This window comes from Mesoplodon bidens (assembly GCF_964165515.1).
Source record: "Mesoplodon bidens genome assembly, chromosome: 14".
Classification (NCBI taxonomy): Eukaryota; Metazoa; Chordata; class Mammalia; order Artiodactyla; family Ziphiidae; genus Mesoplodon; species Mesoplodon bidens.
In genome coordinates this window covers 19,824,031-19,896,119 of record NC_138170.1, presented here as the reverse complement: position 1 = coordinate 19,896,119, position 72,089 = coordinate 19,824,031, and the positions used below count along the sequence as shown (strand labels likewise).

At 42.5% G+C, this 72,089-nt stretch overlaps 1 protein-coding gene across 1 annotated transcript; it reads right to left on the bottom strand.

The window, feature by feature from the left end:
- Positions 1-22,416: 22,416 nt before the first annotated feature.
- On the bottom strand, positions 22,417-67,495 carry IL1RL2 (interleukin 1 receptor like 2; the record flags this gene model as incomplete). The annotated part of the gene is made up of 10 exons (XM_081253675.1): positions 67,426-67,495; positions 66,377-66,608; positions 63,224-63,419; positions 50,763-50,922; positions 47,205-47,279; positions 36,870-36,999; positions 35,959-36,095; positions 31,856-31,999; positions 24,690-24,851; positions 22,417-22,835 (listed from the first exon to the last, which is right to left on the bottom strand). Exons 1-10 carry the CDS (start codon positions 67,481-67,483, stop codon positions 22,417-22,419), a joined length of 1,713 nt encoding a protein of 570 aa, XP_081109801.1. The 5' UTR covers positions 67,484-67,495.
- Positions 67,496-72,089: the final 4,594 nt, after the last annotated feature.

Sequence of the window (72,089 nt, the reverse complement as noted above, 5' to 3'; positions counted from 1 at the left end):
TCTAAGTCTGCAGACTATTTAAGAACACAGAATGAAAGGAATGCTGATCTTTCTTCTATTCCATGGAAAAACCACTCTTATAATATCAATTCATAACCATGTGTTCATCTTAAAACTTGCTCTTTTTTTGAAAATTATCATTTTGATCTGAATGCTTCTCATTTTTAACCAGCATTTATACTTAACCTGATGTGATTTTACAAAAGATTTTAGATTTACCTAACCTCCAAATTTTATAGTTTAATTTTTGTAAGCAATAGAAGAAACATCCTTCATCAATGATGACACAAAAAAGGGATAGCACATGAAGGGACAATGGATAATTCTACCCAAATAAATTCTCAAGAGTTTGAGAAAAAAAACTTGCACTTTTTAAAGTGTATCCTTACAACAAAGCGGGGGGGGGGGCGGGAAGAGCATGGATGCCTGTAGATGAACTTTACATGACTGGGGTATAAAAGACGCAAAAATACATTTTTAAACAAATATCAATCCTGACGATACAGCAAAATACTGTTTGTTCAGCACATAGGGAAGAATAATTGTGTGTGTGTGTGTGTGTGTGTGTGTGTGTGTGTGTGTGTGTGGCGGGGAGGAGTGAAGGAGATGGGGAGGGGATGGAAAGGCTGAGGAATTGTGTCTAAGACGCAACTTCTTCTAGAGACCAGCTGAATCGGCGATTACAACAAAGGGCTGCTTTCAGTTACCACTTTACAAGAAAGAGTGATTGTAGCACCTTTTTTTCTGAGAAAGGAAATATTCTCAGAAAGGAAAGAATTTTTTTTTTTTGCCTTGTTATTTGCTGCTTTCAGGAGATACACTGCTTGTGGCTTTGAAAGTCTGAATTGCCTGTCACTAAATCCATCTTACCACTCCCAGTGGTGAAATGAAGAGCTATTTCTTCAGTATTAGTCAACCAATGAGCAACTCTGTAAATGAGCACCCCCTGCATTGCCAAGAGTGGCCCCAGACTTGGCCTCAGATTCCCAAAGGGCTTAGAATACAGAAAAGGGAGGTACATTCACTTTCATGGAGCATCTTACGCCCCAGGCAAGCTTCTGCTTTCACTGAGCCTCCCCACAGGAGACAATCAAAGCCCAGTGACATTCTTAGAAGCCATTCTGCTGGTTGGTACCATCAGACCAAAGGAAAGAGCAGTCAGTCGAGGCTGGAGAAACCAGGGCAGCTTCATTCGGGAGATGACCTCATCTTGTTATGGGTCAGTGATGCTAAATCTTCTGGCTTATTCTACCCTACTTCCATACGGCATATCAGAATCCTTCAGTGACCACACCTGGAGGGAACTCCCCAGGTGATTCTGAGGGTTTCTCAGCCTCAGCACGATTGCCATTTGGGCTGGTAATTCCTGGTAATCTTCATCGGGAACACTGTCCCATACATTGTAGGGTGTTCAGCAACATCCCTAACCTCTACTCACCTGATGCTGCTAGCTGACCAAATCCCCCCGGTTATGACAAAGAAAAATGTCTCTGGACATTGCCAGATGTCCATGTCCTCTGGGGCACAATCCCCTCTCCCCTGGTTGAGAACCGTGTTCTAGCAGAGAGTTCCGCTCTGGGGGAGAGTGTGCAAAGAGAAGCATCAGAGATGGGGACCGAGCAAAGGCACAGACTGGAGAAAGGAGAGTCTTGTCTGCAGCATCATGAGGAGGCCGGGCTGGCTGGTAACAATAACAACAACAGCAGCTACAGTTTGAGAGCCAACAGTGTTACAGGTTCTCATTTTTATCCCTAAACATGTCCACATGTTATTACATCTTGCAGATCAGAAAGCAAAGGCTAAGAAGTATTCTTAAGGTCACCCAGACACTGTGACCCTGGGTTGGGATCTGAACTCAGGTCATCCATGCTCTTTCTGTTGCTATAACAAGGACTAGAACTAATGATAAACTGTGGCATTTTGAACAAAATAAGGTGCAATTGGGTCACATTAGAAAGAGCCTAGATTACCAGGATAAGGAGCTGGCTTTTCTAAATGAAAGTGACACTCTTCTCACTCATTTTGTCACTTTTTCACCCGTAATGGACATTAGCTTTGAGCAAGAATGTACATTTTAGGAAAAGAATGTTCAGGGATAATTAAGAAGGCAAAGACAAACATTAAAGAAGAATAGAGTAGGAATTAGGAGGTTGGGATTGACACATACACACTACTGATACTATGTATAAAATAAACAACTTATGGAAATATACTGTATAGCACAGGGAACTCTACTTAATGCACTGTAGTGTCCTAAATGGGAAGGAAATCCAAAAGGGAGGGGATATATGTATATGTATGGCTGATTCATTTTGCTGTACAGTAGAAGCTAACACAACATTGTAAAGCAACTATACTCCAATAAAAATTAATTAATAAAAAAGAAGAAGAATAGAGCAATAGCAAAGCAACCAGTTATGGTCCAGTTATAAGCTTAAAGGTATACATATGAAATTTTGTTAATGGTCTCTACATAAAAGAAAGAAAATAGAAATTCAGGGAATATTTCTTTTTTCTTATGTAATGAGTGGCTCTACCAGAGGGACACCCAGCCAGAAATTAAACTTGAATATATATGCAGGGACTGATCCTCTTAAACGAGAGAAGTTTCCACTGTCATAATATAAGTGAGGATAAGAAATCTCTTGGGGGGCTTCCCGGGTGGCGCAGTGGTTGGGAGTCCGCCTGCTGATGCAGGGGACACGGGTTCGTGCCCCGGTCCGGGAGGATCCCACGTGCCGCGGAGTGGCTGGGCCCGTGAGCCATGGCCGCTGAGCCTGCACATCCGGAGCCTGTGCTCCACAACGGGAGAGGCCACAGCAGTGGGAGGCCCGCATATCGCAAAAAAAAAAAAAAAAAGAAAGAAATCTCTTGGGATCCCCTGCGAGGCCATCCTCATTTAGAAAGTCACATCACTTCTGAATCACTGGCAAGGTCTTCCCTTACAGGGGTAGATGCAGGGAGAAGAGGAAAAGAGCAGTGGCTTTCCTGGGGGCGGGGGGAAGAGTGACCCCACATAGGAGAATGAGTTATGGCCAAAGAGACCAGCACAGATGGGGGTTCTGGTCCACAGTGTAGAATGCCCTAGGACACCTGCCTCAGCTCACTGTACTTGCCAGGACAGTGAATGCAGCCTTGCCCGTGATAGTCCAGATGTGCCCTTCAAGAGCAGCACTTCACTAGATGGATCCCCACCCCGTCATTCCGACCACCCTGTACTTACAACAGAGCTCAGATGCAGGTTTCTGTAGCCCAGACCTTCACCATCACATGCTCCTGAGGTAACAGCACCCTTATCAGTCCCTGAGCTGTGAGGGACAGGAAGTGACAGGTTAGAAGTGAAGGTACCTTTCACATGTGCCCTCTGGCAACAGGTATGCTTACGGCACTTTTTTTTTTTTAATTGGGATATAGTTGCTTTACAATGTTGTGTTAGTTTCTGCTGTACAGTGAAGTGAATCAGCTGTAAGTATACATATATCCCCTCTTTTTTGGATTTCCTTCCCATTTAGGTCACCACAGAACATTGAGTAGAGTTCCCTGTGCTATATAGTAGGTTCTCATTAGTTATCTGTTTTACGCACTTTGAACAATGTCCAAGTTATGCTTGGCTGGACATAGTACTTAGCAATTTGTGAGTAAAATGATTTGAGAATGTGCAAACTTGGAATCAAAGTAGTAACAGGAAAATTATCATCTTCCTTCTAATGCCAATGGGATTACAACAATGTGTGCAAGACATTATTTAACACTCTACAGTAAGTCCCCTACATACAAACAATTTCCATTCTGATAGTGCGTTCATAAGTTTAATTTGTTCATTAAGTCCAACAAAGTTAGCCTAGGTACCCAACCAACACAATTGGCTATATAGTACTGTATTGTAATAGGCTTATAGTACTTTTCACACTAATAATACATGAAAAACAAAGACAAAAAATAAACATTTTTAATCTTACAGTACAAGTACTTTGAAAAGTACAGTAGAACAGTACTTCTTAGCAGTACCAGCTACATCACCACTGTTTTTATGCTTGCTTCCGGACATCCTGGGCTTGAAATAAAGATACTGTACTACTGTACTCTATACAGTATGTACGGTAAAGTAAACAAAATCACTTGTAGAGGATGAACGCACATGACAATGTACGCCAGACACGTGAACTAATTTACATGATTGGACATGCGAACACATGTTTGCATCTTTGAAAGTTTGCATCTTGAAGGTTCATATGTAGGGGACTTAGTGTATTGTAAATGATAAAGAATAAATCTCCTGGCCATGATGCAATAAGACTAGAAATAATTAGCAATGTTACACGCAAACAAAGAACCACTAGAAAAAAAGAAAGTCACTAAAATTGGTGAAGATGGAAATTGAGACTTAAAAAATCAAAACTTATTGTGGTAATCATTTCATGATTTATATAAGTCAAATCATTATGTTGCACACCTTAAACTTACAGTGTTGTATGTCAATTATATCTCAATAAAACTGGAAAGAAAAAAACTTAAAAATCAAAACTTAAATATTAGCCAGAAGAATGTCACATATCAAACTTCTGGGATACAGCTAAAGCTGTACTGAGGGGACAATTCTTTATATCTTAAAAATAAAGTACTTGAATTAAGTTATTAAGTATTTATCTTGGGAAGTTACAAAAATCAGCAATCACAAATAAAGTTAAAAAAAGGGTAGAAAGATTTAAAGATAAAAATAAAAAGAAATTAATTGACTAGGAGAAAATGTTTGCATTGATAAATCCAAGTGGTATGGAGGGTAGAAGGTGAAATAGACATCTCTGCCCGGTCAAAAGGCAGGAGGGAAAAGTGAAAGCAAAAGGAAACAAAGTTAGAGATGAAACAAAGAACGACAGTGTGTACATTTAGGACATGAGTGCTTTTAGGAGGATTACTTATATCTTTCTATGGTAATTAATTTAAAATTTTTGACGTCTCAACAATTTCTAGATAATTGTAAAGTAGCAAAATTGATTAAAGAAAACTTTTAAAACCAAATTAATCAATAAATGTGACAGAAATAACAAATACCATGTAAGGATCGCCACCAAAGTGATACTGTACTCAGATAGTTTCATGGGCAAAGTCTTCAAACCTATAGGGAAGAAAGAGTTACCAGTCTATGTTAACACTTCCAGAGCCAATAAAAGATGGAAATCTTCATATTCATTTTATAAAGCCAGCAAAATTTCTACAAGACAGAGTTTTAAAAAGTAAAGATCAATCTCATTTGTAAATATAAATGAAAATTCCAAATAAAATTTGATAAATGTAATGTATTAACAAATAAGAGAACAATGGGTATTCAGGAATACAAAAATGGTTTAATACAAGGATATGTATTAATATGTTTAGTCACATCAAAAAGTCAAAGGAGAAAAAGCATATAATCATCGTAATATATGCCAAAGACTCATGATAAAATTCAAGCACATTCCAATATAAACTTTTAGTAAATTAGTCCTGAAAGATTATTAAACTTAAAACAATTTGAATCTGAAATAATTTAAAAATCTTAACAACAGCAGCCAACATCATAGCTAAAGTTAAAACATACAGACATATCTATTCTCATTTCTATTAATAAAATTCTAGACATTCTAACAATTAGACAAGAAAAAGAAACAAGTACCATAAATAATGGAAAGAAAAAGAAAAGTCTATTACTATTTTTGGTTATGATCATCTATGTAGAAAAATAATTGAATCTGCCCCCAAATATTAAAACTAGTGGCAATTGGCCAGTTATAAAATAAAAATACAAAAATCAGCAGTACCCCATTAGTCAAGAATTAACGGTTAGAAGAAAACCAGGGAAAAAAGATACTAGTAACAGTCCCAATAACAAAAAAATACAAGATGATTCCTGAGAAGGAACTCTATAAGAAGCTTGGGCAAAGACCTATATGGAAAAATTATTAAATTATATGAAGGGGCCTTAAAGAAATATTGAGTTGAGAGATATTACAAGTTTTTAAAGAGGCATAATGTAAATTAATGCATAAATCCAAAGCAGTTCAAATCAAAATACCTTTAGAAATGTGTTGAAACTTGGGAAACGAATGAATAAACAAGGGAAGTGCTGAAAGGAAGTATTGTAATAAGTATAATAGTAAGGGATAGCTCGCATTTCTAGGTGTGAAAACAAAGTATAAAAATATGAACAGTGTTTATGTCTGTATGGTAAGATTGTGAATGTTTTTCCTTGTGCTTTTTTGCATTTTCAAAATTTTACTCGAGTATTTATAATCAGAAAAGTCTTTTAAAATGTAATCCACATACGAAATCCTAACCCTCTCTCAGTCTGTGCCCTGCTCCAGGCTCCCACTCACCCCCTTCCATCACCCGCTCTGCTCACCCACGTTTCAGCCCCACCCTCCTTCCAGCTTCATGCTCTGGCTCCAGTTTGATTGGGGATCACATTTTCCCAAAAGTTTTCTCTGACCTCCTGTGCCCCATCCTCACTGCTCTTCCTACATCACATTAAAATCATGTGTAGGTAAGAAAATTGATGAAAGAACAGACTTAGATTGAAGATGGTGTTTCATTGCAAGAGGGAGATATATTTTATCTTATGCTGAAAACACTTCAATTTATTGCTTAATCAGATTATTTTCAAGATCTGTGTCACATTCATGTTTTAATCTTGTAGGGGAAGAAAAATAATTTTCCCTCTACTCTTCTAGGTTCTGTAACTTAGGTCTCCCTGCAATAAAAGACAGATTCAGAAGAGAAAAACAAACAAAAGTTTAACAACAGGTATACCTTCTGCTATATGGGCGAAACCCAGGAAAACTTAGTAAAACTCCCTGAAATGGCCCAAGCCACCACCTTAAATATCATCTCCAGTTAAAGACAAAAGAAAGATGTTGGGGGCGGGGACCAGTTATGGGAAATTATCAGAAAAAGTACAATAAACAAGGGTAAGGTTGTTATGCAGATTTCAGAAGGGTGCCTTCTCCCTGGATGAGTTTCTTGTGATTCAGAGTCCTCCTCTTCCTGGTACTGAGGGGAGATTTACAAATGGAGACTTCCTTTATAAATGTAAATATCTCTTAGAAAATGGTAATTTCTACTCTGTTCCAAGTTTCTCCTGTATCTGCCATTTCTTAAAAATAATCAGCTCAAAATACTCCGTAAGCCAAACAGGCAGATTTTGAGGTGGCATATTTTGCTCCTCTTCAACCCTCAGACTTAAAAACAGCTTATTGTTCTCAATCAAAATATCTTTTAAACACAAATCGGTAGCATTACGAGGGATGTTTATAGTTCTGTTCTTCAGTCAGATTTCAGTCCCGTGGGCAACGAGCTAGGACAGCCACTGAGATGCCCCAGGAAGGGGGCTGCCACCATGTACAGTCAAGGATACAGGCTTCTATCTTGTCCGTCTCACTGCTCCAACTAGGATAGGAGAGAGCAAGAGGAGGGGTACATGACCTACACCCACCGTCAATCCGACCACTAGAGGCTCAGCTCCCATCTCCCCCTAGCGGCAGAGAGGAGCAGAAAGGCTCTGACTCAAATGATGACGTAATCTGGACTAGAGCTGCATCCTCTAGACACCAAATGACACTTCAAAGCACCAAAAGTGACTAAGAAGCTATCAAATCCTGCCAAGTGCTCATTAAGAGAGCTGATGGGGAAGGGGGCTCAGCATTGGCGGGTGGGGGGCGACCACCTTAGTACCACAGTCATGGAGCTCAGTTACCTGGGGACACCTGTCTTCCACCTGCTGCCAGTCTTAGGGAGTGGTTGCGATGATGGAGTGAGATTTCATGTTGCACTTTTCCATCCTTGATGGGCCATGTCTAGAAGAATCACCAGCAAAACACTTACCCATCCAACCGTACCAGAAGCTAAGGCTGTGAGTTGTTTCTAACGGACGTTTCTTGTGTTTCTGAGACAAGGAGGAGGAATGTAGAATCCGCTAGCCAGTCTGTTCTCCCCCCGTATTTTATTAGCATAGATTTTTATTGCTTTGTGTCAAATCAACGTTACAGTTCTTTACAGGAACCCTTAGAAATTGAAGAAAAAAGTGCCAGGATGCCCCCTGCAGGACATTTGGAGCAATCGCGGGCGCCACGTGGGCCGCCTGCTTCAGCACCAGCTTTAAGGGTCTGGGACATCCCTGCAGCTGTCTGCAGGGGGTTTAACAGTGCGTTCTTGTCCTTGGGAGCAGACAAGTAGCCACCTCCCAGGAGAGTCGGCAGCGTTCCCAAGAGGGGCTGCGCCACAGCGACCCGCCAGCCGTGATTGGGGGCGGGGCTCGGGGGCTGGGGGTTGCCCTGGGGCTGAGGAGGGGACACAGCAGCTTTGAGGACAAGCCATTCTTCCCCAGATTCTCTGTCATCAGCAAGGCTGAATCTTCCCCCCTCCTGCAGCTACCGCCACCCACCCCAACCTCGGGACAATTTCCCTGAGTACTAAGGGAAAACCACTTTAAATGATTTATTCTCCATTCTCCGAAACGGACATGTCTGGTGGAGGGTTTAGTCTTAGGTTTAATTTAAACCAACCAGCTTGGCAGACGCCACAGCCCTGTTCAAGGATCCCAGTGGCTTCTGGCCGCAGCTCCTTCCCACGTGGACGCCTGATGGCCATGGGGAGCCGGACCATGGGGGACGGGGGTGCTCAGTGGAAAACAGCTGGGTCCCCGCAGCCTCTTCATTTAGCAAGGTAACATCCAGGCCAGCCATGTCCCCTTGTGACCTTTGTTGCATTTAAAATACTACAGATGATACAGATAGCTAGAGATACAGATAAGATATACGATCTCCAATCAGTTAACTTTCTCCCCCATGATTTTTTCTTCTCTCCCTCTGCTCGGCACCCCCCTGCACCCTCTGCCCATCTCCCCTCCTTTTTAAAAAATATTTATTTATTTATTATTTATTTATTTTTGGCCTGCGGGATCTTTAGCTGTGACTTGCGACCTTCTTAGTTGTGGCATGCATGCGGGAAGGGATCTACTTCCTGGACCCCTGCATTCAGAGGGTGGAGTCTTACCCACTGGACCATCAGGGAAGTCCCTCCTCTCCCCTTCTTGTTGCTACCTCACCTGTCCACTAGCTTGCACAGACCATCAGGGCACAGACGGGGCTGTCTTGTTCATCTTTGGATCTACGTAGGAGGCCCATTTGCTGAATGAACACATGGTAAAAGATGACAATAAAACCACAAAAGTCCTGTTTGGGACACGTGTTGGAGCACAGTAGCTCTGCCAAACGACCTCCCAGTGCTCTTTCCTGGTCTCTTGAGTGTCTACAGACTGGACTATCGCCGTTGGTTTGGAAGGTGAAGGCTGCAGCAGGTGTGTGTGTGTGTGTGTGTGTGTGTGAAAGATGGGGCTTCTAGGAACACAGGCAAAGCACATCTTCCGGGTCCCCTGGCCACACCCTGAGAGGCGGGGCAAGCACAGCCCTGGGAGGGGCTCCCGCTCAGTGTTGGGCTGCTCACCAGTTCCCCGCTTCCCCGGGAGCCACACTGGGCAAAATGTCCCAAGGGAGACCAGCACTGCAGCAGTGCAATGGAAATCTGGCACAATCTCAGATTATAGATACAAAGAACATCAGGCCAAAAGTAAATGTCCCTGCGTCCCACGTTCCCATTGCTCATTCATCCACCGACCTCTGCCAGCACCATGCTGTGCTGGAGGCCCTCAACTCCCCCTGGGGGCACACATGGCCACTGTCAGAGTGAAGGGATGAGGATGCTTTATTTTCACCCTGAATGAGACGGACAGAGCCTGCCTCTCATTCAGTTAGTCATTTGTGGGGATTTTCCAAGCTGACTGATGTTACTTGAAACCAAAAAGGGGGAAAACTGAGAAGGGAATGGTTTTTCAAGCACAAAGGTTAGGAGCACATATCCTGCTATTGTGCACCCACCCCTCCCCCAATAAAGGATTTGGTTTTGTTGATTGATTCCAACAAGTAGTATTAATACTTACACACAAGACCTATAGTCTTCTCAAGGGCCCAAGCATCTCTTCTCAAGAATATCTGTGCCCTATCCACTATGGTGTGTGAAATGAACTCAGAGAGGGTGACATCAAAGCAGGGCAGGGACATCCTGAAAGCCCAAGCCTCCTGTTAGTTTTAGGGGCTCGCACTCCTCATAGGGGAGCAGCTCACCACTGCAGCCTATCTGACTGAACTCCGTCCCCTTCCCCATGGGGCCCTGAAACCAAAGACCCCAAAGACATTGGCCTCTCTCACCTGGGGTGGGGTGGGAAAGGAGAAAACACAGTCAGGTTGTGACTTGCTGTTGTGGCAGTAACTTAGGCTACCAGAGTGGGTGGCGGTAGCGGCAGCCTAGAAGCCACTCCCCTTCGTTTGGAGCCCCAGGCCTCTCCTCACCCCAATACTATGGCTCCTCAAGGTTTAGGATGCAGCCAACTGGATGGGGCAGCAACAGAACCCAAACCTACAGGAGTGGCCCCGCCTCCACGTCAAAGTCCTCCTTGAGACCACACCCTCCAGGGCCTCCAGCAGCATAGCACACTGGATCCCACAGGTGCCCGCTCCAGGGAGACGGGCCTGGGAATTGCACAGCTGCACCCCAGTACCGAGAAGTGTGTGACTGCGTCCTTCAAGACCCAAAACATCCCACCCCATCCATCTTGTTGATCATCTCTTTTGAAACATGCAAAAACATATGAAACAAGAAATTTCCCATTGTTATGACCAAAATAGGAACTCAAACTGAAATTCTTCACTGGGACACCTTAGAATAAATACTTAACTCTCTGGCATCTTCAACCAACATATGGTATGAGTCACAACCACAAACTTTCTGGAGGGGAATTTGGAAGGATGTTTCAGATGTCTTAACCTAGAAATTCTATTTCTAGTCATCTATTCAAGGCAAATCATCAGATGAATGCACCACATTTGCCAAAGTAACCAATTGGAAACAACCTAAACATCCTTAAATCAAGGATTAGTTTAAAAATTATAATACATCTATCCAGTGGAATGTTATGCAACCATTAAAAATGGTGTGTGGGGACTATAGTTAATAATCCTGTGTTGTATATTTGAAAGTCGCTAAGAAAGTAGATCTTAAAAGTTCTCATCACAAGAAAAAAAATGGTAACTATGTATGTTGAGGGATGTTAACCAGACATATTGTGGTGATCATTTCACAATATATACAAATATTATATCATTATGTCATACTCCTGAAACTAGCATAATGCTCTATGTCAATTATGTTTCAACAAAAAAAGATATAGTTCTATTTTACTGGCTTGTAATTATGTCCATGATATGCTATTACGCTGATATATTAGTATTTTACTGGGGAACAATTAGATATGTATTGTAAGATCAAATCCATGTAAATAGCCATATATACACCAAAATGCTAATAAATATTGTTTTTTAAATAATTTCATGTTTTTATGAATTTTTCCAATGAGTAAATAATCAGGAAAAGAAGAAGCTGATTATATTTTGAAAACAAAAGAAAACCAAATGCCTTTTTCCCTAGCTAGAAAAGAAAAATGTGTTTCTTTTTTCATAGGCAAATTTGCTCAAGTGTCTGAGAGTTAGTTGTTGTTCTTTTTTAAATCTTTTTAACTACTTTAATGTTCAAGCTTACTTTGGAGAAGATTTCATACGTATCCAAAAATAGAGAAAATAATATGATGGGCCCCCATGAGCCTCATTCACGGCCATCTTGTTTCCTCCATCCTCTGAAGGGCCCCTCTTCTCCCTACACTGAATTATTTTGAGGCAAATCTCAGACATCTTAGTATTTCATCCATAAATGCTTCACTGTATCACATCGAAAACACAAGGACTCTTTTGGAAACATAACAGTGCTACTATTATCACACCAAAAAATTTAATGGTAATGTTACAGTATCAAGAAACACTTAGTGATACATTTCCTAGGGCATTTCTTACAACTACATTACCCCTGGGTGATCTCTTACATCCTTAATTTATTCATTTTTCCAAGTGGGGAAAATATAGGATCATTGAGAGTAATAAATGAGAGAGTATATTAAAGAGATTAGCATAGAGTCTGGCACATTGTAACTGTCCTCAACCAGTAGCAATGGGTGATTTGCCATGTTTTCCACTTTCTCACTCACTAGGCATTTGCAGGAATTAGCCCTTATTTTGTGAATTTCCTGTTCATATCCTTTGGCCTATTTTCTAGGGGGCATTAAGAATGGCAACCTTTATCTTTCATATGCTTGTTCACATTCTTTTTCAGTTTATTCTACATTTTTCTATTTTACTTGTGATTATGTAGTAAAATATGTCCTTCCTTTCCTTTGTTTGGATCCAATATAATATACATCTATATGTTTTCAGTGTTTTGTGGTTTCGTGTTTTTTTAATTTGATTCATATAAACTTTGAGAATCACTCATCAAACGAGCCCTGTACTCTATACTTTCACTAAAAAAGCAAAAATATAATCACTCTCTGAATTCATGAGCTTATATATTTTTTAGTAGAATCAGGTTTTTCTTAAGGTGGAACTACTCTAAATATGTACTCAGTGACATAAGGTAATCTTGGGTTTACCATATTCACAGTAATACCAACTAGCCATTTTGTCTAGGGCTTAAAGTGCCTTCCACATATTGCATTTAATACGTACCATCCTCTTATCAAGGAAGTATTATTCTCATCTGGATTCTAAGGATGGAACACTGGGCTAATGGAACAGAGAGATTAGCTACCTTGAACGCAGGTTATCTGCCTCCCAAGCCCCTCTAACACCAGACTATGCCTCCTTCCTCACCTGCAAAGTGAGGAAGGTCCTTAGGGTGCCACCTCACAGAGCTGATGATGAATCAATGAGTATAAAGCATGCAGAAGAATGTCTGAAATGTTGTGAGTGCACCATAAATGTTACCTTTCATCTTCGTCATCATTACTGTAGTAACAAAAATAATAAGTGCAAACTAATAGAGTAAAAATAATATTAATTATTACAATATAATAATAATAAAAGCCAATGTTCACTGAGGTATTGCTAGGTACCAAGAAGCATTTTACTTGCTGGTTATCCTACAAGGTAGGTACTTTTATTATCCCCTTTTTACAGAGGAAGAAACTGAGGCACAGGGTTTGTGACTTGCCTGAGAAGCTAAGAAGTCACCCGTTGAGCAAATGCACTCAGTTAGTAGGTGGTGGAGTTGTGACTGGAATCCAGGCAGTCTGATGGTAGGGCTACCTTTATGGAACCACCACCTTAGACCCCTGCTTTGTGGGCATATAATCAGGACCTCCTGTTCCCCATCACAGTTTGTGGAAGATGGCTGCCGTCTCGGAGGCCCAAGGATTAGGAACACAGTGACAGATTTAGAAAATGGCACTCTCTCAACGTTTGCCACAGCCTAAGAAGAAGAAAGAGACTCTTGGCCTTAAGGTGGAGACCCTGACAGGCTGCGCGCGAGCGCCAGCAAAGATGAGGATGCGTTCTTGGCCCAGCGATGCAGCCCCTGGCCCAGGGGGTTCCGTGCCGAGGGATGGAGAGCAGCGTCTTGGCCACCAGCAGAGAGCGCAGTGGCGCCGTGGGGAGGACCCACGTGTCCTCTGATGTCTCCAAGTTGGGGAGTGAACCTCGGTTTCCCTGGGTCTCCAGAGAGGACATGCTTTTTTCTTTCACAAGGTTCTTCACCCACGGGGCTACTTTCTTTTCCTCTTGATGTCATCCTGTTACACAGGCAGGAAGTTCTGTTCACTTGGCTGTTGGGAAGACTTCTCCTGCCCTGTGGTCACAAAACAACAAATAAAACGAATTGACCCAGAAGTTAGGCAATCAAAGAGGAGCCGAAATCGGTACCTGATAAAGCCTGTTGATTGAAGAAAGCGGACTATCATTCCTGCGTAGTGACCCGCAGGCTGGGAAGCTGGATCTGTGTTTGTCTAATTGCTTTGGAAACATGTAGGTGGGTTCTTAAACAATCGAGGGACTGGGCTCCACATTTCGAAAAAATTGAGCAAAACTAGACAGAATAGAATAGAACCGATAATAGAACAGAATTTTGTTTTCATTCTTCATGTGCGTGCGTGTGCTTACTGGGTTGCAATGTAAAATATAACTGATTCTGTAGTTCTCAGTTTAAAAAATGTGAAAGCTGCTCGTAGATGATGCGAGTCCTTCAGCCAAATCCTGGGAATCCAGGCTCTGCAGCCCTGGTCTGTCTTGCACGTGGCTTGGTCTGGGGGGCTGGCCATGTTTGATAGATATTTTGAAAAATCATCCAGCCCCTGCCCAAGCCTCGGTCCTTATTAATGTTTTTATTTTCCAGAAAGATGCTAAGGGGAGTGACGGCAGAGATGGTGGTGTTTGGGGGGAAGGCGAGTAAATCCCGCTGATGCAGCCCTAAAAACAGAGGGAAATGGGGGGAAATGGGGGTCAGAGGGCCCGTGGGAACCACAGCACCATCACCATATAAATCTTCCATCCCCAGGGGTTTCCAGGTAAGTTCAGGAACATGAATAAATCGATAAAACAGTAGATGCCAGTGATGCAGGTTAAGAAATAATACATCCACTGAGTAAGGGGGAAAAGTTTTTCTTTTACACATTATCCTCACATTTTTCTGTAAATGTAACCACACTTTGGGTTTTGCCAGTTTTTCAGTTGACACCAGCCCCGAGGTATAACTATCTTAAATGGTGACCAGCTGGTTACTTAGATGTAATAGAAATAGGTTTTAATTTTCTCAATGGATAAAAAAGAATTTTGATCACTTTCATGAGTGCTCAACAAATAAAACTATTATTTATATTTCAAAATTGAGAATGAAATTTTCTTCCTGGTCTGCTGATATTTGCAACAGTTATAGATTATTATTTCACTGTGGACACAGAGGGGAAGGGGCATACACACAGGCTTCCTGTCCACCGAGACCCCAGGCTCTCACCCCATCCAACTCTCCTCTGTGGCTGAGCCCAGCTGGGTCTCCAGAATCCCACCCCCAGCCCCTCCTGCAGCAGGAAATTGGAAGCAGGCAGAGAAGATGAGACAGCGAAACGCAGCACGATCCATCCAGCAGAACACTTTAGTGCCGCCTGTTTCGGCCGGTGTGAGTGCATTCCTAACCCCCTTGGCCCCATTTTGGGCCTGAAATCCGAAAAGATGCACTTTCGCGTCTTCCGAGGGGAGTGGGAGTTGGGGGCTGGGCAGCCTCCTGATAAAGACAAGAAAACCTCCACCTTGTGGTCTGATCATCTGATGGTGTCTCCCGGTGGATTCCCTTTTCTCTTGCTCTCCCTTCTCCTTCGGTAAAGCTTTTTGGTCCTTGCAGATAAGTGTCAGCTCTGGTTAGGTTAGAGCACCAAAGGTGAGCAGTGGCCACTGTCATTAATAAGAGAGCCTCTGACAAAGACAGCTTAAAATGCAAACCCTTCCACAGCAGTCAAGAAAGGCAGGAAAAACAAAACAGCTGCTTGTCATATTAAAGCAGCTTGTTTATACCCTGCCAAAGTAGAAAAGAGCTAATTTTTGTGTTTTGTCAGAGTTTGAGTCAGTGGTTAACCCAAACCAACAGATTATCTAGGAAAAAAATAGACACATTACTGAAAAACCTACCTAAATGGATTGGTTTTGTGCCGGCAAACATGCAGATTATGGATTCCGCACTTCCCTTTACCGCTCACAGGCAGGCATTGTGCTGGCTTTCTCGATTTTGTGGATTTGTGTTAAAAAATAGTAATACCAATAAAAGACCCTTTGGGGAGAGGTGACTCAGGACAAGACCCAGGGCTACAAGGTCTGCTTCCCCCTTCCTCTCAGTGGAGGACGAGGAAGACAGGACGAGGGTTCGGTTTCACTACGACAACGTCAGCATCCCTTACAAGCTGCCTGGGTTCGGAAAGAGAGAAGGGATGGGTGCACACAGAGTTTCCCTCCTTGAAGGGCCCCAGAAGAATTCCTTTTGAGATCTGTGGCTTGCAGCAGTTCAGGCCCAATGTCCTGCCGTTCTGAGAGCCCGGGTCACCACCCAACACAGCCCGTCACTTATTCCAGATGTTGTGGCTTTGTCACCTATAGAATAGTCTCTAAAAAGGAAACCAGGGAGGAATTATCCACTTTCTTAACTTTCCAGACACAGCCCTGGATAAATCAACCACACAAATGAGTGTTGATGGAAAGTTTATAAATATGAAGCAGGATGGAGAGCTGAGGAAAGGTCAGTGGCCTGGGACCCAGCAGGAAGCCTTGTGAGTCACTGGGGTGGGGCATGGGGTGTGGCAGGAGGCACAAAGGGACAGGGGCTCCGCTGCCCACTCCCCACATTAGTCAGACAGTGCCTCGGGGAACCACAGAGCGTGCCAAGCACTTACACTTGTGTATCTGCATCTCAGTCTTTTGGGAAAAGACCAGCCCTCCCCGGACCCTTTAACTGATGTGACTCGGCCTTTACCCTGCCCTTTCTCATGGGGAGACTTACGGTGTTTGAGGCGAGAGACCAAAGGAAGTGGGGTTTGTGGCCAGCTCAATCATTACAGGAAGGTGAACCAAAAGGTAATGTGGGGCGCAGCACCTGTATTTCACCTTCACTCTGACCTATTCACCTCTCACTGTAACCGAGCGGGACCCCATGGGGCCTTCCCGGGACAGACCTCCCCGCCGACCCCATATCCTCTGCTGTAGCTCCTCTCTGAAATACCCAGATAACAGTATCTGATGCACATTTCCCGAGTTGTTGTTACAGATGTAAAAAGCCTCCCCCTCTCCAACCAATGGAAGGTGTTAACTGATGACCATGAGCACATGGCCCCAGGCCTCCTGGAGCTGAAGGACTGACAATGTTTTGTTTTTGAATATTTATTGATTTGGCCGTTCAGGGTCTTAGTTGCGGCATGCGGGGCATGTGGGATCTAGTTCCTTGATCAGGGATCGAACCTGGCCCCCCTGCATTGGGAGCACGGAGTCTTAACCACTGGACCACCAGGGAAGTCCCAAGACTGATCATGTGAACCCCTGTGACACCGTCCTGTTACCTTACCATCAGCCAGAGAATTGTGCACAAGCTGATCACAGACCCTCCAACACCCCTCCCTCACCTGGCTTTTAAACGGGCTTTGGGAGACTCAAGAGGGAGGAGATATATGTATACGTACAGCAGATTCATTTTGTTGTACAGCAGAAACTAACACAACATTGTAAAGCAATTATACTCCAATAAAAAATAATTTTTTAATAAAAATAAAAGCGCTTTTCTGAAACCCTTTGGGGAGTTTGGGCTTTTTAGGGCATGAGCCACCGGTCTTCTTGCATGGCCCTGCAATAAACCTTTCTCTGCTCCGAAGTCTGACGTTTCAGTTTGTTTGGCGTCAGGCACACGAACTTGCGTTAACATCACCCCTACCTCCAGGCCAGTTTCTGTCCCCTCTGGTTCACCCAGGGGACATGGGGCCCACTCCCAAGGACAGGTGACAAACCTCCTTTTACCTCCCTAAGCCCAGTGGCTGAAACATGAGTGAATGAATTAGTGGTGGCCTTCAGCTCTCCTACAACCTGCCTTTTTGTCCATTTCCATTGGCACTTAAACCTTCTTTCTTATGCACATTTGGGCATGAGCCCGTGTCAGCCGACAAATTAACATTCTCAGCCCTTACTGGCCAACCTACATTTCAGTGGCAAAGCCAGGCTAACTCCCTTATTTGTCTTTTTACCTTATTGAATCCCAGCGATTTCATTAAAAACGAGTGGAAATTAAAAGTGAAAGTGCTTAAACTACTAGTAATAAAACTGAGAATGACTTGGAAATCACTGGGTATTCACATGGCAAATATTTCCCGTGAGGTTTCCACTTCGTTATCTTTAGCAGCTTAGTGATCTGTTTAGTTGCTGAGATAAAATATTAAAGAATGTCTCCAAACTAGTGGAAATGCACATTTTAAGGACTGTATTGTGGATGTCACCAGTTCCCTCAAATCTCCACTGGGAATCAACCCACTCTCTGACATGGATAATTAGCGGTGTCTCCGTCTTAGATAAAGGGCTTTCTATACAAATGCTGCAGCAAGTCTTTTCCTCCCACCATCACCCCAAACAAAGGGTGCCTCTGAGCCCCTGTTGTAGAAATTCCAGAAGGCTCTAAGGGAAGCACAGTCTTCAGGGAAAATTGGCAAGTCTCATTTTGGGAGTGCTGGGATGAAACAGACAGGAGAAGTGAGCAAACTAGAGGACCTGACAGGTTGTTTGGAATCAGAGCCACTGAGTGTCTGAGGAAGAAAGGATCCTGGTCTGAGAGGTGGTAGAGGCTGGAGGAGGGGTCCACGGCGCAGTCCCCAGGAGCCCAGGGTAGGGATGGCTCTGTCGATGGGGTCTCCCCATTTCAGGTACTTCCTTCAAAGACTCTCCTGGCCTGGGATCCTGCGGGGTTGAGTGAGTGCAGGTGAAGGTGATTCCTGGCTCCCACCTCCCAGGTCCAGGCTTCACTACTCCTGAGCCCCCATAATCACCAACAAGCAGCAAGTAAGGAGAGTCATCCAGGACCACATCGGAGTGGAGCTGCACGTGTACCCAGGCGAGGAGGAAAGCCAAGGTCCTTGCGGAAGTGGGAGGGAACACCGGCTAGCGCACAGGGCAGGGTGGTTTGGAAAGTCACTCCAGCTGCACGTGCACAGCGGGGGTGTACAGTCATGGACCCCATAGACCCCAATATGGAGAACCCCGTCTCCAGGGGCATTTTGTGTGTGTGACTTTAAGAAGCTAGTAGAAATTTTTATGGGCTGCCTACTGCAAAACATTCAACATCGATTTTTTTCCCCTTCAATTAAACCTTTTCCCTAAATATTATGGCTTGAGTTATTTCAAGTGCATCCAACCTGTCCATAAATAACAACTGCTTTTCATACTGTGCCTCACGTATGTCATCTCTTCTGCTCACATCATCACAAAATGAGGAAACAAGCTCAGGGAGGTTGACCAGCTTCTCAAAGACCCATCCAGGTAATTAGTGGAGAAGTTTCAGACTCGAAACCCTCTTGCTCTTAACCACTAGGCACAGCCTCAGATGCTCAGATTCCTAGGAGGCGATGTGGCTCCAGGAAGGAGGTGAAATTAACTCCAATGTTTCCCCCCTGGAGGAGTGTCTCAGATAAAGTTGTCCCAGGAAGAAAGGAGATTAATTGAGATGTAGCCTCATTCATCAATCTCATCTTAAGATCTCCAGCCATGCGAAAGGATCCATTCAAGAAATGTAAAACTCATTGAAGGAGTTCTCCATCTTGAATGTTAAATCTCACATGCACCTAAATGCTATAGTTTTCTTCACTGCCAAGCAAAAACAAGGCAAAACAAAACAAAAGTGTGTTCGCTCCCGAGAAAACCCAGAGTAAATCAAGGGAAATCATTCAGAAGCCTTCACTGTGTACTTCCAGAAGTCAGTGTCCAGGTTTCTAGAAGTTAGTTCCAACCAGCAATTGGTCTCACAGGAAAGAGAGAGTCAGAAAAAGTTGCTGTAGGGTAAGAACCACAGCACAGGTAGCAGACCACAGTGCTTGCCCGACAAATGACTGTGTCTCTGGTTTATCAACCTCGCTTTTCTGGGCCTCGTCTTCCTCCATGGTGAAATAGGCACTGTCATATGGGCTCCACATAAGACCAATCGAAGGACAAAGCGTCAGCCGTCCTACAGGTGAGAAGACTTCTCCAGCATTGCAGGTAACAAGGGACAAAGCAGAGAGGAGAGGACTGACGGAAGGTGAGGGGAACAGGATGAGAAGCATATGTGGTGGTCATCATTGCGCTCTTGGGGGCACCAGGAGAAACAGCTTATTTGACCTAAACTGGAAAATCCTCCATGAAGAGCTATGATTCCCAGCTTGGAGAGATAAACCAAGATGCAAAAAATTTATAAACATCTGATTAGAAGGGCCCTAATGAGCTTATGACTTCTGGTGGTCATCCCTCTCCCTGTAATAAAACAGAGAATCTGCCCCGCCCTCACTGTGCCCTTCAAGTAGGGAAGGAAAATAAGGAGGGAGGGACGAGGTGAGAGTAATGAACACAAAGCAAATATTATGGAACTCTGAGGGCAGAATGCTAAGGAAAATAAGCCAGTCACAAAAGGACAAATACCCTGTGATTCCACTTCCGTGAGGTACCTAGAACAGTCCATAGACACAGGTACCATAGACACAGGTACCACAGACAGAGGAAGTTGCCAGGAGCCGAGAGCAGGGGGTCTGGGGGGAAGGGGGAATGGGGAGTTAATGCTTAATGGGGACAGAGTTTCAGTTGTGGGAGATGAAAAAGTTCTGGAGCCAGATCATGCTGAGGGTTGTAAAACAGTGTGAATGTACCTGATGCCACTCTACTGCACACTTCAAAACGGTTAAGATGGTAACGTTTGCGTGTTATATATATTTCCCATAACTTAAAAACATTTAAAGAGCAAATAGTAAATAAAATAAAGAGTGGGTTGATGTTCATTCCGGACCTGAGTATGATGATAACAAATGTGTAAAGCTAGGTCATCTCAGAATATGAATCCTGACAGACGAGAGTGAACTCCTTGGCACCTAAGATCCCACCAGGCACTCCGTGCCATCCACGGCCTGTGAAGAAGGGCACAGGCCCACCTGACCCTGCTCCCCCAACACATGGGGCCTCTGCTGTCCCCACTAACACCTGCTGCCCCCCACCCTGGCCCTGACACATCTCTTGTGTTGCCCATAGACTGACCACCTCCAGTCTCTATGACGCTTCATTAGGGCCATGCCCTCATCTGCTCGGCTGCTATAACAAAATACCATAGACTGGGTGACCTATAAACAACAGAAATTTATTTCTCAGTGTTCTAGAGGCTGGGAGTCTGAGACCAGGCTCTGGAAGAGGTGAGGTCCCTCTTCCAGATTGCAGAATTCTCATTATACCCTCATGTGGTGGAAGAGGCAAGGAAGCATCTGGGATCTCTTTTACAAGAACACCAAAAAATGAATACTGTATGCTAACACATATTCATGGAATCTAAAAAAAAAAAAAAAAGGTTCTGAAGAACCTAGGGGTAGGACAGGAATAAAGACGCAGACATAGAGAATGGACTTGAGGACATGGGGAGGGGGAAGGGTAAGCTGGGACGAAGTGAGAGAGTGGCATGAACACATACACACTACCAAATGTCAAATAGATAGCTAGTGGGAAGCAGCTGCATAGCACAGGGAGATCAACTCGGTGCTTTGTGACCACCTAGAGGGGTGGGATAGGAAGGGTGGGAGGGAGACGCAAGAGGGAGGGAATATGGGGATATATGTATACATATAGCTGATTCACTTTGTTATACAGCAGAAACTAACACACCATTGTAAAGCAATTATACTCCAATAAAGATGTTAAAAAAAAAGAACACCAATCCCATCCATGAGGGGTCCTCCCTCAAGACCTAATCATCTCCCAAGGCCTCACCTACTAAAGCATGACATTGGGTGTTAGGATCCCAACATATGAACTTTGGGGACAGGAACATTCTCACCATAGCAGCCACCTTTGAATGCTGTTGTTGTCAACCACAGAATAAGAGAGTTGGACTATATATAAGCTCCAACAGTTAGGGTCTTTGAAAGTAATGATAAGAGTTTACAGCTAAATTTTAGTGTCAAAAATCTTTGTGACTTGTTAAGTCATAGACTGACCTGTGATGAGAGTGTGCTGGCTAACTGAAAGATGGCTTTGTTTACTTGGACTAGAAGTATATCCTCTTGGTGTGGTAACTGCGTCTATCATATGTGGCTCAGAATTCTGGCTGATGTAGGCCAGCTGGAAAAATAATGAGTTATTACTTATTTTGATTTGACAGGTAAAGTCTTTCAAACATGGGGCCCACTGGCAGGGGAATTAATGGGCAATCTCGGTGGCACCAGAGTTGGTCCCCACAGGTCTAGGTGACCTCCAAGTTGCTTCCAGTGTCAAGGTGCTCAGACTGCGGGGTCACAGGTATTTATTTACATTTGAGGACTGAGAGGGGCTCAGAGACACAGCAAATATTCCCTGAGGACAAGGGCCTTGAACACTGTTCAGGCATGAAGAGTCAGGGCCATTACCTTTGCCAGCCCTACCCAAGCCCACACTGCCCTCCTGTATCCTGGCTACCCAGCCCCACCGGGGCCACACCACATGCCAAACCACCTGACAGCTGAACTGCCACTCTACAACCCTCCATGTCCCATCCCCAGGGGCTCAAACGCTAATGCTCCATGCTCATCAGTGCTCATGAGTGTTCAGAGCCAGTCAGTTAATGAGGGCTTCGGGAGAGGTAATGTCTTTCCCTAAAGAAGTAGCTCTGAGCAAAATGAGCAAATAAACACAGTCCTTTCCTCAAGTACACAACTGTAAGCTTTAAGCAAATGGCCCAAATGCAATACATCCTTATTTAAATGTGAGCCACCACATGACAACCAACTGTCCATCACGGGGTGATGAACCCCACGTTGGCCTCCCACTTGCTGTCCATGAGGTCGAAAGGCGTGTGCTTTAGCAGCTGGACAGGAGGAGAAGGTGGCCACCTTTTGGGTGGCATGAGATACCTCACTTTTTTCCAGAACTTGGTCTTTGCACACTGTGACTGCTCTGTGAAGTCCCCACTCCACTGGATGGCCCCATGCTTCTGTTTGATATACTGAATGGACTCTGGCAAGGTTGTATAGTCCTTGACCTTCTCCAGTTCAATCAGAATGACCTTTATCCCATCCTGGATGAGAACATTGTAGACTGTGATTTGTTCTTCTGACATGTTCCTTAATAGGTCAAGGCTCAGTGCTTCAGGAACTATGATGATGATCAGTCTTCTGCACAGCTTAATATTTTCATCAATGACATTGACCACATCTGGAAATAAAGAAAGAAGATGCAGAACATCTCATGATTAAAAGAGCCACAGACCACGCACTACTCAGAACAAGGATCTTATCATGTCTAACTTTGTATCTCCAAACTGAGCTGAAGGTCTGGTATATATTAGAGGATAAATATTTTTTAAAAAATAACAGACTTTAAAAGGATAGGACACATGTAGTTAGCTCAAATATTGTACTAATCTTTATTTGTGTTTTCCTCTTGTGCTTCATAGCTATTTAAATGACCAGGACTTATAAGACTAACTTGAAACCAAATAACATATCCTAATGATTTCTTGGGAAGGGGAGCGGAAAGTTCTTGAAATATCCAACTCTGGATAAAACTTGGTCTTTTTTCAAAACAAAGGCCAAGTTTTATTATTATTATTATTATTATTTTTTTTTTACGGTACACAGGCCTCTCACTGTTGTGGCCTCTCCCGTTGCGGGGCACAGGCTCCAGATGCGCAGGCTCAGCGGCCATGGCTCACGGGCCCAGCCGCTCCACGGCATGTGGGATCCTCCCGGACCGGGGCGTGAACCCGTGTCCCCTGCATCAGCAGGCAGACTCTCAACCACTGCGCCACCAGGGAAGCCCTAAAGGCCAAGTTTTATATGCTCCTTATTCTTAGGATACAAGAATAGACTGTAACTTCCCCAAGAGCACTTCCTTCTTCTCTTTTGGTTTATTTTAATATTTCTAGTGCCTACAACATTACCTGGCACGTAGCAGGTGCTCAATAAATATTTGTTGAAGAAGTGAATGAATGAATAAATATTGATATGCTTATGAAATGAGAGCTCTTCTGCAGGTTTATAGCAAGCACTGGATCACATTTTCATTTCCTCATGGAGGATGATTTCATAACTTGAAAAGGTGTGATAAGCTATGGATAGAAGCAGCCTACAAATTCAAAGTTCTTAGAAACCTTTTTAAATGACCCAGAACAGGCCACTAGGTAGTAATCTTGGTTTCCTGATGATATTTCAAATATCAGCTGTTTACTGTATCGCCTTCTAAGAAAGAGAAAGTATAGGATAAGATGGATGTTTTCATCTATTGAGTATCTAATATGTGCTAAACTCCATACTGGTCCCTACTCAGGTTTTACCTCATTTAATTCTCTCACCTGAGTCAGGGAAGCATTCTCAACCCCATTTGACAGACGAGACAACTGAGGTTCAGTGATGTTAACTGCATTTCCCAAAGCTACTCTCCTATTAAAAGGGGGAAATAAATAACTTCTATTTTATTTAGGTAGGGCAGGGTTGGCGAGAGTTGAAGTTTATAAAACCAGCCTGAAACATGAGCTCTTTTACAAATTCAAACTGACAGAAAATACTCAGCGGTTAGTCTCAAAGACGTGACAGCAAAGGACCCGTTGTCCCTTTTTAGTCTCTTGGTCAAGGTTGTGTATGTCATCATCCAGCGGTTCATACAAATGGGTCAACTGTATCCTTACCCAACGTGAAAGTCACATGATTTCAACCAGGAATCCCAGTTATCCTGTTGTAGGGATGAGCCTAATGAGAGAAGAGCGCCTGGTCCTACCGCCGCAGCTCAGGGGCTGTGGGCAGGGGAGTGGAAGGCTCCCTGTGGCTCTGTGGGAAAGGCAAGCATAGCTCCTTCTGTTTGTAAAGTCAAAGAAGAGGGAGGTGTTTTTTTTTTTGTTTTTTTTTTTTTTTTGGCTGCATTGAAGCATGCAGGATCTTAGTTCCCCAACCAGGGATTGAATCTGTGCCCTCCGCAGTGGAGGCACATAGTCCTAACCACTGGACCATCAGGGAATTTTGGTTCCTTTCTATTTTATTCATTTCTTATTTTTATACCTCATTTAAAACATACCTTGTCCAGGAAAGTCATCCCTGCCAAATATAAATAACTTGTATCCACACTGCCTCTCCAGCACCTCGGGGAGAATCTTCAACACCAGAGTGTCCACATCACGGCTCTGGCTTTCTCTTTGAGGCTTGGAGTACAAGACGTATGCATCATACAGCTTCCCATCTGAAAAGGAAATGGGACAAGCTCGTGAAATTATTCCTACCAAATTATGTGAACAAAGTGAAAATCTGAGTTGCTATCATGATGTCTTCTTCCTTGGGTTCAATGACTTCAGGGTGCCCAGTTGGCTGACTGATTGCCAAGCACTGCATCTCATTCTTTCAACACTTTAAATTTTCACTCCAATCTCTTCTTTCATGCATGGTTGTTTGAGGATAAGTTGAATGTAATTCATCTTTGTTTCTCTAGAGGTAAGGTGTCTTTTTCCCCTGGCTTTTTTCAGAATTTTTTCCCTATCTTTTATTCTGTAGTTTGAAAATGATATGCCTAGGTGTAGTTTTGTTTGTTTGTCTTTGGTATTTATCCTAATTGGAGTGCTCCGAGCTTCCTGGATCTGTGGTTTGGTATCTGACATTAATTTGGAGAAATTCTCAGTAATTAGTGTTTGAAATCTTTCTGGTCCTCTCTTTCTTCTCCTACTGGTATTCCCATTACATGTATGTTACGCTCTTTGTGGTTGTCTCACAGTCATTGGATATTTGGTTCTGTTTTTTTCCGGTCTTTGTTCTCTTTGTTTTTCAGTTTTGGAGGTTTCTACTGAGGTATCCTCAAGCCCAGAGAGTCTTTTCTTAGCAGTGTCTGGTCTAGTAATAAGCCCATCAGAAGCATTCTTCATTTTTATTTGTTTTCTGCTAGCATTTCTTTTTGGTTATTTCTTACTATTCCCATCTGTTTACATTGCCCATCTGTTCTTGCACGCTGCCTACTTTATCCTTTAGAGTCCTAAGCATAGTAATCATAGTTGTTTTAAATTCACAGTCTGACAATTCCAACATCCCCACCATATCTAGTTCTAATGCTTGGTCTGTCTCTTCAAATTGTGGGGTTTTTTTGCCCTCTAATAGGCCTTATAGTTTTTCTTGATAGCTGGATGTGATCTACCAGGTAAAAGGAATTGCTCTAAATAGGTCTTTAGCAACATGTGGTGAGGAATGGGGAGAGGGGAAGTATTCTCTAGTCCTATGATTAGATCTCAGTCTTTTAGTGAGCCTGGGCCTCTGGACTATGAAATTCACAAACGTTTCTCAGTGTTTTCTCCCCGCTTAGGTTGGGCAGGATGGCTAGAGAGGGCTGGAGTTTGTTATTTTCCTTTGCCCAGGCCAGTCAGGCCCCTGATAAAACCCCAGCAGGTTAGGCTCTCATTTACTAGTGTATCCTGAGGGCAGTCCTTGTTAAGAACAGAATGTTCTGGTATCTTTCAAAATAGTTCTTTTTCCCCTCTCCCTGCTGGAAGCACATAAAGGAATTTTTCTCTGTTATTTACCATCAGAGCTTGGTCAGGCTCCTGGAAGTAAAACTCATGAAAGTGTGAGGGCCCCTTTATGATTGGGTCCCTGAAGAGGGTTCCCAGACCCAACTGCAATATGTGTGTGTGGAGGTTTCCCCACACCAACAAGCAATTCTTGGATGCCAGCAGGGTGTCTAAGAATTCAACTCCATTCTGACACTTTCTACTCAGAGATAGAATCAGATTGCACAGGGAAAGGGCTCAGTCCCACAAGATCACATTCCACTTCAGACGCCCAGCTGTTACCTGTGCTTTTGACCAAGGCGCTCCAAACTGGAGGTTCCAACGACTCCCCCCACCCCAATGTAAACAGCTCCTAGCAGGAAGCAGCTCTTTGCAGGAGGCCCTTTTGTCCTGTCACTCTAGCAAAGCTATATTTTAACTTAACCTTTACACCTAGTGCCTCCAAGCTTAACTAACCTCTGGCCAAAGCACACCTTTCAAATCTTTTGATCACACAATGCCTTGCCTAACCTGTTGATTCTTTTCTTAGAAATAGAAATGAAAAATAAATAATTAACAGATGACTACATCTCTTCCCCAGCTTCCCTTTCAGTAATCTCACAAGCAGACTGTGTGAACAAGACAGCATCTAAAGAAAGATCATGCGGAGTCAACAAGCCTGCGCGCAGTGGGAGATGGTGAAGAATCTGACCCCCTTTCTCAGAGATTAACTGAGATTATTTTCCCTTTTCCCTTTAACACTTTCATGGCCAGGCAGAATCTTTGGAGTTGGTTCTGGGACACCAGTCCACCTTCTCCCTGGGTTTCCAGCCTCCTGAATAAAGCAACATTTCCTTTTCCAACCAACCCTTGTCTCTCGAGTATTGGCTTTCGAGTGATGAGCAGCTGAACCTGAATTTGGTAACACTAATTCAGGATACCAGTAGCAAGTCCAGGGTGTCACCTGTACTCCGGACCAACTGGCTATAAACCAGATTCCCACAACCCCATCCTTGGGTTCGATTAATTTGCTAGAACAGACTCAGAGAAACATGTTACTTACTAGACCACTGACTTATTATATAAGGATTTTAAAGGATATGAAATTAACAGCCAGATGAGGAGATGTACAGGGCAACGGATGGAGAAGGGGTGCAGAGCATCCATGCCCTCTCTGGGGGGCACCACTCTCCCCAAACTCTACCTGCTCACCAGCCCAGAAGTTCTCCAAAGCCTGTCCTTCCAGGTTTTATGGAGGCTTCATTACATAGGCTTGATTGATTAAATTAGGAGAAGGAAGCTTCACAAAGCTCATCCCTGATTCATCCTGTGCAACTGTGTCAGATGCTATTTTCCAAAAATAGCCCCAGCAGTATTCCCAGTCCCACATGTTCTTTCTGCACTTTGCCACACCCCACAAAGAGGCAGAATCTATTTCGCCTTCCTTAGAATTGGGTAAGACTCTGAAGCTGCCTTGACAAATGAACAAGGTAGAATTGATACTAGAAATTCAGGGTCTGAGTCATTAAAAAAATAATGGCTTTTACCTAGCTCTGCTGTTCTTGAAACACTAGCCCTTGGAAGCCATCACATGCTGTGAGGAAGCCCAGTGTAGTAGCCCCCATAGAGAGATTATTTGGAGAGGAGCCCAGGCCACCAGCCAACAGCCCAAATCAGCTGCTTGTCCCCCAGCTGAAGTCCCAGGCATCATGGGGCTGAGATAGGCCACCTCCGCTTTGCCCGTCCACCCTCCTGACCCACAGAATCCATAAGCAAAATAAGTGGTGGTCTTATGCCATAAAGTTTTGAGGTAATTTGATTCCCAGCCACAGTAACTGGGCCGGAATTAGGGAAATAACAATGAATAGCAACAAATAACAATGAGGTGGACCACCCCCCGCAACTGTCTACATCATCAAGAAAATTACAGAGACACAGATCTACTAGTGAGTTTCCTAAGGAAAGTGGGCCCTGCTCTCTGTGTAATGGTGGGGAAACAGGGCATCCAGGTTCTGGTGAAGTTCCTTTCATCTTCTAAGGAGATTCATACCTACTTTTGATGTTAAAGCATCTGCGTACAACCTCATTGGCTGTTGGCAAAAATACACTCATTTATTTGCACAACTTAATGTTTATGAAAGCTGCCTAAAGATTATTTGATTCCCTACTTCTCACAAGATGATGTTGCTAAATTTTAAACCTGATCAAACTGGTCCTGTGGAAAAACCAGATGGAATCAATTTGACCTTCAGGTCAGTGCGCTAACTGAATTGCATGAGTTTTTGGCATTTTTGCCCTAGCATGAAGACACTGGGAGAAAAGGCACATTAAACATGCTTTTACACTTACCATGGGAATTTTGTTGCAAGCAAAGTTCATTACATCAAATGCTTTGAAAACAAGATCTCCCTACAAAACAATTTTCCTGGGGGATTGGCCCAGAAAAAGCCATGTGCTCTCATGAGCGAATGAAAAGTTTGTGTAAACAGTGCCATGAACCTTGTCATGGCTTTGCCTTCACTTTTAAAGCAAGAGCATCTTTAAAAACCATCCAAGGTGGGTCATTAACTGTCCCCTGCCCTGCTTATGTTATCATTCTACCCTTTGTTCACTGTACCTGTTTTGTTTTTGTTTTTAATTTATTTTATTTTTGGCTGTGTTGGGTCTTCGTTGCTGCGTGCAGGCCTTCTCTAGTTGCAGTGAGCGGGGGCTACTCTTCGTTGTGGTGCACGGGCTTCTCATTGCAGTGGCTTCTCTTGTTGCTGAGCATGGGCTCTAGGCACATGGGCTTCAGTAGTTGTGGCACGAGGGCTTCAGTGGTTGTGGCTCGCGGGCTCAGTTGCTCCGCGGCATGTGGGATCTTCCTGGACCAGGGCTTGAACCCGTGTCCCCTGCATTGGCAGGGGAATTGCCAACCACTGCGCCACCAGGGAAGCCCTTGTTTTTGTTTTTAATCAGCTGTTCTACAGGTACATTCCCCACAAACCTATTTGGAATAAGGGGAGGCATAGACATATCTCTCGTGTAGATTTGTAAACTAACCCTTATATTTGTGTACACACATGCACACCTGGAATAAGAATTTTTAAACTCCCTCCTGTGATTTAACAGACAATAATACATAGAGCTCGTGGACTTAGGCCTGTCCATGACTCTTAATAAAACTGTGAGTTATACACAGCTCACTATTAATCACAGCTGCAGCTTGACTAATCTGGTTGGAATAAACAACTCATCACGAGAAGGACACATGTTCTCTCTCTCCCTCACTTGTATTTGTTGTCCATTACTTCACACGTTCCCAACTAACCAGAAAATATCCTCAAGGGACACAAAGCTGGAAACGGCATCCGGGACTCATCTCGGGGTCTCATCACTAACTCACTGTTGAAGTCACACTCAAAGGGGGCTCACAGGGCAGTTCTCAGAGACTGAGCTGGAGGAAATTTAATCACAAAGGGCGCGTGTACTTTTCTGACTTAAAAGGAAGAAGACCGCCGGCTGACTGTAGGTTCCCATCTCCAAATCCTCAGCCCGCCGATACCAAATCTGGGCAGCAGCCCGGTCTAAGCAGAGGGTGGGGCTCCCTGAGTCAATCAACTGTCCAGTTTCCCCTTCTCAGGGTGAGGCACGATTCTTTTTTTCTCTTCCTGCTACACTTGACCTCACTCGTGGCAGTTTCACCACACACTCAGCATTCACGCTCTGGGGATCGTGGTAAGTCAGGGAGGGAGTTCTGGGGACAACACTGAACCCACGCAGTCCCCTGTCAGTCAACAAACAAAGCGTCTCTGTGTCAGAAAAGACAAGCAGTAGTGCTGCCCTGAGGTCTCTTCTCAAACAGATGCAGGAGGACCACAGGCAGAGGTGGGCTTACGCAGAGCAGGCTCTACAGGGGCCACGGCCCAGCTCAGTGCCTACAACACTAAAAGAGCTTCAGGCTGCATTGGACATGCAACACCGATTTCCACAAGTGAATTGTGCCGTTAAAGAAAAAAAAAAAAAAAAAGAATCCGTTTTTTTCCAGGTTGCTCAACGGCCGCCAATTTTGAATTCTGAAATTTAACTTAAACTCCAAGTTAGGACACTTACGCTTTATCAAACATGTGGACAAACACGTGGTTTTATATGCCAAGCAGGCACTTAGTGTGACTACCACCCTTCTGTGAAATAGGGATTCCTAAAACGTGCTGGGACTCACCCCACCTCCTTGAGGTCCCGTCAACCCTGCAAGTCTATGGACTTGAAAGGGATACGTTTGTGTATCTCCGTGCAGGAAAGCTGCACAGACCTCTCTCAGCCATGTGTGACTTTTCTATCCAGTTAGGACACGTTAAAGCAGATGTATTACTTTTTTGCGAGGCCTTGATTGATCACATCTATTCTGAGATACAAAGAAAATAGCACAGAGTTAAAAGCACAGTGATGGGGGCTTCCCTGGTGGTGCAGTGGTTGAGAGTCCGCCTGCCGATGCAGGGGACACGGGTTCATGTCCCGGTCCGGGAAGATCCCACATGCCGTGGAGCGTCTGGGCCCGTGAGCCATGGCCGCTGAGCCTGCGCGTCCGGAGCCTGTGCTCCGCAACGGGAGAGGCCACAATGGTGAGAGGCCCGTGTACCGCCAAAAAAAAAAAAAAAAAAAAAGCAGCACAGTGATGGGAAATGCCAGATCCTCAGATTTGGGATCACAGTGCACTTCTCTGGTGACAAGCGCTGGCAGGACACGGCTCCCCACGCCAAAATAAACCCACAGGCAGAGCAGCAGGGGCAGCTTGCTTGGACTTTCAGACATGGGAGCCCCCTGCACCCCAGGACCCTCAGTGCTTTCCTGAGCTTCAACTCTGCTATTCCTACAGGACTCTGTGAGGCAGGTTCTGATCATTGTCCCCTCCCCTCCCCTCCCCTCCCTCCCTCCCTTCCTCCCTCCCTCCCTCCCTTCTTTCCACCTATACCTGAGAAAGAGAAGAGAATTAAATACCTAAATCACACAGGGAGTAAGTGGAGAACTCAAGTTCAAACCCAGGTCTGTCTCTCTCCAAACTTGAGAGTTGGAGACAAATCTTTTTGGGCACCAAGCCCAGGCCCAGAAGGAGCTGCAAACACAGGCAACTCCTTGCTCTCTGTGACATAAATTCTGCATGCACATGTGCTGTGTTGAAGATGTACCGTGGACAGAGCTCACGCTGCTCCAAGAGAAATTTTTGTCTTTTGCCAACACCAGTGGATGTGAGAACCTTCCTAAAACAGTTGCACTGGGAGCCAGAAGATGATCTGCCAGGTCACTCCTAGCTCGCAAGCCTTATGCGATCGTACAGTGCTGGTGGCTATGGGCAAATCCTTTCTCTAAAGTATGAGAAGCCCCAGGGAGACGCTCTCCTCTAAAGTTGCCAACAACACGAAAGGCAAGCTAGTAAAGATGATCAAGTAGGGCTCCCCTGGTGGCGCAGTGGTTGAGAGTACACCTGCCGATGCAGGAGACACGGGTTTGTGCCCCAGTCCGGGAAGATCCCACGTGCCACGGAGCGGCTGGACCCGTGAGCTATGGCCGCTGAGCCTGCGCGTCCGGAGCCTGTGCTCCACAAAGGGAGAGGCCACAACGGTGAGACGCCCATGTACCGCAAAAAAAAAAAAAAAAAAAAAAAGATGATCAAGTATATTTACAATGGTTATACGGACGAGCAGATTCCAGGACAATGCATTTTTCAATGGTTACTCACCTTCTATGGGCCCTGCAGAATGGAAGGCACTTCGATACCAAAGTACAATGTCGATCTTAAAAACGTTGTAGATACACACAGCAGACACCACCGCGCTGGTCAAGACAAGAAGCCCTCCTATCAAGTAAGCTCGAAAATCTGGAACTACAAATGACAGCAAAAAAAACCCCCAATAAATAATAAAATAATAATACTACAAAGAGTCAATTATACACTAACTTACACAAGTCCCATTACATACGCCAGATGGGTATAAGATGACAGAGAGGGGAGCACTTAATTATTCCTTTACAGTTAAGTAATAGGTTTGGGGAGTAGAATAATTTGGTCTTGATCATGAATTTGGGGAAGAAAATGTGCTCTTGGGAATCTGGAGAGGGAAATTCTGCAGACCCCTAGCTCCAGACGGTGGATGTGGCATGGCTCTGACCGCAGGAAGACAGCTCACCTATCAAAGCACACATGGCCAGGTCCTCCTTACTCAACCCTAGACTCTCCATAGGTGGAACCTGAGAACCTTTACTGGGAAAGTTCCCCAGGTGGTTCTGCTGCATGTTCTTGATTACATTACTGTTATTACTGCCTTCCCAGTTACTCAAACTTGAGCAGCAGGACCCTTGTCATAAATAAAGAACCTTCAGTTGCCTCCCCTGGAAGCCATCTCCATGGCTTCATAAGACTGGCCGAGAGCCGAACTCCCACCTCATCCCCTCTGGGCCAGCAGAGGCCGGGCTGGGCACCTGTCTGCAAGACATGGTCTCAGGAAGGGCGTTTACACTCTGCTCTGTTTTGTGAGCACATTGCCAAGCAATTAAAGCAAACGCAGTGGGCAAGAGATGACCAAGGAGAAGAGGCACTTTCTCTGGAACTCCAAGTCCCCTCAAAACATGCTCCTACATATCTGAGAAGAGGAACAGCACAGCTTTCTGCCTTACCACAGCTCAAAGCAGTGCTGTCAAAGAAGGAGGCTCTAGGAAGGAGAGAGAACTAGAAAAGAGGAAGAGCGAGAGCGGAAGAGAAATCCTCCCAATTCTTAGGATCCACCGCACATCCACCACTTCCTTCATTGGCCCCCTCCCTGGTCCTCCGGTCCCCACGGGAAAGTGTGTGTGGGTAGGAGGGTGGGCGGGAGGGGGGAGGGGAACTTACTAAAGAGCCGATCACAACCTGCCCTAGGCCACACCGTGTTGCAAACCTTTTGCAAAGAAATCTCTTTGCGTGCTTGTATGTCTTCCAATACATGGCATAATAAAGCACAATAACTAAAAACACACTCTGTGTCCCCAAAATTAATCCACCGATTAAGTCCCAGCATAGCCAAGTGGATCTGCTCTGCACGCTGGTGCCAGTTGGTCCTGACCGTGTGTTTGAACCTCTAGCTTCTATCTGTTGATGGAATCGCCTCCTCCCCACTGCCACCTCCCACTTCTGTGCTTTTTACCAGCTCTTGGAGCAACAGTGCCACCTCTCCCCTCGGGAAGACCTGTGTCTGGGGACCTTTACTATAAACATCAGGGATCTTGGCATTGCAAATGGTCGTGATAAAAAGACCATGGCCACAATATTTATGAGATTCAAAAAGCCTCTGGTAAGTAAACAGGAGTGTTGGCCTGAAATTCTTGGTTAGATCATTCACTGCATTCAGGAGTGTCGATACCCTCTGCTCTATAATTGAGCTAAAAGACAATGAAATTCCAAACAGGAAGTTAATGAATAAGTTCAAAGGAAGTATTGGCTTTGAAACTGAAATAAGTGGAAAACTCTCTGTTGAGACATCAGGTGCCCTATTGAAGGCCCTATTTAAGGGGGTATTTACCTTTTGGGTCCACATGGCTACTACCAGCCTTAAACTGAGATGGTAGCTGAGAACAAGTGATTAAAGGAAATGCATAGAAGAGCACACCCAACCCAAACAACTCTCTAGAGAGCCTGCTTCCGATAATCCAAATATGATTCACATCTGAAGGTGTCTTCAACAAAAATCAGGAAGTCCAATGGAGAAGCTGTAACCTTACTTCAGGTCCCAAGGAAACCAACAAGAGGCTTGGATTTAAGAGCGTTTGTTCCTAAGAATTTAGGGAAAACAAAACAGAGTGCACATGTCCAAATACACATTGCATGTGAGATATGAGATAAGTGTTGATAAGAACAAAGATGAATTTAGTAAGCGTAGGTTTCCTAACTAACCTAAAACAAAGGAGATTAAGGACATGTCCCCCCCTCCTGTACGATCAGCAGGTGTTAATCGATAACATCATTCATTGCTCTGAGCCTGGACTTTGCCTCAGAATCCTTCTGAACACAGTGCTTCCACGTGGTTATTACCTATAAGGCAGTATTGACATAGAAATTGACACTGGTCTTCCTCCGTCTAGGTTGGGGCAGACTTCAGTTATAACCACTTCAGGTCTTGTGCAATTTCCAAGGCTTCCCACAATCAGGTTCCCCTCTTTTCTCTGGTGTGGACCCTGAGGCACTCTCTCCAGCAATTTTACTCCTAATGATGTATCACAAAGGAATGCTTCTACATGAGCACCAGGACCAACACACGAGAATTTCCATAGCATCATGATTTGTTAACAGTCCCAAACTGGAAACAACTCAAATGACCACATAGTTACAGTGGAATGGATACACTGTAACCTAGTTATTCAATGGAACAGGATTCAGCACTGAAAAGGAATGAACTTCTGCTACACGCTACATCACCGTTGCCTCAGTGAACCCCACGAACCTAAGAAGAGAAGCAACACATCAAAGAAAACCTACTATGTAACTCTCTTTACATAAAGTTCAGAATCTGTCCAGTAAGCAGTTGGAAATGCAGAGTTGCCACATGGGAAGGGAAAATGTCATTGGACATGTGGAATTTGTTTTCACGCACACAGGGATGGCAGTTGAAACCATGAGGAAGAGGGATAGTATCAGAGAGAAGGGTATAGAAAGAGTGGCTCTGAGGACAGAATCTCAAGAATCGCCCGGATGTGCCATAGAGGGAGATGGGATGCACATGACTGATTGGGGGAAAGGGATCCCAAATGACTTTCTATGACAAAGAAAAGCCATTGAGAAGAGGAAAAATGGACAGTGATGGCAGATGAGCCAAAACTCCTTCTACCTGAGGCACCCAAGAGGTCTCCCCCTGGTCCAGAGTGAGAAGGGGGAGGTGCTGTGTGCTCATTCACAGGAAAGGCACCTGGGGACAGTGTGACCTTGGCCTCCGGGCATGGAAGTGAGGTAGGGAAAGAGCACAGTCAGGACTGCAGGCTGCTGTGGACACACACCTACTGACTGCTGTTCAAAGGGAGGGGATGGGCACTAGTGGGAATTTAGCTAGATGCACGCAAACATGGCTTTAACTGATCCTTAAGGGACACTGGAAAATTCAAGCCCTCTCTCTTGTGTGTAGCTATCCAAAAAAAAAAAAAAAAAGGTGATATTAATAGAATATAAAAAAGCTGTCTTGGTAAACTACAGGCTTGGTAAACCTCCTACAAGGTACTTCAAACCTTTCCAGATACATTTAAGAGTTGAAGGTTTTTCTTGAGATTATGATTTCATCCTTCACTACTTACTCTCTGATTCCATCACCTCCAGTGGATAATCAGCACACTCTGTACAGTATTAAGTGCACAATCTGTGTACACACATGGAATCTGAAGGCTTCCTGCTCAGATATGAGAATTCAGCCTCTACAGATAATTTTACAAAGTTACATGATAAAAATATACATTAGCACTTTATTTTTACATCACATGGTTTATAATAAACAACCTAAAAGCTGAAAATCACAAGTACATGATTATAAAAGTTGAGCAAGCGGGTTTAATAAAGGAATACTTCTGTTTTCTAGAGTTCTGATGCATAAAATCTCAATGCATGTTAATAGGGAGCTTTCTAAGGACACTGTAGTGAAGCCACAACCTGACCCCAAGAACATGATCAGACAGGGTATCCACTTTTATCTAGATTTCATATTGAGTTTCCCTATTTAATACCACTCTTCTGCCTCACACCAAACATTTAAAGTCACTCCTCTTTCATTTGTTTCCTTGACATCTCCTGTAACACTCAGAGCAGAATACATCCCACTAGAGTATTACCTGGGAGTTTTAGTATAACGTAAGCTGCAGACACTCCAGCATGGCATGTGAAAGGGTGGCTATAATCTTCCATTTTCACTTCTAAGAAGGTTATGTTCACTGTGTAAAAAATATGTCCTGGAAAAACAGTGTAGTTTCTATGAAAGAAGAGCCAGTCATTAATATGTACATGAGTTGTATTTAACCAACATATTTTATAACCTTTTGTCTGGAGAATAACGTTCTTTCCTGGAGAACACTTGGGGCCATCATTTCACCCTAAGAATACCCTGCTGGCTCAATGAGGTGATGGATTGTGTAGCACCAAATTTGCATTTTCTTCTGGACTGTGATGCAGAAGTGTAGTCCTTTTCATTAGAGACACCATCCTCAGCCCGAAGGGGCCTTCCCCTATCCCTCTCCACTCATCCTAACCTACCTACACTGAAAAGCCCAACACAAGTTCTTCTGCCTTTTGGCTTCATTAGTCTTGTTTCATACCACTCAACTTAAACCACCATAAATTGGGTCTACGCCACTCCATTAGCTAATGATCATGCATTGCCTCTCCCAAGAATCCCTGTGTTGTGGCCATTTTGCTATTTAAGCCTTGAAGGCCCATGGCCTTCCTAAATAGGAATGAGACTCATTGAAAGGAGTAGCGGAGAGAAACTGATCTTGCTGCTTGAAGCTATACTTTGTTGTTTTGCCTCCTCTCTCTATGATCCAAGCAGGATTAATAACATGAGCATCTTCTCTGAACCAGATGCTTGACCCCACAGTACTGAAAAGGGCTTTGAAAGCTACAACCAAAAGGAGTGAGGGGAGAGACAGTGAGAGCCCCCTAAAATAAAGCAGTACCAGCACCAAAATCATTTAGATGGAGAAATTCTTGCTAGGTTTTAGGGAAGCCAGAAAAGCAAAACACCTACTCGATTCCTTCTTGAATTCGTTTGGATTCCTTGTAGTAAATATTGACCAATGTGTTATTGACCCTCCAGCAGCGCAGGTTTGTGTTACCCCATGTGTCTGTTATATTGCAGTCCACGATGAGGGTGGAGCCTGTACAATCAAATTCATAAACACACAATGAAAACACTACCAAAGTGACCTGCTTAACAAAGGCACCTTGCTTCTGAGCCTTGAATATATTCAATTACCAAAAATGTCCCCCTGAGGTCAATGTTCACCTACTGTACATTATTCTCTCCCTGGATGGAGATGACAAGGACACATGATCTTCCAGGATGCCTATTGTACAGAGACAGTAATAAGCTGTCAAACATCACCAGCTTCAGACCAATTTTCCCACAATATCAGGGGCACACATACTGCTTCTACTCTCAGTAAACTTAGCAAAGTTTACAAAGTATTTCACACACGTTTTCTCATTCAGTCTTCTTATCTTTCAGACACTCCTACAAGGCAGAAAAGGGGCAGAGCTATTATCCCCATCTTATAGATGAGAACACTGAGGTTCAGACAGATCAAGTGCTTTGCCCAAGGTCACACATTAGAGGAAGGAAAGAGATGTGTCTCTGGTTTCCTAATTCCAAATGCAGTGATATTTCTACTTCAGCATTTGTGACCCCTACCCTTTCCCTCTTTCCTTTATCCTGCCTCCACATGCATACAAAAATTATCTTAAATAAATTTACATTTCATCTTATTTTGCCCCTAAAGCCTAATAAATTCGATCTATTTACTACATGTAAAAATATTACTGTACTTCTAACAGTCTACTTTAAGTTTCTTTATTCTAGGTGGTATTAAGTTTTTTTTAATTTGTAAAATATAACACAGTTATGGTAAGAAGTATAGAGTATAAGTGTAAAGTTACCGAATTATTAAAAATCAAATATCCATATCACCTTCACCTCATCAAGAAAATAGTATATTGCCAAAACCCCAGAAGCTGCCCACTTGCTTTCCTTATTTTATATTTTATCACTTCCTACTCATCCCTGAACCCTGGCTTCCAATGATCGATGTTTAGTTGGTGATGCTCACCCATGCTGTTGGACGTCACCATAGTCCATACAGACAATGGACCATACTAGTTCTTTGTTGTTGTTGTTGTTGTTGTTTTACATTTTTATTGGAGTATAATTGCTTTACACTGTTCTGTTAGTTTCTGCTGCATAACAAAGTGAATCAGCTATATGTATACATATAACCCCACATCCCCTTCCTCTTCCATCTCCCTCCCACCCTCCCTATCCCACCCTTCTAGGTGGTCACAAAGCACCAAGCTGATCTCCCTGTGCTATGCGGCTGCTTCCCACTAGCTATCTAGTTTACATTTTGTAGTGTATATATGTCCATGCCACTCTCACTTTGTCCCAGCTTACCCTTCCCCCTCCCCGTGTCCTCAAGTCCATTCTCTATGTTGGCATCTTTATTCCTGTCCTGCCCCTAAGTTCATCAGAACCACTTTTGTTTTAGATTCCGTATATATGTGTTAGCACACCATATTTGTTTTTCTTTATCTGACTTACTTCACTCTGTATGACAGACTCTAGGTCCATCTACCTCACTACAAATAACTCAATTTCATTTCTTTTTATGCCTGAGTAATATTCCATTGTATATATGTGCCACATCTTCTTTATCCATTCATCTGTCGATGGACACTTAGGTGGCTTCCATGTCCTGGCTATTGTAAATGCAGTGAACATTTGGTGCATGTATCTTTTTGAATTATGGTTTCCTCAGGGTATATGCCCAGTAGTGGGATTGCTGGGTCATATTTATTGTTTGTAGAATTTTTGTTGATGGCCATTCTGACTGGTGTGAGGTGATACCTCATTGTGGTTTTGATTTGCCTTTCTCTAATGATTAGTGATGTTGAGCATCCTTTCATGTTATTGTTGACAATCTGCATATCTTCTTTGGAGAAATGTCTGTTTAGGTCTTCTGTCCATTTTTGTATTGGGTTGTTTGATTTTTTGATATTGAGCTGCATGAGGTGCTTGTATATTTTGGAGATTAATCCTTTGTCAGTTGCTTTGTTTGCAAATATTCTCTCCCATTTTGAGGGTTGTCATTTCATCTTGTTTATGGTTCCCTTTGCTGTGCAAACCTTTTAAGTTTCATTAGGTCCCATTTATTTTTTTTGTTTTTATTTCCATTACTCTAGGAGGAAGGTCAAAAAGGATCTTGCCGTGATTTACATCATAGAATGTTCTGCCTATGTTTTCCTCTAAGGGTTTGATAGTGTCTGGCCTTACATTTAGGTCTTTAATCTATTTTGAGTTTATTTTTGTGTATGGTGTTAGGAAGTATTCTAATTTCATTCTTTTACATGTAGCCGTCCAGTTTTCCCAGCACCACTTACTGAAGAGGCTGTCTTTTCTCCATTGTATATTCTTCCCTCCTTTGACAAAGATAAGGTAACCATATGTGTGTGGGTTTATCTCTAGGCATTCTATCTTGTACCATTGATCTATATTTCTGTTTTTGTGCCAGTACCGTACAGTCTTGATTACTGTAGCTTTGTAGTATAGTCTGAAGTCCAGGAACCTGATTCCTCCCGCTCCGTTCTTCTTTCTCAAGATTGCTTTGGCTATTCGGGGTCTTTTTGTTTCCATACAAACTGTGAATTTTTTTTTTCCAGTTCTGTGAAAAATGCCATTGGTAGTTTGATAGGGATTACACTAAATCTGTAGATTGCTTGGGGTAATACAGTCATTTTCACAATATTAATCCTTCCAACCCAAGAACACAGTATATCTCTCCATCTGTTTGTATTGTCTTTAATGTTTTTCATCAGTGTTGTAATTTTCTGCATACAGATCTTTTGTCTCCTTAGGTAGGTTTATTCCTGGGTATTTTATTCTTTTTGTTGCAGTGGTGAATGGGAGTGTTTCCTTAATTTCTCTAATAAAAAGATTTTTCATTTTTAGTGTATAGGAATGCAAGAGATTTCTGTGCATTAATTTTTTATCCTGCAAGTTTACCAAATTCATTGATTAGCTCTAGTAGTTTTCTTGTAGCATTTTTAGGATTCTGTATGTATAGTATCACGTCATCTGCAAACAATGACAGTTTTACTTCTTCTTTTCCAATCTGTATTCCTTTTATTTCTTTTTCTTCTCTGATTGCCGTGGCTAAAACTTCCAAAACTATGTTGAATAATAGTGGTGAGAGTGGACATCCTTGTCTTGTTCCTGATCTTAGAGGAAATGGTTTCAGTTTTTCACCATTGAGAACAATGTTGGCTGTGGGTTTGTCATATATGGCCTTTATTATGTTGAGGTAGGTTCCCTCTATGTCCACTTTCTGGATAGTTTTTGTCATAAATGGGTGTTGAATTCTGTCAAAAGCTTTTTAGCAACTATTGAGATTATCATATGGTTTTTATCCTTCAATTTGTTAATATGGTATATCACATTGATTGATTTGCATATATTGCAAATCCTTGCATTCCTGGGATAAACCACACTTGGCCATGGTGTATGACACTTTTAATGTGCTGTTGGATTCTGTTTGCTTGTATTTTAGTGAGGATTTTTGCATCTATATTCATCAGTGATATTGGCCTGTAGTTTTCTTTTTTGTGACATCTTTGTCTGGTTTTGTTATCAGTGTGATGGTGGCCTCGTAGAATGAGTTTGGGAGTGCTCCTTCCTCTGCAATTTTTTAGAAGAGTTTGAGAAGAATGGGTGTTAGCTCTTCTCTAAATGTTTGATAGAATTCACCTGTCAAGCCATCTTGTCCTGGGTTTTGTTTGTTGGAAGATTTTTAATCACAGTTTCAATTTCAGTGCTTGTGATTGGTCTGTTCATTTCTTCTATTTCTTCCTGGTTCAGTCTTGGAAGGTTGTACTTTTCTAAGAATTTGTCCATTTCATCCTGGTTGTCCCTTTTATTAGCATGTAGTTGCTTGTAGTAGTCTCTCATGATCCTTTGTATTTCTTCAGTGTCAGATGTTACTTCTTTTTCATTTCTAATGCTAATGATTTCAATGTTCTCCCTTTTTTCTTGATGAGTCTGGCTAATGGTCTATCAATTTTGTTTATATTCTCAAAGAACAGCTTTTAGTTTTATTGATGTTTGTTATTGTTTTCTTCATTTCTTTTTCATTTATTTCTGATCTTTATGATTTCTTTCATTCTGCTAACTCGGGTTTTTTGTTGTTGTTCTTCTTCTTTCTCTAATTGCTTTAGGTGTAAGGTTAGGTTGTTTATTTGAGATCTTTTCTTGTTTCTTGAGGTAGGATTGTATTGCTATAAACTTCCCTCTTAGAACTGCTTTTGCTGCATCCCATAGGTTTTGTGTCATCGTGTTGTCACTGTCATTTGTTTCTAGGTATTTTTTGATGTCCTCTTTGATTTCTTCAGTGATCTCTTAGTTATTTAGTAGTGCCTTGTTTAGCCTCCATGTGTTTGTATATTTTACAGTTTTTTTCCTGTAATTGATATCTAGTCTCATAGCATTGTGGTCGGAAAAGATACTTGATACGATTTCAATTTTCTTAAGTTTACCAAGGCTTGATTTGGGACCCAAGATATGATCTATCCTGAAGAATGTGCTATGAGCAATTGAGAAGAAAGTGTGTTCTGTTTTCTTTGGATGGAATGTCCTATAAATACCAATTAAGTCCATCTGGTCTAATGTGTCATTAAAGCTTGTGTTTCCTTATTTATTTTCATTTGGATGATCTGTCCATTGGTGTAAGTGGGGTGTTAACGTCTCCTACTATGATTGTGCTACTGTCAATTCCCCCTTTTATGTCTGTTAGCGTTTGTCTTATGTATTGAGGTGCTCCTGTGTTGGGTGCATAAATATTTACAATTGTTATATTTTTTTCTTCTATTGGTCCCTTGATCATTATGTAGTATCTTTCTTTGTCTCTTGTAATAGTATTTATTTTAAAGTCTATTTTTTCTGATATGAGTATTGCTACTCCAGCTTTCTCTTGATTTCCATTTGCGTGGAATACCTTTTTCCATCCCCTCACTTTCAGTCTGTATGTGTCCCTAGGTCTGAAGTGGGTCTCTTGACAGCATATATATGGGTCTTGTTCTTGTATCCATTCAGATAGTCTGTGTCTTTTGGTTGGCACATATAAGCCATTTACATTTAAGGTAAGTATCTATATGTATTTTCCTATGACCATTTTCTTAATTGTTTTGGGTTTGTTTTTGTAGGTCTTTTCCTTCTCTGTGTTTCCCTCCTAGAGAAGTTCCTTTACCATTTGTTGTAAAGCTGGTTTGGTGGTGCTGAATTCTCTTAACTTTTGCTTGTCTGTAAAGGTTTACTTTCTCCATCGAATCTGAATGAGATCCTTGCTGGGTAGAGTAACCTTGGCTGTAGATTTTTCCCTTTCATAACTTTAAATGTGTCTGCCACCCCCTCTGGCTTGCAGAGTTTCTGCTGAAAGATCAGCTATTAACCTTATGGGGATTCCCTTGTATGTTTGTTGCTTTTCCCTTGCTGCATTTAATATTTTTTCTTTGTATATAATTTTTGATAGCTTGATTAATATGTGTCTTGGCATGTTTCTCCTTGGGTTTATCCTGTATGGGACTCTCTGTGCTTCCTGGACTTCATTGACTATTTCCTTTCCCATATTAGGGAAGTTTTCAATAATCTCTTCAAATATTTTCTCAGACTCTTTCTTTTTCTCTTCTTCTGGGACCCCTATAATTCGAATGTTGGTGTGTTTAATGTTGTCCCAGAGGTCTCTGAGACTGTCCTCAATTCTTTTTTCTTTATTCAGCTCTGCAGCAGTTATTTCCACTATTCTGTCTTCCAGGTCACTTATCTGTTCTTCTGCCTTAGTTATTCTTCTATTGATTCCTTCTATTTTTAATTTCATTTATTGTGTTGTTCATCATTACTTGTTTGCTCTTTAGTTCTTCTAATTCCTTGTTAAACGTTTCTTGTATGTTTTCCATCCTATTTCTGAGACTTTCGATCATCTTTAGTATCATTACTCTGAATTCTTTTTCAAGTAGACTATTTCCTCTTCATATATTTGGTCTGGTGGGTTTTTACCTTTCTCCTTCATCTGCTGCATATTTCTCTGTCTTCTCTTTTTTTTTAACTTACTGTGTTTGGGGTCTCCTTTTCACAGCCTGCAGGTTCATAGTTCCTCTTGTTTCTGGTGGGTGAGGTTGGTTCAGTGGCTTGTGTAGGCTTCCTTGTGGGGGGGACTAGTGTCTGTGTTCTGGTGGGTGGGCTGAATCTTCTCTTTCTGGTGGGCAGGGCCACGTCCGGTGGTGTGTTTTGGGTGGTCTGTGAATTTAGTATGCCTTTTGGCAGCCTGCCTGCTAATGGGTGGGGTTATGTTCCTGTCTTGCTAGTTGTTTGGCATGGGATGTCCAGCACTGGGGCTTGCTGGCCATTGGATGGAGCTAGGTTTTAGTGTTGAGACAGATCTCTGGGAGAGCTCTCACCAATTAATATTACATGTGGCCAGGTGGTCTCTGGTTGTCCAACATCCTGGACATGGCTCTCCCGCCTTGGAGGTCCAGGCCTGACACGCAGCCAGAGCACCAAGACCCTGCTAGCCGCACAGCACAGAAAAAAAGGAAGGTTAAAAAAAAAAAAAAGAACAGACAGAACCCCAAAACAAATGATAAAAGCAAAACTAAACAGACAAAATCACAGAAACATACACACACACACACACACACACACACACAAAGAAAAGAAAAATCCCCGAACAGACAGAACCCCAAGACAAACAGTAAGAGCAAAACAGATGAAATCACACAAAGAAACATACACACAGACACTCAGAAAAAGAGAGAGAAAAAAAAGGAAGAGAACAACGAAACCAATAAACAAACCCACAGATGAAAACAAACACTAAAAACTAAACTAAGGTAAACATAGAACCAAAAACAAATCAAATACGGAAAGCAAACTCCAAGTTCACAGTTGCCCCCAATGTCCCCCGCCTCAATTTTGGGAACATTCGTTGTCTATTCAGGTATTCCACACATGCAGGGTTTATCAAGCCGATTGTGGGGATTTAGTTCGCTGCTCCTGAGGCTGCACAGTGAGATTTCCTTTCTCTTCTTTGTTCCCACAGCTCCTGGGGTTCAGCTTTGGTTTTGGCCCCGCCTCTGCGTGTAAGTCACCCTCAGGCATCTGTTTCCCGCCCAGACAGGACAGGATTAAAGCAGTGGCTGATTAGGGCTCTCTTGCTCACTCAGGCCTGGGAGAGAGTGGGGTATGGTAGTCACAATTGGGATGCCGGGAGTGCCTGCTGTGGCAGAGGGCAGCATGATGTTGCAACAGCCTGAGGTGCACCGTGTGTTCTCCTGGGGAAGTTGACCCTGGATCACAGGAGCCTGACAGTGGTGTGCTGCATAGGCTCCTTTGAGGGTATGGGTAGAGACCTGTGCTTGCACATGGGACTCTTTTTTTTTTCCTGTGGTACACAGGCCTCTTACCATTGTGGCCTCTCCCATTGAGGAGCACAGGCTCCAGATGTGCAGGCTCAGCAGCCATGGCTCATGGGCCCAGCCTCTCCATGTCTTGTGGGATCTTCCCGGACCAGGGCACGAACCTGTGTCCCCTGTATCGGCAGGCAGACTCTCAACCACTGTACCACCAGGGAAGCCCCTGCACACGGGACTCTTGATGGCAGTGGTGGCAGAGGTAGCAGTCTGTGCCTGTCTCTGGCATCCAAGATTATAGCTGCAGCTCATGCTCATCTCTGGAGCTCCCTTAGGCAGTGCTTTGCTGTCTGCAGGCTCATGGAGCAGGACGCCCCTCTCCTCATGCACCCCGAAACAATAGTGTCTTGCCTCTCTGGCAGACCCAGACTTTTTCCTGGACTCTCTCTTGTCTAGCTGTGTTGCACTAGCCCACTTCAGTCTGTGTTCACACAGCCAACCCCAGTCCTCTCCCTGGGGATCTGACCTTTGAAGCTCAAGCCTCAGCTCCCAGCCCCTGCCCACCCTGGCGGGTGAGCAGACAAGCCTCTCAGGCTGGTGAGTGCTGGTCGGCACTGATCCTCTATGCAGGAATCTCTCTGCTTTGCCCTCTGCACCCCTGTTGCTGTGCTCTCCTCTGTGGCTCCAAAGCTCCCCACCCCATCCCTGCCAGTGAGGGGGCTTCCTAGTGTGTGGAAACTCTTCCTCACTCACAGCCCCCTCCCAGACATGCAGGTCCGGTCCCTATTCTTTCGTCTCTTTTTTTTTCTTTTGCCCTACCCAGGTACGTGGGGAGTTTCTTGCCTTTTGGGAGGTCTGAGGTCTTCTGCCAGCATTCAGTAGGTGTTCTGTAGGAGTTGATCCACACGTAGATGTATTTTTGATGTATTTGTGGGGAGGAAGGTGATCTCCACATCTTACGCCGCCACCATCTTGAAGGTCTCCAACATACTAGTTCTTATTCATTTCTCTTACTGTTGCTATATACGCACTGGCATGGTTTCTATTATTTACCTCCTATGCCTATGGCCTATTTGAATTCTCTTCTCTTCTGCATGTCTCCCAGGTCACATGTGTATATACCTCATGTATAGTTGTTTAGTTGCTCTTTTTTATAGAGTTAAATGGTTAGATTATGGATTTTAATGTTTTCTACACTTATTATTAATCATAATGATATTTAAAGATACATGCTTGTTTAGAACTCACCATTGGTCACATTCCATGAAATTTGATATGTTCTCTCTGCCATTATTTTCTAAATATTCTGTACCAATGGCTTTGGCTTAATCTAACCAAGAAAGTAAATAATTAGAAGCTAAATTTGTTGTTGCTTAATTTTTTTAATTAGTGGATTTATTTTTTGTTGGGTTTATCATTGTTTTGACTTTAGCTGTAAATTTTTAGATAACCTACATGGGGATTATACCACGTGGTCTGTATAATTTCCTCTTTTGGGTCTCTGAGTTTTTCATAGATGTTTATGAGTACTATCCATTAAATACATTATTCTTAATATATTACTAGAATATTTTAAATCCTTATTTGACTAGCAAATTTGTCAAAGCCAGAGTATGTTAAAATCTCCCACTATAACTGAAACGATTGTACTGTCTTGTTGTATTGTCCTTGTATTTCTGAGAGTTCAGCTTTATATATTTTATTTTGATGCATGGCTATTTGACACATAAACATTTTTATTTGGGGAAGGATAATTTTTATTAGTATAAAATGATTCAATTTGTCATTTAATTTTTTGCATTGAAAGATATATTATCAGATTGAAAGATTAATATTGTGAATCTGATTTCTTTGTATTTCTATTGTATGCAAATCTTATGCATATCTTGCTTATGCACTGATTTTTAATCTTCTAGGACATGTATTTTTAGATCTGTGTATTTTGAGGAGAGCATATAATTGAATTTTAATATTTGACTCAACCTGAACATCTGCCTTTTTTTAAAAAATTTTTTTATATTTTGGTTGTGTTGGCTCTTTGTTGCTGCATGCAGGCTTCCTCTAGTTGTGGCGAGTGGGGGCTACTTTTCGTTGTGGTGCGTGGGCTTCTCATTGCAGTGACTTCTCTTGTTGTGGAGCATGGGCTCTAGGCAGGGGGGCTTCAGTAGTTGTACAGCGTGGGCTCAGCAGTTGTGGCTCACAGGCTCTAGAGCTCAGGCTCAGTAGATGTGGCACACGGGCTTAGTTGCCCCATGGCATGTGGAATCTTCCCGGACCAGGGCTCGAACCCGTGTCCCCTGTCTTGGCAGGAGGATTCTTAACCACTGCATCACCAGGGAAGTCCCGAGCATCTGTCTTTTAATAAAAACTTTGTTTAATTTATTTTTTCTTTAGAAGGTACTCAACACATTTTTACCTTACTAGTGATTACCTTTAAATTTTAAAAAATTATTTGAGTCCCTTTTTCTCCACTTAGATCACAAACTGAGGCAGTGTTTATTGATCCCTTCCTATGTAAAATAAGGAAAATAACTTGCCCTACTCCTTTCATATCCTTCCTAGTGTGAGATAATATAACCCAGGACTCTTGATCAACATTACTTAATAGTAGTTTGATATTACATATCATGTCTTTCAGGAAGTATTTATCTTTGCGTGAACAGATTTACAGTAATCTTTCAGACCCATAGTGATCGCAGCCAGACCTTTCATAGCACAACCTCCTCAGCCTTTTGCTCTGTGATTTTTAATTTTGATACCTCTCCTGATGAATTCAGGTATATCCAAAGCTGGAAACTGGATACACCTGTATGGGATTTGTCTTCATTCCTGAAATTCAAAAACATTCACAAGGATGTGTGGACCTACTGATTCCTGCCCTTAGGATTTCAGTGGCTTCAATAAGTTTACTCACCAAGTTTTACTTCAATTGAATTATTTTTTGGATAAATGATCTTAGGGATTCTTCTTCCATTTCCCACTTTTCCTGCTAAGAAATCAAACCCACATGAAATTGTATTAGAAACATTCCCAACTACTTGAATGAAATAATAACATAAAGAAAACATGGTACTGAGCAGACGTTCGATAAACATTGGTCAAGAAAAAACAAAACTCATGATGTGACAAAATATCACTCCATAAGTGCATAGTTTTCAACCAGAAATAATTGAATTGCTAAGGGGAAAATCTAAAAGCTGGGCTACTAAGAGAGTTCACATCATCATTATATATTTGACATAAATATAAACTGATGAGATTGTGTAATAAATTCCCATTGCCTAGTCATTCAGTACACGTCTTAAGCAGTGGTGATAAGCAAAGCTCTGGCCTGGGTCCTAGACAGAAAGAAACAGTGACCCTAATGGTCTGTCCTCAGGTCCACTCCTCCATCCTCCAACCCTGCTATTCCATGTTCTTCGCAGACCTTCCTTATTCTTCAGCTTTTTCATCCCTCTCCCCCACTTTATAACTGCCTTCCTTGTATTGACTCCCTACCCCTTTGTCTTTCTCTATGCCTTCCCTCCCCCATTTGTCTACCAATATTTAGCAATCACCCCCTGGATCCCACATTCCTCCTCTCCATTTGGGGTGAGAGGTGAAAAAGTTATAAGAGGAAGCTATAAAAATGCAAAACCATATATCCTTTATGATGGCAATAATATTTGCACATTCTACAAACAATTCAAATTCAGTACAGTAAGTCCTCTGCTTACAAACCTTCAAGTTGTGAACTTTCAAAGATGCTAACTTGCGTTTGCGTGTCCACATAAGTTAGTTCATGTGTCTGGAGTACATTGTCACATGTGTGCATCATCTACAAGTGGTTGTGCTTTTGTGTACCTTACTGTACAGTACTGTATAAAGTAGAGTATCTTTATTTCAAGCCCAGGATGTCCAGAAACAAGTGTAAAAGCAGCAGTGATGTAGCTGGTACTTTCCTGTTCACTCGATGCCAGCCCCTGTATGCCAGCTCTTGTACTGTACAGCTGTACTTTTCAAGGTACTGTACTGTAAGATTAAAAATGTTTTCTTTATTTTGTGTGTTTGTTTTTTATGTATTATTTTTGTGAAAATTATTATAAACCTATTACAGTACAGTACTATATAGCCGATTGTGTTAGTTGGGTACCTAAGTTAACTTTGTTGGACCTACAAACATGCTCTTGGGATGGAACTTGTTCTTATGTAGGGGACTTACTGTGTGTCCCAAACAGAAGTCATCACCAGCCAGTTAATATACCATCTCCCACTCAATCACACACATAGAAAATCTAGATGTCATTCTAAGTAACAGCTTTCCTCCCACCCTCTTCATATGATCATCACCCGGCCAAACTAATTTTACCTCTTAGCATTTCTCAGTCTGTGCCTCTTTCTTTAGACCTAAACCCTATTTTCTACTCTCTACTCTTTCCCTAGGCACTCTCATTCACATCCACTTCTTCAATTACCGTCTAAAGTTCAATGACTTTGCAAGGTGTAACTCTAAGCTCCAGACCCATATAGGCCATGACTTACTTGACATCTCAAGTCACCAAGTACTCAGCTCACCCATGACCAAACTCGTGATCTCACTTTTAAATCCAGTTTTCCTCCAGAGTTATCTTTTTTCCTTGAATAGTATCACCATCCAAAGGGCCTAGCTTCCTGGATCTTGCCACATCTCTCACCCCACATTCAATCTGACACCAAGACCTGTGGATTTTACCTCCTAGAATGCCTGGAGTTCATCCACCTGTGCCTACCTGATATCTCATCTGCATTTCTGCACCTGCCTCCTAACTGCCATTCTTATCTATAGGGATCATTCTGTGCACAGTGGCCACAGTGAGCTCTCAGAAACATATTACACCATGCTACTCTCCTGCTCTCAACTGCTCTGGCTGCTTCCCATTGTTCTTAGGAGAAAATCCATGCTCCCCACATTGGACTGAATGTTCCTACCTAACATTGGCCCCTGACTGCTTCTCCAACCTCTTTATCTACTGTGATCTCCCTTATTCAGCATCATCCCACCAACCTACCTACTTCCCATCCTTCAGACATACCATGGTCTGACTTGTTGTAGGGCCTTCACTTTGGCTGCCCCCTCAGTCTAGAAAAATCTCACTCGTTTCAGCAGTTAATGCTTCCTGACCATCAGCATCACTATTATTGGGAAGCTTTCCCTGACCCACTTCCTTCTCAACAGATCCTTGTCTGTTTGATATCATATTTTCCTTTCTGCTCAGACTTCAAAGTTCCATCCAAGCAGCGGTCATGGCTGTTTTCCTCACCATCATGTTCTCCCTACCCAGCACAGGACCTGACCTTGATGGGCACTCAGCAAAGGGTCACTAAATTACTGCCTGAAGAAGAATCTCCTACCACTTCCAGCAAAGTTCAGATGGTTACATCCAGATGTTGCAGCAGCCTTCTAAGTGGGCTCCAGGCCTCAAGACCCCCTTCAACTCCTGCTCAAACCATCTTAGGACTGATCTCATCCATCACAAATGCAGCCTCGTGGCTCTGCATTTACACTCATCCAAGGGCTCTTCAGTGCTTCATGGTAAAACCTGCGTATAATCAGCCCCCTTGACCTTTCCCCTGTTTAACTCCATGACTTCAGTTCCCACCACTCCTCAGCTCACAGTTTTTTATGCTCTAACAAAATTACTTTTAGATCCAACATAAACTATCATGGTAGACACTTCCATGCTTTGCCTTAGACACTTCTCTCTGCCCCTCCTCCCTCTTCTTTACTTCTGTAAATCCTGCTTGTCCTTCAAAATTCAGCTGAGAAGACATTTCCTCTTGAAAAGCTTCCAAGACCATTTATTTACTTGCCACCTATGCAGTTACTTCTGATTTTTTCCTGCTCCCCTGGACACTGCCTATAACACTCTCCTTACCACATAATGTTAAGATGATCCATTTACAATTCTAGCACCACTACAACCAGGCTGAGAGCTTCTCAATACAAGAAAGAATTTTTTTAATTTTTTAATTATAGGTTTTAACAAATTTTGGCATATAACAGATTATAAATAAACATTTATTGCAATGACATAAAATACAGATTATTGGACTCAATGATCTCTAAAGGTATTCTTCATTTTGCCTTTGAAATTCCATCTTATAAAGAATTCCCTCAGAAACCAATGTAAGACTAGAGCATAAGATCATTGAGGTATTCATGTCTGCCCTTTACTGAATACCTATACTTCGCCAGGCACCCTGGGTGCTACTCCATAGACATGATCTCATTTAATTTTCATGAATAAACCAAGAATTTTAGTCTTCCTTTTTTTCAGATGAGAAAACTAAACAGCCCATGCCCTTTCGCCTCATGCTTCTTACCCTCTGATTCTAATAATGACGTGTTTGAGGGACTGCTAACCCTCAGGAAAATCAAGATCGGGAATCCCTTCTGCCCAAAGCCAACCTCTCACACAAAGGCAGTTAAGGTGATGGGTAAGAGTGTACTTACTGATGTTCACAGAAATGCTATTTAAAACAGTGTGCTGCTTCTTTGCATATGTGAGCCTGGCTTGACATGCATAGTTCCCTCCATCCTCTGTCGAGACATTCTTCACTAAAAGCTTTCTGCTCCAAGAAATAAATCGTTCTCCTTCAATCTCTTTACAGTCCTAAATTTAAAAAATATATTTTTCATTTCAAAGAGTATTTTGGCGTATCAGTTACATTCCTAGTTAGCACCATTCCATGAACCATGGGGAGACAAGAAACCTATGTGATCTCTAGACCTTAGGTAATTTACAATCTAATTGAAGACATATGTATATTTATATAAGATATATACATATCTCCCCAGAAAACTGATAAAGAATATTCTACAGGTTACAGTGAGAGCTATAAATATGGGGTCTACTGGGAGTTGAGAGGAGAGAGGCCTATGAAGGCTGGAAGGAAGACTTTATGGAGAAGGATTGGACCTAGTCCATAAAGGAGTTTGGTAGGAGGATGTGAACAGGCAGGAAGGTCCTCCACATCTCTCAATGGACCACCATCTAATGGCACCAAGCCCCTTTGCAAGACTGCAAGCCCAGGTGAATAAGGACTGTGTTCTCTGTGTTACAGGTCCAATCACACCTTCTCCACCTATCAGGGGTTGGACTTTGCCGAGGTCCAAAATAACTCTTCACCAACCTTCTATCTGGAGGCCTAAGCAATAGTCAAAGTACGTGGCAAGGTTAAGGGGAGCAGATATCACGTCACTTCTTAAGTCACCCAGGCTTCCACTGCATCAACAAGGAAACAGCCTCACACAAAACCAACTTGAAGGCTGGTTAGTCTCAGGAAGGCCTTTCTCATTGTTCTCCTCAGTTTCCACCCAGAGGGCAAGCCTGACCATTCATCCGTCCTGTCATAAGCTCACATTCTCATGTGAATCATTTTTTCCATCTCAGAGGCCCACTCCTGAACTTTTTCTCAAACCTTTTCCCGTTTCTAAAGGAAGTGCCAATCTACAAAATAACATCGGGGATAATTGAGTCCATTTATTCATTCAAATATTTTTCTTGCTCTTTGCTAGCATTGTGAGAGGCCCTGGTCATGCAGGAATAAGATGCAGTATCTCTCCTCAGAAAGCTCACAATCCTTATAATAAAGAAGACAAACATACAACCCCTAATTATATAAAGATGTAATCACTCAAGTTTTGAGCTCTCTCCTCACTGAGTCAACCATGGTCAGAACTCACTCTCCACCATTGGAACAGTGTGAATGCATCCATCGTGGAAGGTGAAACTCAATAATGCCAAAATGAACATTTGTTTATTTATTTATCATGTGAACAATAACTTTCTAGAAGTCATATTATTTTTTCTGCAAACACCCTATAGGGGAAACCAAATTATAATCAGATAATTGCTTACTGAGTAGAATGGCAATTACTAGTGAGAGTCAGATGCTGATAATATGAGTGATGTTGCCTTCTTTAGAATAGGGACAAACAAAAAGTGTGAGTGTTTGGATTATGGAAACCTCGTTCCTAGGTGGGGTTTGTGTGGGTGCAATCTCTGGGACTCTATTTCTATGCTATGATCATGATCAGTCCCCTTTCTGATTGACTCATTCAAGACATACAAACATTTAATCATATTAAAGTTTAGCCTGGAAAGCTGAAGAGCCATTCTGTCCTTTTTCAGTAACTACAACTGTCTCTATTGTAATCCGCTGCATTATTTTAGAGTTTTAATTCTCAGAAGGCTTTGATTTTTAATTAAAAATGAGTGGTGATATCTCACTAATAGGATTTTAATTAGTAATATTAGCAGCCAACATTTGAAAATTTTTGTCTTTCTAGCACCAAGAAGAACAATTCTGACCCAGCACGTACAATGGTTCACAGGTACAAAATAGATGAGACCATCCTGGCTAAGCTGTAGTGGTCATAGGAGAGTGATGAAGATGAAACTGGTGAGGGAGTCAGGAGCCCAATCATAGAAAACCATGAAAAGGGGAGGAGCACCTGAAGCTGTCTGTACAAGGGACCAAGGTGTGCATATTTGCCTTTGAGCACAATCTGTCTGGTTGCTGTGTGGGAAAGGATTAAAATGGGGCAATCCTAACGACTAGGGAACAATTTAGGAAGTTATTTCCATACACTAAGGCTGAATAGAACATGAACTAAGGCAGTACACTGGGGATAACCAGAAGGGAACAAAAAACAGTGATTTTAAGCAGTTCTAATTCACAGCCTTAGTGACAAATTTGGACTATGGAGAGGGAACAGGACTGGTATGGTCCCAGCTTAGGGATGCAAAAGTGTCCTTAGATAGGATATGGAATGCAAAGAAAATACAGAAGAATGATCAGATTTGAGGTTAAGATAAAAAAAGTGGCTCTAGACATGGTGAATCTGGTGAGTTGTGTGATGGGAATGTCTACATGGAATGTATGTTAGGTTGTTGGATGAAGTATCTGGAGATGGGAGAAAGGAGAGTTGGGAGCCAGCTGTGTGCGATGGTCCTATGAGCCTTCCACCTGAATGCAATCAAAGCAAGAACTGAAGATGACCATGGCTGAAACTGGGAACCCCTAAAATCTAAGATCCAAACACAGAGAATGAGAACACAGTAATGATTACTAAGGAAAAGCCAGGGAGTGGGGAGATAAAGAATGAGTAAGTTTCAGAAGGGAGAGAAGATGAAGCTCTCAGCTCATGGGCACGTCCAGCAGTGATGGACACCACAAGAGATCAAGATCAGGATCAAGATTGGAAATGAATGTTAGATTTGGCAGCTGGGAAGCCAGTAGTAACTCAGCAACTATAGATCGAGTATGGTGGTGGGCCAGAAACCATTGTATTGAGGAGTAATTTGGAATTGAAAAAAAAAAAGGAGACATTCCTGCTTTTCCAAATGTGGATACTTCAGAGTCTATGAACACGGATGTTCTAACACCTGAACTTTCTCCTCGGGAACACCTTCAATCTCAAGGACCACCTCTACTCCTATGAGTCTTCAATTCTCCCTGCCACAAGCCAGATTTTGTCATTATCCAGAACTACTCTGTCTCTAAATTCTTAAAAATAAAAATATACCAGGGCTTCCCTGGTGGCGCAGTGGTTGAGAGTCCGCCTGCCGATGCAGGGGACACGGGTTCGTGCCCCGGTCTGGGAGGATCCCACATGCCGCGGAGCGGTTGGGCCCGTGAGCCATGGCCGTTGGGCCTGCGTGTCCGGAGCCTGTGCTCCGCAACGGGAGAGGCCACAACAGTGAGAGGCCCGCATACAGCAAAAAAAAAAAAAAAAAAAAAAATATACCATTCTGGGGAGGACCTTCCAGATGGTGGAGGAGTAGGACATGGAAATCACCTTCCTCCCCACAAATACATCAAAAATACATCTACATGTGGAACAACTCCTAAAGAACAGCTACTGAATGCTGGCAGAAGACCTCAGACTTCCAAAAAGGCAAGGAAATCTCCACATGCTTGGGTAGGGTAAACGAGAAAAGAAAAAACAGAAACAAAAGAATAGGGACGGGACCTGCCCCTTGAGAGGGAGCTGTGAAGGTGGAAAAGTTTCCACACACTAGGAAGCCCCTTCACTGGCAGAGATGGGGGGTGGCGGAGGGAGGAAGCTTTGGAGCCAAGGAGGAGAGTGCAGCAATAGGGGTGCGAAGGGCAAAGCGGAGAGATTCCTGCACAGAGGACTGGTGCCAACCAGCACTCACCAGCCTGAGAGGCTTGTCTGCTCACCCACCGGGGTGGGCGGGGGCTGGGAGCTGAGCCTCGGGCTTCAGAGGTCAGATCCCAGAGAGAGGACTGGGGTTGGCTGCGTGAACACAGCCTGAAGGCGGCCAGTGCACCACAGCTAGCCGGGAGGGAGGCCGGGAAAAAGTCTGGAACTGCCTATGAGGTGCGAGACCATTGCTTTGGGGTGCTTGAGGAGAGGGGATTCCTTCCCTACTGCCCACAGAAGGCAGAGCACCGCCTAAACGAGCTCCAGAGAAGGCACAAGCCACAGCTATCAGCACGGACACCAGAGACGGACATGAGACGCTAAGGCTGCTGCTGCAGCCACCAACAATCCTGTGTGCAAGCACAGGTCACTATCCACACCACCACGCCCCCCGGGAGCCTGTGTAGCCCACCACTGCCAGGGTTCCATGATCCAGGGACAACTACCCCAGGAGAATACACGCGTGACTCAGGCTGTTGCAACATTATACTGGCCTCTGCTGCTGCAGGCTCGCCCTGCATTCCAATTATAACTACCTTACCCCTCCCTCCCCCCTGGTCTGAGTGAGCAAGAGCTCCCTAATCAGCTGCTGCTTTAACTCCATCCTGTCTGGGTGGGAACAGATGCCTGAAGGTGACCTACACGCAGAGATGGGGCCAAGACCAAAGCTGAACCCTAGGAGCTGTGCGAACAAAGAAGAGAAAAGGAAATTTCTCTGTCTAGCCACAGGAGCAATGGATTAAATCACCACAATCAACTTGATGTTCCCTGCATCTGTGGAACACCTGAATAAACAACGAATCATCCCAAAATTGAGGGAGTGGACTTTGGGAGCAACTGTAAACTTGAGTTTTACTATCTGTGCCTGATTTGTTTCTGAATTTTATGTTTATCTTAGTTTAGTTTTTAGCTCTTGTTATCACTGGAGGATTTGTTTATTGGTTTGGTGGCTCTCTTCTTTTATTATTATTATTTTTTTACATTTTTAAATTTTAATAATTTTTTCATTTATTTATTTTTTTGTCTCACTTTTCTTCTGCGTTGTGTGGCTGACAGGGTCTTGGTGCTCCGGCCTGGTGTCAGGCCTGAGCCCCTGTGGTGGGAATCCCCACAAGGTTAATAGCTGATCTTTCAGCAGAAACTCTTCAAGACAGAAGGGGGTGGCAGACATATTTAAAGTGATGAAAGGGAAAAGCCTACAACCGAGATTACTCTAACCAGCAAGAATCTCATTCAGATTTGATGGAGAAATTAAAACTTTTACAGACAAGCAAAAGTTAAGAGAATTCAGCACCACCAAACCAGCTTTACAACAAATGCTAAAGGAACTTCTCTAGGTGGGAAATACAAGAGAAGGGAAAGACCTACAAAAACAAACCAAGAACAATTAAGAAAATGGTAATAAGAACACACACACTAATAATTACCTTAAGTGTAAATGGATTAAATGCTCCAACCAAAAGACACAGGCTTGCTGAATGGATACAAAAGCAAGACCCATATATATGCTGTCTACAAGAGATCCACTTCAGACCTAGGGACACATACAGACTGAAAGTGAGGGGATGGAAAAAGATATTCCATGCAAATGGAAATCAAAAGAAAGCTGGAGTAGCAATTTTCATATCAGATAAAATAGACATTAAAATAAAGACTATTACAAGAGACAAATGACACTACATAATGATCAAGGGATCAATCCAAGAAGAAGATATAACAATTGTAAATATTTATGCACCCAACACAGAAGCACCTCAATACATAAGACAAATGCTAACATCCATAAAGGGGAAGTTGACAGTAACACAAAAATAGTAGGGGACTTTAACACCTCACTTACACCAATGGACAGATCATCCAAAATGAAAATAAATAAGGAAACACAGCTTTAAATGACACATTAAACAAGATGGACTTAATTGATATTTATAGGACATTCCATCCAAAAACAACAGAATACACTTTCTTCTCCAGTGCGCATGGAACATTCTCCAGGATAGATCATATCTTGGGTCACAAATCAAGCCTTGGTAAATTTAAGAAAATTGAAATCATATCAAGCATCTTTTCCGACCACAATGCTATGAGACTAGATATCAATTACAGGAAAAAAAAATGTAAAAAATACAAACACATGGAGGCTAAACAAGACACTACTAAATAACTAAGAGATCACTGAAGAAATCAAAGAGGAAATCAAAAAATACCTAGAAACAACTGACAATGAAAACACGATGACCGAAAACCTATGGGATGCAGCAAAAGCAGTTCCAAAAGGGATGTTTATAGCAATACAATCCTACCTCAAGAAACAAGAAAAATCTCAAATAAACAACCTAACCTTACAACTAAAGCAATTAGAGAAAGAAGGGCAAAAAATACCCAAGGTTAGCAGAAGGAAAGAAATCATAAAGATCAGATCAGAAGTAAATGAAAAATAAATGAAGGAAACAGTTGCAAAGATCAATAAAACTAAAATCAGGTTCTTTGAGAAGATAAACAAAATTGATAAACCATTAGCCAGACTCATCAAGAAAAAAAGAGAGAAGACTCAAGTCAGTAGAATTAGAAATGAAAAAGGACAAGTAACAACTGACACTGCAGAAATACAAAGGATCAAGAAAGATTACTACAAGCAATTATATGCTAGTAAAATGGACAACCTGGAAGAAATGGACAAATTCTTAGAAAAGCACAACTTTCCAAGACTGAACCAGGAAGAAATAGAAAATATGAACAGACCAATCATAAGCACAAAATTGAAACTGTGATTAAAAATCTTCCAACAAACAAAAGCCCTGGACCAGATGGCTTCAAAGGAGAACTCTATCAAACATTTAGAGAAGAGCTAACACCTATCCTTCTCAAACTCTTCCAAAATACAGCAGAGGAAGGAACACTCCCAAACTCATTCTATGAGGCCACCATCACCCTGATACCAAAATCAGACAAAGATGTCACACACACACAAAAGAAAACCACAGGCCACTATCACTGATGAACACAGATGCAAAAATCCTCAAGAAAATACTAGCACATTAAAAGGGTCATACACCATGATCAAGTGGGTTCTATCCCAGGAATACAAAGATTCTTCAATATACGCAAATTAATCAATGTGATACACCATATTAACAAATTGAAGGATAAAAACCATATGATCATCTCAGTAGATGCAGGAAAAACTTTTGACAAAATTCAACACCCATTTATAATAAAAACCCTCCAGAAAGTAGGCATAGAGGGAACCTATCTCAGTATAATAAAGGCCATATATGACAAACCCACAGCCAACATCATTCTCAATGGGGAAAAACTGAAACCATTTCCTCTAAGATCAGGAACAAGAAAAGGTTGCCCACTCTCACCACTATTATTCAACATAGTTTTGGAAGTTTTAGCCACAGCAATCAGAGAAGAAAAAGAAATAAAAGAAATCCAAATCAAATAAGAAGTACAACTGTCACTGTTTGCAGATGACATGATACTATACATAGAGAATCCTAAAGATGCTACCAGAAAACTACTAGAGCTAATCAATGAATTTGGTAAAGTTGCAGGATACAAAATTAATGCACAGAAATCTCTTGCACTCCTATACACTAATGATGAAAAATCTTAAAGAGAAATGTAGGAAACACTGCCACTTACCATTGCAACAAAAAGAATAAAACACCTAGGAGTAAACCTACCTAAGGAGACAAAAGACCTGTATGCAGAAACTATAAGACACTGATGAAAGAAATTAAAGACGATACAGACAGATGGAGAGATATACCATGTTCTTGGGTTGGAAGAATCAACATTGTGAAAATGACTATACTACCCAAAGCAATCTACAGATTCAGTGCAATCCCTATCAAACCACCAATGGCATTTTTCACAGAACTGGAACAAAAAATTTCACAATTTGTATGGAAACACAGAAGACCTCGAATAGCCAAAGCAATCTTGAGAAAGAAAACGGAGCTGGAGGAATCAGGCTTCCTGACTTCAGACTACACTACAAAGCTACAGTAATCAAGACAGTATGGTACTGGCACAAAAACAGAAATATAGATCAATGGAACAGGATAGATAGCCCAGATATAAACCCATGCACATATGGTTACCTTATCTTTGTCAAAGGAGACAAGAATATACAATGGAGAAAAGACAGCCTCTTCAATAAGTAGTGCTGGGAAAACTTGACAGCTACATGTAAAAGAAAGATATTAGAACACTTCCTAACACTGTATACAAAAATAAATCATATGCCATCACGGCGAGGAGGAAATTATCAACAGAACCAAAAATTATATAAGAATACACCTGTGAAATGCATCCTGTGTATGTGATGCATTGGTATTGAATCTTCATGTTCATCAGTATCTCTGGGACAGTGACAGATGAAAAGGAGACATCAGTGAGGGCCAAGTGCCTGAGGAAGAAGTACATGGGGGTGTGGAAGCAAGAGTCCAGCCTGATGAGCAGGAGGATGAGCATGTTCCCCAGCACCGTGGTCAGGTACATGCCCAAGAACAGGGCAAAGAACATGCCCTGCTGCTCTGGAAGGGTGGGGAGCCCCAGGAGGAGGAGCTCAGACATACTGCTGTGGTTCTCTCTCCTCATGCCGTTCTTATCTCTGCTGGGAATGAATAGAAACTGGAAATGTCAGGAACTTAGACGTACTGAGCATAGCAACTACCATATGGTCACATACTTTCTCCAAGTCGCTGTGTCACTGTACAGAGAAATCTCACTGCATTGCACTCACACGTTGTTGCCTCATCCAGTCTGGTGAGAACAGTGAAATGTGATTTGTCTGAACACTGACACAGTCACTTGGAGACATCATTCAAACATCAATGAAAGCAACATCAATCAAACTCTTCAGCTGAAATCAGGAAGAGCTCATTCTTTTTTTAATAGAGTGAAGACACTATGATAGACTTTAGGGGGAGAGTAATAAATAAGACACAGTTCCTTCCATGGCTTTATAGCCAGACAGCTTATGTGTGTGTGTCTGTCTTGCACACACAAACACACACACACACACACCACTGAAAGCATTATTGGGAAAGTAATGTGCCATGTACAGAATAAGTGCTGAACACATAAACTCACCTCTTATCATTAGAATGACAAGAAGGAAGGAAGGAAGGAAGGAAGGAGAAAAGGGAACATTATGGCAGTCCCTCAGAAACTTAAACATAGAATTACCATATGATCTAGAAATTTCACTTCTGATAATATATCCAAAAGAACTGAAAGCAGGGCCAAAGAGATATTTGTACACCCATGTTTAAAGCAGCATTATTCACAATAGCCGAATGATGGTAACAATCTGTGTCCATTGAAAAATGAATGGATAAACAAAATGTGGTCTATACATACAATGAAATATTATCCAGCCTTAAAAAGGAAAGAAATCCTGACACATGGTACAACACGGATGAACCTTGAAGCCATTACGCTAAGTAGAATCAGCCAGTCACAGAAGTGTAAATACTGTAAGATTCCACTTATATGAGATTCCTAGAATAGTCAAATTCATAGAGACAAAAAATAGAATGGTGGTTGTCAGGGGCTTATGAGTGGGGAGGAAAATGAGGCGTTATTGTTCAGCGGGTACAGAGTTTCCATCTGGGAAGATAAAAAAGTTCTGGAGGTGGATGGTGGTGATGGTTGTACAACAATGTGAATGTACTTAATGCCACAGAGCTGTACACTGAAAAATCATTGAAATGCTAAATTTTATGTTATACATATTTTAGCACAATAAAAAATTGTTAATTTAGGAAAAAATATACCATTCTGATGATAATTTCTTATTATTCCACCTGTTTCATTCTTTTATTTTAACTAAGTAATAATATCTAGTATTTATTTATTAAGTAGTTACTATGTACCCACACTGAACTAAGGGCTTAGTGGATAGATTATTTCAATTACTCTTCCAAACAATTCTATGAGGCCATGTCCCCCAGACTGGATTAGTTTCGAAAAAAAAGTCTAGCTCTTTTAAGCAGAAAAGGATTTAAAACAGAATATTAGGTGCTGCAGCACACTGCAGAACTAGTTCACGTGATAGCTGCTTCCTCCACCACCATCCTGATGGTGGGAATCGAGACTTTGAGATATACCACCTGCAAGTCAGGGACCGTGAGTTGCCACTTACACAACTGCAGCAAGTGAAGTCCCAGAACGTTTGGTGGAGCCACACCAACAATAAGTCAGAAGACATGCCTACTTCTTCTCAGCTCCCACGAAGCTGGAGACTGTGCCCCAGAACACTGTGGCAGAAAGCCCACATCCAGTAGAAAAGCAGAATATCACCATACTCACTTTAGCTTTTCAGTGAAGCCAGCTGGAGAAACTGTACCACATCCAGAACCTTAGCTATAGGTTAGGAAAACGTAGGATGTGGTTCTGGGTGCTTTGTTCTTATTTTTTTATCAATAGCTTTGCAACCTCTATAGTATAAAGAGCCTCCCCATGGATGGGGAGCCTGTACCCACCACATCCATCATGTGATATGGTGAACTTTCTAGCCATCCAACCCATTTTTTTATCTTAACCTGGATCAGTCCTTGGACCCCTCTAATTTCTCCTGATCACCAGTATCCTTCAGGCATCACTTCCTTTCCTGTCCAACCTAGACTCACGTGGCCATCACTTGAATGATCCCCTTTTAAGTCCTCAAGTCAAGGATTAAGGAAACCCTTCATCCTTCCATTGTATTCATCCAGAGAAACCCCATGCTGAGTTCATCCTGCCATCCCTCTCCTACACCCCTATAACCAGATGAGCACAACAGGAGCTAAACACACAGACATAAACAAATCCATGGTCCTCATCGTAGAAAGTCTTTGCATTTCCTTCAACTCTCTCTCCCACCTGCTTGCCTGTCTGCTCTTTCACACTCTCCACATAACACCTCCCTCCACTTGACGGGACAATCGGGGGCAACAGGAATGAGTTCCCTCCCCCTGCTCACCCTCCCCTTCCCCCTCATTCTATCCGTTCTACTTCACATGCTCTCTTGATGATCCCCGCTTCCTAACTCAATTTCTGAAATAGCCTAATGATCAATGTGGCACCATACTCAAGCCCTTCCAACTGATTCACCACATGAGGATTTCACTGAAAGAATGTCCATCGACAGGTGAATGAATAAAGAAGATGTGGTACATATATACAATGGAATACTACTCAGCCATTAAAAATGAAAAAATGTCATTTGTAGCAAATGGATGGACCTAGAAATTATCATGCCGAGTGAAGTAAGTCAGACACAGAAAGACAAATATTATATGATATCATTTATATGTGGAATCTAAAACATGATACAACCAAACTTATTTACAAAACAGAAAGAGACTCATAGACATAGAAAACAAACTTATGGTTACCAAAGGGGAAAGAGGGGTGGGGAGGTGGGGGGAGGGATGAATTAGGAGTTTGGGACTAGCAGATACAAATGACCATATATAAAATAGATAAACAAAGTCCTACTGTAGAGCACAGGGAACCATATTCAATATTCTGTAATAAACCATAATGGGAAAGAAAAAAATAATTTATTAAAAAATATTTTATTAGAATAAAATAAAATACAAGATAAGGGCATTCATTGCCACATTCCTTGTGAGAGGGGAAAACAGAAACAAGCTAAATGAATGTGAAATACATAACAGAGAGGACTGACAAAGGCAAAAATTCGTGCTTTGAAAGGAGCAATAGAACTGACTGACAAAGCTTTTATAAGACTAAGCAGGTGAGAAGGAGAAAGAGAGTGTGTGTGTGAGAGAGAGAGAGACAGAGACAGAGACAGAGAGAAACATATTGTAATGGGGATAAAAGATGAACCTTACTACAGAAGCAGACATTAAAAGCAGAGAAATGATAAACCACTTCATGCCAGAGCATTTGAAACTTTTAATGAAATGAACAATTTCCTAGGAAACAATCTTACAAAAACCCATTCAAGGATAAATAAGAAATTTGTATAATCCTATCACCATTAAAGAAATTGAAACAGTAGATAAAAACCTTCCCACAAAGAGTACTCATGACCCAGATGGTTGTACTGGCAAACGCTAACAAGCAGAGCTGGGGGAGGACTAATTCAGATATTAAATACCTCGCCTGTGTGCCTCTGTGCCAAGGATTATGCCTTTTCCATTATTATCTGCCAGTGCAGTCAAGAAAAGAGAAGGTTTGAAGGTGAAAACACAAGGTGTAGGAAGGTGAGTATAGGATGCCCTGTTTCCATAAAAAAAGAAAGGACAAGGACGTATAGTTTTATTTGCTTGTATGGCATTACACAAGAATAATGCAAGGCCTGCAAGGAACCAATAACAGCAGCCACATGTCAGGGAAGGTGAGATGGACCTGGGCAAATATGAATCAGGAGTGGGAAAGGGACTTTCCTGGGCATGCCTTCTGATACTTCATGATTCTTGAACCCTATGTGTGTACTACCCATTCAAAGAAACTACTTAATTAATCTTAATTAAAAAGAATAACGAAGGATAGTCTAAAAAGTAAGAATAATTGGGGGAGGGGTGGATTCCAGTAATAAGCTATGACCAAGCTCTAATAACTACAAATTAAAAAAATAAGTAATTAGCAGCGTTAAATTATCAATAGCAATTATCAAAAGCAATCTGCTTCAAAAGGTACAACTTAAAGTAAAAAAAAACAAGTAGGTTTTAAAGAAGAGGAAGGAAAATATCAATAGGAAATTTTTTTTTTACCTTATACCACTTTACTGAATCCAAATCAAAACTGTTTGGGAAGTTCAGATGACATATAAGAATGTCATATTTTCCAACATATAAAATTTGTTTGTACTCATCTGGCACATTCAGTTGACTGTTTCTGGAAGTACCACACCAATGTTTTTTAAATACAGTGAGGTTGACTTGCATTCTGGGACAGATGTTTGTATCACTGTAAGAAAACAACAGATTGAAACCTCATAAACTCAAACAGTCACAAAACCAAATAATTCTGTTTATCTCCAAATATTTCCAAATCCTCTTCCAAGCACTGTGCAAACCCTCTGCCTCAAACAAGACAGCATAGATCTCACAAGTCATTCATTACGAAAGGAAAAAAGATGTATTTGGATGGTGGAAACATGGGAGGACATCTTAACCAAATGATCAAAATGAACATCACCAAGCAGGGACACACGGATGCTAGGTGTCTCTGAGTGTGCTGTCTGAAGAGAATGCAAACCATTTCCATAGCATTCCAGCCAAGAAGGCTCAGCCTGAACCGGCTCATGAAGAAATATCTGGCAAACCCAAATTAAGAGATACAATATAAAATAATTGCCTGTACTTCTTAAAAATGACAATGTCCCACACACAAAACAGGCTGAAGATCTGTTCCAGATGAAAAGAGATTAAAAGTACATGACAACCAAATGCAATGCAATGATCTTGGATTGAATCTTCCACAGGAAAAAGAAGAAAAACATTTATAAAAGTCATCATTGAGAAGATTGATAAAATTAGAATACAAATTGGTTACTAGATAAAGTATTGTGTGATGGTTAAATTTCCTGAATGCGATAACTATTCTGTGATGATGTAAGAGAATATTCTTGCTGAGAGGAAAGACACATTGAAATATTAAGGGGTAAAGGGACCTGATGCATACAACTGAGATGATTTGGAAAAAAATGGTTTAGAAAAAATACTGTGAGTAACATACACAGGGGATGATGGGGAAAATGTGGCAAAATGTTAAATAATAGAAATCTAGATAAAGGGTAGACAGGAACTCTTTATACAATTCTTGCAAATGTGATATGAATTTGAATTATTTCAAAGTAAAAATATATAGTTTACTAAACGTGTATCATATCTGTATATTAAAGATTTGTGAGAATTCATGTTTACTTTCTTCCATGACAGACAGTATTGATGTCTACATTCTAGGAAAGATTATTTTGCCCCATTTCACAGCTCCCATATTTAAATATTTTAAATCCAGCCTGCGATCCAGCAATCCCACTCCTGGGCATATATCCAGAGAAAACCATAATTCGAAAAGATACATGCACCCCAGTGTTCATTGCAGCACTATTTACGAAAGCCAAGACATGAAAGCAACCTAAATGTCCATCAACAGAGGAATAGATAAAGAAGATGTGGTATACATACATATATATATATATATATACACACACACACACACACACACACACACATACACACACAATGGAATATTATTCAGCCATAAAGAGAACGAAATAATGCCATTTGCAGCAACATGGATGGACCTAGAGATTGTCATACTGAGTGAAGTAAGTCAGACAGAGAAAGACAAATATCATACGATATCGCTTATATGTGGAATCTAAAAAAAATGGTACAAGTGAACTTATTTACAAAACAGAAATAGAGTTACAGATGTAGAAAACAATCTTATGGTTACCAGGGGAAAGGGGGGGAGAGGGATAAATTGGGAGATTGGGATTGACATATACACACTACTATATATAAAATAGATAACTAACAAAGACCTACTGTATAGCACAGGGAACTCTCTACTCAATATTATGTAATGACCTATATGGGAAAAGAGTCTAAAAAGAGTGGATATATGTATAACTGATTTACTTTGCTGTACAGTAGAAAGTAACACAACATTGTAAATCAATTATATCCCAATAAAAATAAACAAAAATGAAGTCCCAGTTACAATAAAAAATAAATAAATCCAGCCTGGACGTCCAGACAGAGTTGTGTGGCATACGATCTCCAACTCCGGTTAATGAATAACCTGGAGTAAAGCGGAGAGCAGACCCCCTCAAGATGTCAGCAGCTGGTCTGCAGAGTGAGTGAAATTTTGGGGAAGGGGCTACTGGCACTTCCACCTGTGCCACTGAGTAACCATGTACTTCGAGTCAATCACACAGAAATGAGGAATCTGGCAGGAATCAGAGAAGGACATGGCCATCCTGAAACACAGAAGGAGGCTGGCAAATACCAAGGAACCACAAGAGAGGGAGGATGCAGCTACGTTCCTGGAGTACCTACTTCACACATGCTCTGGGGTCATTTTTACTTCTACTCTATCTGGCTGGCATTACTTCCACTTTACAGATAAGAAAGCCAAGGCTCGTGGAGGTCAAATAACTCATGAAGGTCATGCACATTAGCAAAGGAGGATAACAAAATTGGGGCCCTCAGCCAAAATGTGGTCCACAGATGTGTTTTAATTAGGACACATGCACAAAGCTTATTGGAAAGTTAACCACACACACACACATACACACACATTCCAATTTCCAGGTTACCTTGAAAATTTGGAAGATGGACTTGAACTGCTGCATAGACTGCCGCCTTTGGTGTGACATATGCTTTCTGGTTCACCACAGTGCCAACCAGGCTCAACTATCTCCCACCAGACCTGGGTCACTTACTTACATTACTAGCATAAGGCTTAGCATGAGGTCTAGAACATACTTGATGCTTGGTCACTGCTAAATTCCTATAGCAGAACCCTTACAAAAAGTGCTTGAAGGAGGCTTATACCTATCTGGATGTACCACCTGTCACAAAAACTTTCGGCATTCCAAGAAAGAAGGCAGCAATCATATTGGGATTAAACAGGCTTTGTAAGCTGGTCTGGCCTTGGACATCATTTTGATAGGAAAAGATGTGTTTCACAGTCCAACAACTGATTTACAAATCTGTTCTACTTAAAAGTCTGTTCATTGAAACCACCTCATAACAATTACAAAACTATATTCTTCTCATTGTTTTCTACATTAAGAGTTTATCAAGAGTTTTTCTAAAAGAATTATATATTATATAAATATTATACATATATTATATATATATATATTATATATATATGAGAGAGAGAGTTCTCATGAATGAGAAACTTACTTTGTATCACAGTGGTAGATCCCAGAGTCCTCCCCTTTCACAGGGAGAAACAAAATCCAGTTTTGGTCCCGGTGGATTCGAGACTGTATGTTTTTGGATATTGGGATTTTTCTAGGATATTTATACCATGTTGCATCTACCTTCCCAGATGTTGGCAGAGGGTATATGCAGTTAAAAGCTGTAGGCTGGCCTACTGACACGATCTCCTGCATACTCACGTCCTCGCAAGCATCTAGGGAAAGAAAGGGAAAAAATAATCACAACCGAGAGCGTTAGTGTTGGTTCTTATTGGTTTCCACAAACACCTCAACTTTTTGCTGATTTGAAATTTTATGTGAGAGTTTTCTCAGTATGGGAGTTTGCTAAAAACAGTCTGCTAATGTGAAAGCATAATCCGAAGTCCTCTTCACATCTGTCCGTAAGAGGGAATTTATTCAGTCCTCCCCTCGACAAGTGATCTCCCCATTTGGAACGATTCCCCTCTTTCCCTTCTATTCTAAGACCCTTAATTCCTTCATCTTCCTCCCTCAGAGTAAACGTTCCTATTCTGAGCCCCACTTGACCTGTTTTCCTTCTGCTCTGCTACCCGGTTAATTCAGTCCGCCCCCAATAAAAGGTATACGTATCTCCTCCCCAAAAGAATTGTTAAACAATCCTCTTGCTTTAAAGTTCGTTTCTAACAAATTGCTTATTATTTCTTGGAAGTAATTTGTTCCGTTGCTGGTTTCTTTGCTATTACCTTGGGTCTAACATGTCCCTTTGTCATATAAAGTAGACGGTATTATAGATCTATTTGAGCATTTTAACTCGAGCCTTGACTTGCAGATTTGCCCAACTCCTCCCCCTCTTCAAGTCGCTTCAAAGCTCAAAGGGGATGCTTGGGGCTGAGCGTCTCCCGCGGGATTCTGCCTGGACCCCTGGGGCGAGCGTCGCCGGCTAGGGCTCCGGTCTCACGCGATCCACCAGGAGGTCTGCACAGGGGCTCGCCCAGAGAGGCAGGGTGGCAGGGAGGGAGGGGGGCCACTGAGACCCGAACCAACCGAAAGTACCTGCTCTGATAAATCGTGGAAGAGCGGTGGACACAACGCAGAGCAGCAACAACAGCATTTCCCCTACAGGCTGCGAGGAGGAAAGAGAGAGGGATGGAAAGGGGCGCAGCGGGCGGAGCGCGCCCTCCCGCGGCACGAGGCAGGGGTTCTGCGACCTCTGAATCTCAGAGATCCCAGCTAGGATTTTGACCTTCCCTGCTCCATGGGGAGACCGCCAACTGTGGCCCCAGATGTATCCGGACGCGCCCCCAAAGACTGCTCCCTCCCTTGCCCCGCCCTTGCTCCGAGCGCCCACCTCCAGAATCCGGGGGAAGAGGCATCAGTGAGAGGGGTCGGGAGGGGCCGCAGTGTGGGCATCGGGGCGGGTCCCCTCTTCCAGGCTGCCCGGTCGCCTCCCTTGGGGGCGCAGGGACATCCCCTTCTGCCACGTAGCTCGCTGCCCGGCCCGCCTCAGCCCGCGGCCCCCGCTCCCCGTGGTGGCGCCCGGGTGCCCACCGTGCGTCGCGCGTAGCCTTCCCTGCGCGTCCTTAGCCTGAGGATCCTCCTGGGCCTGGCCGTCTAAACGGAAACCTGCTCGCTCAGGAGAAGGCAGCTTAGGCCTATATGGCAAAGGCCGGCAGGAAAAGAGGGAGGAAGACGGGCCGGCAGTGGACGCGGGCTCCACACCTTCTTCCACAGACGGAGTCCGCTCCCCCAAGGTCGCCCAGACGGTCAGGGGCCGCCCGGGAGTCCAGACCGCCGCCCCCCCGCGCCCAGTCGCGCAGATTTTTGCCAGCTCCTCGTCCCGCCCGCGCCCTGCTCAGCTGCAGGCTCCGCGAGCCGGGTGTGTACCTGCAGGACTGGATCGGAGCGCGCAGGAGCTCGTAGAAAGTGGAGACTGACAGCCCGGGACTGAGCCCTGTCGTGGCATTTCCGTACCAGGCTAGCTCCTCACTACGGTGGGCGGGGCAGCCCTACCTTCCCAGTGGTAGCTTAGGAAGGAGCGTGCCATCGCACTAGGAAGTGGGTTTGAAGGCTTTTTGCCGGATTTTCTGGCCGCTGAGAAGTCCTCCTTCCCCATTAATTGTCTGCTGAAATCTATTCCAAATTGTCCTACCAAATGAACTATTCCTTCCTTTGCGAACTCCTTTCGAGCAGTTATTACATGCCCTGCATTGGCCTGTATAGAATACCCTCAGAGTGGACGCTAACCCAGATGGCTTTTAAGGAATATTATTTATCTGCCTGGGTCGTGCTGTTAACTTCTGTAAAGCAGACATCCCACGGGGATCCTCTAATACCCGGAGCAGGAAAACTATTCCTGTCTGAAACTTCCAACTCTGACGATATCAACAGGGACCTGTTGCCCTGGCCATCAGGAGACACCCAGAGACATCCCGGAGGACACTGAGACTTAGAAAAAAATATAAAATGTGATCTCCATTCAACAGATTTCTGGCCACGCTATTTCTGGTGGTCCTTGTGGGATTCCCAACATGCTGAGAAAAGCAGCCATAGCAGCAAGGGGAGATGAGAGCAAAGCTTTCTGTGATAAGCTGGAAGCCAGTGGTTTGCAAATTTCTACACTCTTAAAAATTATTGAGGATTCCAAAGTGCTTTTGTTTATGTGGTTTATATCTGTCGATATGTACTATGTTAGAAATTAAACTGGAGAGTGTTTTAAACATTTATTTTCATATTTACTTAAAATAATAAGCTCTCTACACATTAATATAAATATCATACATTTTATGAAAAATAACTCTACTTTTCAAAACAAACAGACTTATTGAGAAAAGTGGTATTGTTCTACACACCTCTGCATACCCATACTTAGCGTTTGGAAATCTCTTATTTAACGTTTAATTTAACAGAAGACAGTTGGATTCTCATATCCAGTCTCTTATGATGTTACATGTCGTGTAGCCTCTGAGAAAGTCCACTGTCCACTGGTGAGGGAATGAGAGTAAAAAAGACAGAGAAGGTCTTAATATTACAATGAAAATGGTTTTGGTTTCAGGGATCTTTTTAAAAGACCTCAGGGATCCCTAGGGCTCTCTACTCTGAGGCCCCCTTGGTAAGCCAGAAGTGGAGATCTTTATTACTTTTCCCCTGGCATCAGCATTAAGTGAGGTTCCTCTGTACTTACACATTTTGCAAGGTTTATGCCCCCAAACTATCATTACTATAAAAAATATCAAGTGACTCGCATACAGAATTATTGTTATAAGCAGTGTTGAAAGCTATTTCTGAATCTTTTTTTTTTTGTCTTGTTCAGTTTCTACCTTATAAATAGAGGAATCTGTGTCCTATCCTGTTTTGTATAGTTTGAGGATCAACTTGCATGCCACGTCCAATCAGTATAGTTGCTCCAAAGCTTAGGAAGTTAAGACGGGCGTCCCAGCCCTCCTGCATGCCTCCCTCTGATGGGACATGGCTGACACTTCACTTTGTCGGTGAGGCTAAGGACGCGAAACTTGCACTTCCAGAGATGGTTTCTGTACCAAATGTGTTTCCCGGTACTGGGGGAATGAACCCCTTGGCTCTGAAGGCAGAACTGACTTGGGGACTGCAACCTTTGCAATTAAAAACAATAGAAAATCAAAACTTTTACTGCAGGTTCTCAACTACCCTGAAAAATCAGAGAAACTGGAGAACATTGTTTGCTAATGAGAAAGGGGAAGGAAGGAATCCAAACAGGTTTGCTTTGTTATGACAATGAGAAATGCTGCTTTCTGCAGAAACTTCCTCAATTCATTCACTTTATTCTTCCTCTCTGATTTTCACTTTTTAAATTTTCTATTTAAATGGGCATCAGCAATAGTCAACAGCTAAATAATTCAATAAGTCATAAGTCATATAAGCAAGACCCAACCTCAGAAATCATAATTACCAAGTTTCCTGTGTATATCTCTCCCACCCTCCAGACTCACCAACCTAAACTTGTTTATCATTCTGATGTGTGTGTGTGTGTATTCCTTAAGCAATATATTGTTGTGTAGGGTTTTTTAGCATTTATATAAAAAGTACTATATACTTATGCAACGTTTTATTTCATTCAATATCATATTTGTGACATTCAAATATTTTGAGAAGTGTAATTCTAGTTCACTCAAGGTAACTACTATATTGTATTCTATTGTATGAATATTTCACAATTTATGTATCTATCTCCTTTGGATATTTAAGTTGGATATTTAAATATCAAATTTATGTTTTGCTTTAAAAATAGTGCTGCTGTGAAGATTTTTGTAATGTCCTCTTGTATGGGTTTTTGAGAGATTGTCCAGTGAGTGAAAATGCAGGATCACTGGGTAGATGCATCTTCAACTATACTAGGAAACCCTAATTTTCTCCACATGTGGTATTCTTTGGAGGATAAGTATTTCATTGCTTCATGTTCTTGCGACTATTTGGTATGTCAGACTTCTATATTTTGCCAGCTTTTGCCAGTCCAATGATGGGAAAGCTATTGTGTACATTTATTTTACAATTCTCTCATTACTAAGAAGGTGGAACATCTTTGCCTAAGTTCATCCAGTGTCCTCTGTGTGGAATAACTTCTCATGTTTTCTCCATTTTACCCACCTGGTTGTTTGTCTTCCTCTCATCGATTTGTAGAGAACTCATTAAATTCTACCTCTGATGTTTCATGTGGTTACCTTCAAAGTGAAGCACAGGTGTACCTCACTGTTCACTCCCTGATGGGGAGCTCAAACCCAGCAGCACCGGTTATCTATAAAATAGCAATGATTAGACCCACTTTTCAGAGGTGACATTTGTAAAACCTCTTTTGCAGAGTGCCTGACAATAATAGAAACTTGATGAGCACAGAGTTTGTTACCATCATGTTATGACTAATTCTTCCTTGCCACAGTAGTTAATATTGCAGATAGCTTTGCAGTGAGAATATCCTTAGATATTCATGCCATTAGTCACAAGCCATAGGTAATGGACTCTTTCAATTGTTTTTTTTTTTTTTTATGAGCTGAAACAATTCCTCTACCAATTCATTACCTCGTCCTGAGAGCAGGTGTGAAGCAATGCTCTGAGTGCAACGGATGCATTGCTCAGTTCGAACTAGTTGAATTTTACCCTCAATTGATTTGATTTTCAGACAAGGATGTGATGTACATTCAGAAGAGTAGCAGGGCAATACATTTTATTAAAGATTTCATATACGAATGTATATATAATATAATGCATAGTAATATTATTTGTTCTAACTAACTAGCTGTTCATTTCCCATTGAACATAAACTGCAGCTAGTTTCCCAGTAAGAATGAGGTGATGTGGCAGGTGTAGGCCGATGTCAGTGGACGTGCACATATGGAGACCCATTTGGGATACATTAGAGGGTCTCTCTGTTCCTTCTTCACGTCAGTCTATCTTAAATCAAATTCAGAGAATCACGACATCACAGGGTTGGAATAGAACCTGAGGTTTGGCTATCACTTGAGCAGAGTAATAAGCACCCTCCTACACATGGGGCAATAATTAACACTTTTCAGGCCTCACAATTTACGTGCGTGCGCACACACACACACACACAAAAAAAAAACTGCCATAATCGCACCCCCCCAACCCAGCCGGCACCAGTCTACTTGGCTCTGGACAGCATCCCTCTAGAGACATCCCACCCACAAGTCACCCATCTTAATCTCACACCCAGTGTTCAGATATCT